General features: G+C 38.1%; 7 protein-coding genes and 1 non-coding gene across 9 annotated transcripts; 7 read left to right on the plus strand and 1 right to left on the minus strand.

Moving 5' to 3' along the window:
• Positions 1-10,901: 10,901 nt before the first annotated feature.
• LOC130980482 (uncharacterized) lies at positions 10,902-11,591 on the plus strand. Its single transcript, XM_057904156.1, has one exon. It carries the CDS (start codon positions 10,902-10,904, stop codon positions 11,589-11,591), a length of 690 nt encoding a protein of 229 aa, XP_057760139.1.
• Positions 11,592-18,359: 6,768 nt separating this feature from the next.
• LOC130980483 (uncharacterized) lies at positions 18,360-32,832 on the plus strand. The gene is made up of 3 exons (XM_057904157.1): positions 18,360-18,568; positions 19,373-19,583; positions 31,066-32,832. The coding sequence occupies exons 1-3, from the start codon at positions 18,360-18,362 to the stop codon at positions 32,830-32,832; spliced, it is 2,187 nt and encodes a 728-aa protein (XP_057760140.1).
• Positions 32,833-36,397: 3,565 nt separating this feature from the next.
• On the plus strand, positions 36,398-40,369 carry LOC130982532 (uncharacterized). Its single transcript, XM_057906569.1, has 8 exons — positions 36,398-36,849; positions 36,938-37,000; positions 37,266-38,015; positions 38,139-38,273; positions 38,562-38,645; positions 39,432-39,491; positions 39,575-39,661; positions 39,752-40,369. The coding sequence occupies exons 1-8, from the start codon at positions 36,466-36,468 to the stop codon at positions 40,034-40,036; spliced, it is 1,848 nt and encodes a 615-aa protein (XP_057762552.1). The 5' UTR covers positions 36,398-36,465; the 3' UTR covers positions 40,037-40,369.
• Positions 40,370-41,498: 1,129 nt separating this feature from the next.
• Positions 41,499-45,099, plus strand: LOC130982458 (uncharacterized). Its single transcript, XM_057906470.1, has 3 exons — positions 41,499-41,642; positions 42,245-44,122; positions 44,605-45,099. Exons 2-3 carry the CDS (start codon positions 42,269-42,271, stop codon positions 44,926-44,928), a joined length of 2,178 nt encoding a protein of 725 aa, XP_057762453.1. The 5' UTR covers positions 41,499-41,642; positions 42,245-42,268; the 3' UTR covers positions 44,929-45,099.
• Positions 45,100-45,251: 152 nt separating this feature from the next.
• TRNAD-GUC (transfer RNA aspartic acid (anticodon GUC)) lies at positions 45,252-45,323 on the minus strand. The gene has a single exon. It is a non-coding gene; the product is annotated as a tRNA-Asp (tRNA).
• A 1,368-nt stretch (positions 45,324-46,691) lies between these two features.
• LOC130983070 (transcription factor EGL1-like) lies at positions 46,692-50,074 on the plus strand. Of its 2 annotated transcripts, none has more exons than XM_057907245.1 (8): positions 46,692-46,872; positions 46,983-47,240; positions 47,425-47,521; positions 47,666-47,680; positions 48,266-48,322; positions 48,453-49,229; positions 49,312-49,725; positions 49,886-50,074. In XM_057907245.1, exons 1-8 carry the CDS (start codon positions 46,775-46,777, stop codon positions 49,958-49,960), a joined length of 1,791 nt encoding a protein of 596 aa, XP_057763228.1. In that variant the 5' UTR covers positions 46,692-46,774; the 3' UTR covers positions 49,961-50,074. The 2 variants fall into 2 exon arrangements, with proteins under 2 accessions (XP_057763228.1, XP_057763229.1); XM_057907246.1 differs by having other exon boundaries at positions 49,312-49,738; positions 49,886-49,955.
• Positions 50,075-62,935: 12,861 nt separating this feature from the next.
• On the plus strand, positions 62,936-67,985 carry LOC130981781 (signal peptide peptidase-like 2). The gene is made up of 14 exons (XM_057905483.1): positions 62,936-63,212; positions 63,455-63,613; positions 63,715-63,826; positions 63,953-64,072; positions 64,280-64,431; positions 64,553-64,735; positions 64,976-65,010; positions 65,524-65,680; positions 66,047-66,100; positions 66,400-66,492; positions 66,584-66,726; positions 66,896-66,966; positions 67,156-67,239; positions 67,319-67,985. The coding sequence occupies exons 1-14, from the start codon at positions 63,066-63,068 to the stop codon at positions 67,438-67,440; spliced, it is 1,632 nt and encodes a 543-aa protein (XP_057761466.1). The 5' UTR covers positions 62,936-63,065; the 3' UTR covers positions 67,441-67,985.
• Positions 67,986-68,594: 609 nt separating this feature from the next.
• LOC130981782 (probable aquaporin PIP1-2) lies at positions 68,595-70,034 on the plus strand. The gene is made up of 2 exons (XM_057905484.1): positions 68,595-69,679; positions 69,762-70,034. The coding sequence occupies exons 1-2, from the start codon at positions 68,912-68,914 to the stop codon at positions 69,855-69,857; spliced, it is 864 nt and encodes a 287-aa protein (XP_057761467.1). The 5' UTR covers positions 68,595-68,911; the 3' UTR covers positions 69,858-70,034.
• The last annotated feature ends 788 nt before the right edge of the window (positions 70,035-70,822 follow it).

The raw sequence follows: 70,822 nt of genomic DNA on the forward strand, positions 1-70,822 counted from the left end.
CCCAACATTGTAAAACAAGTCACTAAAAATTATACCAGAAAAGATGCAACAGTTAAATAAGAAAATCAACACCAAAGGAAAAATAATAAATTTAGAAAAGAAAAGAAAAAATATGCACTAAATTAAAATGCAATGAATAAAATATGCAAATAAATAAAATGAAAGATAAGAAGAATGAGAAGGGAAAGAAGTGAGTAAGAAAGGAGGGAGGAAAAAATTAGGATTGGGGAAGAAAAGATAAGATATTTGGCATATTAGGTTAAGGTGTGCGGCGCAAGCGACGCGGACGCATGGGGGACACGTTCGCGCGGCTTGCGCTTAAATTAATCGACGCGGTCGCGTGACACATTTGATGCAACTGGTGCGAGGGCCACCTCGCGCTCGCACAACTCTTTGTTCAAAATCTTATTTTTGCCAAATCTTGGGTGACGCGATCGCGTGGGTCATGCGATCGCGTGAGTGGCCATTAGAAGGATATGACGCGGACGCGTGGGGCACGCGTTCGCGTGGTAGGGATGGGCATCTAGCGCGAGGCCAGCACCACTCCAGCACAACTTTCGGTTGTGCACCCTTTCCACGTCGATTTTCAGGTCACGCAGCCACGTGGGTGACGCGGTCGCGTTGGAGGCCAAAGTTCCCACATGACACGGTCGCGTGAGCGACGCGGTCGCGTGGGGTCAAATTATGCTAAAGGCGCGCCTCCAGCCACGCTTTCGCGTGACTCTCTGTTCAATTCTTTTCTACCCAACACACTAGTGATGCTGCCGCGTCGCGTGCGTGTTTTCTCTTTTTTTTCCGTATGCAGAATGCAAAATGCAATGAATGTCATGCAAAAATTTCAAGTTCAATAAAAATTCAAAAATAGACTAAAATTAAAACTAAAAAGAGAACGATCATACCATGGTGAGTTGTCTCCCACCTAGCACTTTTAGTTAAAGTCCTTAAGTTGGACATTAGATGAGCTTCCTGCTATGGTGGCTTATGCTTGAATTCGTCCTGAAATCTCCACCAATGCTTGGAATGCCAATAGCCTCCGGGGTCCCAAACTAGGCATGTGAAGCTTCTGAGCAGCTTCAAACAGATTTTCAGGCTCCCGGGGTGATGAATATCAGAATATATTCCAGGATCCCAAACTTTGGTTCCAAATCCGCTTTCGTTTGGATCTATACTTTTTCATCCGGGCGGTTTGGAAATTAGATTCTCACCAAGATGACCAAACGTTTTCCGAGATCCATTCGATTGAACATGATACCAATCCGTGCACTTCGAGTTGAAGCGTAGAACCTTATTGAACCTTGTATACCAGCTCTGAGTGCGAGTCACTTTCCTTTTACTCTTAAAGCCGCAGAGAACTCTAAGCTGGCCATCTGTTTCAAGTAAACCGTATTCAAGTGGAAAAATAAAGATAAGAGTCGAGGATTTTACCCAGTTGAAGTCTGTGTTGGTTGGTAGTGGCCTTGGGATCAGTGTTTTTAGTGGTTCTGCATGCTCTACTCCCTTGTGGTCTTCAGTGAATTCCTCCACTTCCTTGCAAACCTTTTCCATTCCAGCTATGTCCTGGTCAAAGTCTTCCATATCTTCCTCATCACTTGAGTCATAATTAGGAGGTTGAGAAAAGTCGACCTCTGCATCATCTTCGTATTTACTTGGGGAAGATTCTTCTGTCTCAAAGAATTCACTTGCGGGTGCAAGTTCATCATTAGGGGGACTTGACTGGTGACTATCATCATCAAGGAAACATGCGTCTTGAGTTACTCCGTCCAGTTCTTCATAAGATATCTGCATTGGAGGCTGTGCAACCTCCTCTTTAGCGTCAATTGTAACTTCCTTGACGGGGTCTTCCATGACTCTGTATTTCCTAGGAGGTTCAGCATCTCCTAAATCTTCAACCAACTCTTCTTCTTCTACAATGACAGCGTCCTCTACTTGTTCCAGTATGAAGTTATGCTCTATGTTGTCCACTGGAGTCTCTAGTGTCTTCTTCGTGCTGCGTTCTTCATTAGATTCTCCACATGAAGCCATGGGAGTCTGTTGAGTGTCTGAACGTCTGAAAGATAATTGATTTATTGCTTGTTCCAGTTGATGAAGGGTTGCATTGAATTGGTTTACTGATTCCTCGAAGCGAACCTGTGATTTTTGGCTTGATGGATATGGACATGGTGCGTAGGAGAGTGGTGGTTCTTGGGAGTAATTGGATTGGCGTTGGGGCGGATAAGGATCATATGGCGGCGAATGGTGAAAGGAAGCTTGTGAGTGTGGTGGTTCAAAATTATGTCGAGAGGATGGTCTCTGAGCACAGGGTGGGGCTTGTTGGTAGTTACAAGGCGGTCCACCAAATCTATCAGTTGGGCATGCATTGTAAAATATTCTCTGTCCATGATATCTAGGAGGATGTTGTTGCCTAAAGGGTTGATCGGATCCTTGTGGCTCCATCCATCTTTGATTGCTTAGACCTTGATGCATAGTCCTGTTATAGCTTCCATTCCTTGCAACAAAATTAGAACCAAACTCAAAGCGAGAGGGGTGAGAATTCATAATAGATATCAGAAATAAGAGGGAAGAGAGAAAACAAATAAACAAGTAAAAGAAATTTTTTTTTGAAAAATATTTACAATAACCAATAATAAGGCACACGTTTGCAATTCCCCGGCAACGGCGCCATTTTGACGTTAGGCTTTTTGCTAGTAAAGAATTTATAAAAAAGGTCGCGTTGTAGATATAGCTTCTAAACTAACAGAAATCCCTTCATACAAAAGTTTTGGTTGTCACAAGTAACAAACCCCTAAATAAATTGATAACCGAAGTATTTAAACCTCGGGTCGTCTTCTTAAGGAATTGCAGGGAGGTATGTTCTTATTATTGGTTATGAGTTTGTAAATCGGGGGTTTAAGAATGAGGAACAGTTATGATGAATGACAAGTAAAATAAATAATTGATTGTAAAATAAACTCTTGGTAAGGTATAAGAACTGGAAGTTCTATCCTAGTTATCCTTATCAATTGTGATGAGAATTGGATTTTTCTCCCACTTTGTTAACCTCTAACTGTGAAGGTAAGTCAAGTGAATGAATTAATTCGAATCCTCAAGTCCCAATCTTTCCTTAGGAAAAGTTAGAGTTATTGGATCTCGAATCAATTCTTGAAGAATTCCAATTTTCAGTCAACAATGAGTTTGATAACTCAATAGTTACCAATTAATCAACCAAAGCCAAAAGGGAATAAAACCTACTTGAATGAAAATAATTTGGATGGAGCACAAGCATCAATAACATAAATTAGAGAAAACAATCATAAATCTGAAATACCTCAATTGCATTAATAAAATAAAATCAATCCAAATATGAAGAGTCATAAGCCAAATAAGCAACATCAATAATCAACAATTAAGAGGAGTCGAAATAAAAAGATATTGAACCTGATGAAGAGTTGAAATAAATTCCTAATTTCTAAAAATCTTACCTAAATTCTAAGAGAGAGAGGAGAGAGCCTCTCTCTCTCAAAACTACATCTAAAACTAAAATTATGAATTATGAGAGCCTGATCATGAATGGATGCATTCCCCCACTTCATAGCCTCTAATATGTGTTCTTTGGGCCAAAAACTGGGTCAGAAACAGCCCATAAGTCACTTCCATCACTTTCTGGTCCGTACAGGTCGCGGCCAAGTGACACGGAGGCGTCATCCACGCGTCCGCGCGGATTGCAGTTCGCAGATGTGACGCGGGTGCGTCATTCACGCGTTCGCGTCACCTAACTTCGGGGAAGCTATGGTAAATTATATATCAAATCGAAGTCCCGGACGTTAGCTTTCCAACGCAACTGGAACCACATCATTTGGACCTGTGTAGCTAAAGTTATAGTCATTTGAGTGCGAAGAGGTCAGGTTGGACAGCTTAACAATTCCTCCAACTTCTTGTATTCCTTCCACTTTTGCATGCTTCCTTTCCATCCTCTAAGCCATTCTTGCCCTATAATATCTGAAAACACTTAATACACATATGAAGACATCTAATGGTAATAAGAGAGGATTAAACATAGGGAACTTAAGGCCAAAGAAGCATGTTTTCAATCAAAGCACATAATTAGGAAGGCAAATGTAAAACCATGCAAATAGTATGAATAAGTGGGTAAAGAGTTGATAAAATCCACTCAATTAAGCACAAGATAAACCATAAAATCCTCAGGACCACGAACTCTGCCATCGTCTACTTCCTACTCTCCCCGAATCTAATGCAGATTAGGAGTGTGGCAGACCCGTCAGGCTTAATGTAATTGTCTCTTAATCCTACGACCCTGTGACGATGGTTTTTGAGGTCACTCTCCTTGAGCTCCAAGGCGTCGAACATATTCCGAAACATGATGTTCGAGTCTACCCCTGTGTCCACTCATATCCGCTTGACCAGGCTTGTCCCAACCCTCGCCATGATAACCATTGGCGGGTCCTCGAGAAGGTCGTGGCACCAACAGTCTTCTGGGCCAAAGGATATCTCGGGGAGTTCCCCAGAAAGGACCTTGGAGCTCCTCGACGACAAAGCTAGTAGTTTGGCTTCCTTCTTCACTGCTAACTTTGACTTAGGTGGTACATCTCTCCCAACTACTACATTTATCACCACTATTGAGCGGTGTCTGCATTCTCGGGAAGCCCTTGCCTAGGCTTCACAGTCCAACTCTGATCTTCCTCGAGGCATTTCCTTTCTCTCTTCCTTGGTTCCTGGATGAACTGTGAGAACTCTGCTAGCTTTCTTTCCCTAGTGGCTTACTCCAAGGCATCCTTCAAATCAAAACAGCCTTCCATTTTTGTGGCCAAAACCTTTGTGGTAATCACAGTAAAGGCTTTTGTTTCCTCTGGTCCTGTCCTTAAGCTGCCTTAGTTTGGCCAATATGCCCTTCTCCGCAATTTGTTAATAGACCTCCACGATAGGTGCAGTTAAGGGGGTATAGTTGGTGAATTTACTCACCCGGAGATATAGCTTGAACGATTTTCCGATGTCCCCTTTCTTGGCACCTCCTTAGGCCTTTCGGCGTTGCTGGTTTGGCGAGCTGGTTGGCTGGGTAACTGCCGTTTATCGGGGGCTACCACCTGACTGACCTCTTTGTCATTGATATATTCTCTTGCAACACTTTGGATTTCTTACATCGTCCAGATGGGTCGGGTGGTGAGGTGCTTCCTTCACCACACCATTGGTCAAACACAGGCTTGCTACGGAGTCCGTCAGGCCATCGATCTCCAAGCATTCGTTGTTGAATCGGTCGAGGAACTTCCTCATCGGTTCACCAACCCTTTGGGTCACTCCAAGCAAGTTAATCGGGTGTTTGGCCTTGGCTATCCAAGTGGTGAATTACACCAAGAACTTTTGCGTGATGTCCGCGAAGGCCACAATGGACCTTTGTAGAAGTGCGTTGAACCAATGAATTGCCGGATCCGCTAGGATTAAAGGGAAAGCATGACATCTAACAGCATCACCCACGCCCTCCAAAGGCCATTAAATGCTCTTGTGGGTCTTTACTCCCATCATACCTCATGTCCGTTGGCTTGTTGAAGTTCTTCGGCAGCCGAACCTTGAGAATAGATGGGTGGAAAGAGGTGGCTCCCATTATAACGGGATCTTGCCATTTCTTACCTCTATCTCGTCTTTCCGTTCGCTCCCCACAGTCTTCCAACCTGCCGTGGGTGTAGGTGAGGGACTGAGCGTCAGTTCGATCGCTCTCGTCGTCACTCTTGGGACTCTTATTCCGATCTTCCAACCTCTTACTTGGGGACCGGGTTCGTGAGAGGCTTGGACGAGAATCCCGGCTATGCTTGAGATAATAACGGTCCCTCGCTGCAAATTCCCTCTCCAAGTTTTGCACTTTGTGTTTGAGCTCTTGCATGATACGAGAGCTATCACTGCCAGTACCACTAAATGGGCGTTTCTCGGGAGATCGGGCGTGGGTGTCGCCCTGGCGAGATGGGGATTTCGGATATTCCTGCGAGGTCCCCGAACTCAGCCTGCTATGTAGGCGGGCTCCTCCCTCCGCTCGTACCTCCTTCGTATGAGGGAGAAGCTCCAAAGTCGCGTCAAGTCCCCATGGTGGGTGCCAATGTTCAGTTTCTCGGTGGAGTGGTGGATCAGATGGTTGTCGAGTTGTGAGTAACAGTTTGAATGAGGGGGTGTCTGGACCTAAACACAAGCTCCGTGAGAAATGGGGTTATCTCGATCGTTGGTGGGTTGGCGGGTGGGGCCACTTGTAAGGACACTCCGATGCCAAAGTAAGCGTCCGTACGATGAGGCGGCGAATTAGGGTAAAGATGACGTACCTCTAGAGAGGAGTAGGTCCCTCCCCATTTATACCTTGTACTCGGGTGGGCCCTTTGTCGTGGACCCATCCATCTGAAAGCTTCTGCCAACTATCCAAATCTTCATCAAGGAGTGAGGTGACGCGTGGGTCACCTTGGTGTCCGGGTCGATAGTCTCTAGGATAGACCCCAACCTTATTGGGTTGGACCGGAACAAGATTGATTAAAAAATTTAAAAATTTTATAAACTATTATATTTTTATTAGATAATAATAATAATAATAATAATAATTTAATTTAATCTTTTTTATCAAAATTTAACATAAGAATTAATTTATCTAAATAAAAAAGAATTAAAATTGCAGAAGTCATGGTTTGGAATTTGGAATATTTTGGAGGGAAAAAATTAAATAGGTCCCTAACTTTTTAATTTTTTGACAAATACATCCCTGACAAAATTTAAATACAAAAAATCCATGACTTTAACAAACGGAGGACAATTTAGTCCTTCCGTCTATTTGCCTCTCATACACCAAACAGAACTAGCTGACATGGTTGAAACGGTGTCCAGATGTCCGTTACGGTGCCACGCTGGAAGGGGAATAAAGTTCGAAGGACAAACAAGTCCTTGACGTCATTTTGCAAATAATGTTCGAAGGACAAATAGGTCATTGAGAATTTAATTCATTATGCTTCTATATGTAACATATATTACTATCTAATTGAAATATACCTATATTATGTATCATATATTACTATCTAATTTAATAATCAAATGTATCACATGACACTCTTATTAAAATTGAGAGATTTTTTTTAAATTAATAAACTCCTTTCTTAAATTCTCTCATCTACCTTTCTCCATTTTGCTATTTATCTCTACTATTTTTACTCTATATATAATTATATTTTATATTAGTAATTTGACAAATCAAAATATGTCATTCGATATTTTTTTACAATTAAAATATTTTAAATGTAAAAGTATACATGATGAGCGGATAATTTATACGCTTTTTGGCATTGTTTTTAGGTAGTTTTTAGTATGATTTAGTTAGTTTTTAGTATATAATTATTATTTTTTATGCAATAATCACATTTCTGGATTTTACTATGAGTTTGTGTATTTTTCTGTGATTACAGGTATTTTCTGGCTGAAATTGAGGGACCTAAGCAAAAATCTGATTCAGAGGTTGAAAAAGGACTGAAGATGTTGTTGAATTCGGACCTCCCTGCACTCGAAGTGAATTTTCTGGAGCTACAGAAGCCCAATTGGCGCGCTTTCAATTGCGTTGGAAAGTAGACATCTTGGGCTTTCTAGAAATGTAGAATAGTCCATACTTTGCTCGATATTTGATAGCCCAAACTGGCGTTCTAAGTCAGCATAAAAATTTTGGCGTAAAATGCCCAAACTGGCACCAGAATTGGAGTTAAACGCCCAAACTGGCACTTGTTGCATAAAAATTCCTAGACCTTGCTCTTATGTATTTTCAATGGTGAAGTTTCTACACATCATAGATTAAGGTGTGGAGCTTTGCTGTTCCTCATGAATTAATGCAAAGTACTATTATTCTTCTATTCAATTCACGCTTATTCTTGTTCTAAGATATTCACTCGTACTTCAACCTGATGGATGTGATGATCCGTGACACTCATCATCATCCTCCCTTATGAACGTGTGCCTGACAACCACTTCCGTTCTATTTGCGAAAGCTTGAGTGTGTATCTCTTAGCCTCCTGGTTCACGATGCATGGTTGCCTCTCCTGACATCAGAGCCTTCCATTCTGTGCGATCAGAGTCTTCGTGGTATAAGCTAGAATCAAATGGGCAGCATTCTTGAGATTCAGAAAGTCTAAACCTTGTCTGTGGTATTCCGAGTAGGATCTGGGATGGGATGACTGTGACGCGCTTCAAACTCGCGACTATGGGGCGCAGTGACAGTGCGCAAAAGGATCAATGGATCTTATTCCGACACGATCGAGAACCGACAGCTGATTAGCCATACGGGAAACTGTAGAGGACCATTTTCACTGAGAGGATGGATGGTAGCCATTGACAACGGTGATCCACCTACATACAGCTTGCCATAGAAAGGAGTATGACTGATTGGATGAAGGTAATAGGAAAGCAGAGGCTCAGAGGGAACAAAGCATCTTCATACGCTTATCTGAAATTCCCACCACTTAATTGCATAAGTATTTCTATCCTCTTTTATGTTCTATTTCGTTCTTTTAATTATTAAAGCCCCATAACCATTTGAATCCGCTTGACTGAGATTTACAAGATGACCATAGCTTGCTTCAAGCCGACAATCTCCGTGGGATCGACCCTTACTCACATAAGGTATTACTTGGACGACCCAGTGCACTTGCTGGTCAGCTGCACGAAGTTGTGTATCACAATTTCGTGTATCAATACACATTAAATTATTTTAAATTTTAGATAACGAATTTTAAAATTAATTATTAATAAAAAATTAGAGTTTTTCATATAAAAATAAATAACTAAAAATCTTATTATTTAATCTTTTATCTGCAGATATCTTAGTCTTTTTAGCCAGAGACTTTTGTTAATTTACAACTTTTTTATAAAAGTAGTTTGATTTTATAAATCTTTTGTGCCATGTAGGGCTGGAAGTGAGCCAAGCTGAGCCGAGCTTGAGGACTTTTTTATAAAAGTAGTTTGATTTTATAAAACTTTTGTGCCATGTAGGGCTGGAAGTGAGCCAAGCTGAGCCGAGCTAGACCAAGCTCAAGCTCGGCTCACAAAAATTGAGCTTGACTCACGGCTCGACTTATTAACAATCGAGCCTATTTATTAAGCTCAAGCTCGGCTCACCAAAAGCTCACGAGCTGGCTCGAGCTCACGAGCTGGCTCAAATAATAGAAACATAAATATATAATCTATAATTTTATATCAATAAATTATAACTTATATATTTTAAAAAATATTTAAAAAGATCAATTTTATATATTGTTATCTATCAATAAATTATAAATTTTTTATTTATGTCCTACATCAAAATTATATGTAAAAAATAAATATGAAATTTTAAATAATTAAGATCATTAATATATAATTATATAGTACTATTTCATAGGTATATATATAATATTAAAAATATAGATTAAATGCATATAGAATATGTGTATTAATTTTATATATATATATATATATATATATATATATATATATATATATATAATCGAGTCAGCTCACGAGCTAATGAGCTGAGCTTATCCAAGCTCAAACTCGGCTCATTTATTTTATAAGCTCAATTCGAAGCTCAAGCTTGGCTCACTAGCTCACAAGATTAGCTTATTGAGCTATTAAAGAGTCGAGCTCGAGCTAGCTCATGAGATGGCTTGACTTACTTCTAGCCCTAGTGCCATGCATAATTTATACTGTTAGAACAAAGTGAACTATAATTTAAAAAAAATTATTCTCGTAATGTTATTATGGATAAAAATACTAGTTCTAATATAATATACAAATGCACTAATGCTAACTTAATACATGAATGATGCACAAATGAACTTGACGTGTACCCCAACAAACTCGGTAACTATGCCATCACCATAACTGACCTAATAATCCGAGTTTAACGGCACGGACTCCCTTCCAAATTTGACCACGACTCTACACAAGTCAAGGATGCCAGCAACGACACTCACCAGATATATCGGAACAAACGGACTAAAACAAGCACACCACTCGCCTATAAAGCAAAACCAAATAGCCCATGAACGCCCAGGTTACACAACTCACTCTAGTTTATTATTTTCACCTTTCATAACTCATATACTTACTTAAGCGTCAGAGTCTTTTTTGCAGGTGCTCCCGCCGCCGTGTTTCAGAGCGCCGAGGTGTATTTGCGACGCCATTCCCAGACGATGTATAACTCGGCTCAAGAATCGAACGACTGTTTGGAAGGCCTCATACCTCGGCTCGCCCCGGACGGAACATTTGGTGCCCACCGTGGGACCCGTAGAGTTAATCTAACCCCACTATCTCTTCCACATTTGCATTTTGTTTTTCTCTAATGCAGGGTTCCTCAACCTTCGAACATGGCTGATAACGGAGTCAACCAACTCACTCAAGCCGAGCTTTTGGCCTAGATGCCCGAGCTACAGGCTGAAGTCAAAAGCCTCGTCGAACTATCTACCCAAAACAGCACCAATAAACATGATGAGAACGGTTCCAAAGGCTCAGTCAAAGGCGGTGCGAACTTATTAAGTGTCAACCCACCAAAAGAGAAGCTAACTTTAGACAACCCGTTCTCCGAGAAAATCACCAACTACTAGATGCCAAAGAATTTTACACTACCTTCCTCACTCGAGCCGTATAAGGGGATTGGTGACCCCCCGGGCTCATATTAAAAAATTTCAATCTATGATTTTTTTAACGGCCCTAACAATGAGCCTGTACTTTGCCGAGCTTTCCCTACTTACCTTGATGGTGCGGCACTACTTTAGTTTTCAAAATTACCTGCAGGGTTAATCTCTTCATTCGAAGAGCTGGCGAAGTCCTTCATTGATTACTTCGCAGCAGCGCGAATATACGTCCACGGATCAGACTACTTCGGCACCATCCGCCATGGTCCATAAGAAAGCTTGAAAGACTACATGACCAGATTTGCAGAAGCAATAATCGAGATACCGGATCTGGACCCCGCCGTCCACCTACACGCCCTTAAGGCCGGTCTCCGACCCGGGAAGTTCAGGGAAACAATTGCGGTTACCAAACCGAAGACGCTGGAGGAATTTCAGAAAAGGGCAGCCGGACAAATAGAGATCAATGAGCTCCGCGAAGCCGAACGAGCAGAAAGAAAACAACCTAGGAGGGAAGAGGACAGAACCACGAAATCGGCAAACAGCAAGGACTCCCGAAAGCCATTCAAGCTTACCCCAAAATTCGACAACTACACCAGATTTAACACAAAGAGGGAAAGGATAATCAAAGAGATACTCAACGCTAAAATCATAAAACCTCCGGCCAGAGCAGGGAGCTATCAAGATCAGCGATTTGTGGACAAAAGTAAACACTGTGCCTTCCATCAGAACTACGGGCATACAACTGATGAATGCGTGATAGCAAAAGACTTGTTAGAAAGACTAGCTCGACAAGGCCTCCTGGATAAATACATCGAAGGCAGGAAACATAAAGAAAACGGCAGAGGCCGAGAAGAACGCCAACAAACTCCGGGAAACAAGGAAGACAACAAATTGTCAAACAACGCTCCACCAAAAGGGATCATCAACTGCATATTTGGAGGATTTGCCGGGGGAGGCGAAACAACCTCGGCGCGAAAATGAAGCTACTGTGCAATGTTGGCAATTGATGCGTGAGCATCTTGTCTATCTTTTTCTAGTGAATTTGCATCTAATTTGTTGAGTTTAATTAAGAATTAATTATATTTTAGCCACTATGGACGCTATTTTGAGTTTTGTGCAATTTTATTTATTTTAGGTAGCATTCGGAGGGATTTGAAGAAGTTTCTGCAGAGAAAAAGAAGAAACGAAAGAGATGACCAGCGAAGACCGACGCAGACGCATGGCTCACGCAACCGCGCGGAATGATGAAATCGCAATGACGCGATCGCGTGTCTGACGCGAACGCGTGGACTGGAATATGAACAAATGACGCGAATGCGTGGACGACGCGGACGCGTCACATGCGCGATCTGCAAAAATACAAATGACGCTGGGGTGATTTGTGGGCTGTTTTGACCCACTTTCCAGCCCAGAAAACACATATTAGAAGCTGCAGAATGGACAAAGCAAGTGGTCCCCACCCATCAACTGAAATTCTGTTAATTAATTCGAATTTAAATTCAAATCTTATCTTTTAGGAAAAGATATTATTTTTATTTTTAAATAATTAGATTTTAAATTAATTAGAATTAGCTATAAAAGGGGAGACTTCTCTTCTATTAGGTAGATGAGATTAGAGGGATTCCATTAGGGAATTCTATACAAATTTACACTCTACATTCAATGAGCAACTAAACCTCCACTGTTAAGGTTAGGTGCTCTGTCTATTTGTATGGATTGATTTTATTACTTTTTCTATTTTAATTTATGTTTTGGATTTATATTTAAGAATTGTTTTCGTTCTTTATTTTATGAATTTGGGTGGAACGGAAGTATGACCCTCTTTCTATTTGAATTCTTGTATAACTTGGAAAAGCTCTATACTTGAACAACTGCTTGAAAACATATTCTCCTAAATTCTAATTATCTGGATTTAACGGGATACGTGATATATAATCCTTTTATTCTTTGGGTAATTAGAGTTTTTGTGGCATGCAAACTGGAATTTGATCATGTACCCTTTAATTGGAATTAATTGACCAAGGAATTGGCAGTTAATGAATTTTAGAGAAGACTAGGAAGGTCTAAGGAATTAGGGTCTAGTCACATATAGTTTGCCATAAATTAAATCTTACATAATTAAAATAGTTAGTAAGAAAAATTAATCCGAAAAAATAGATAACTCTGAAATCTTAACTGTTTATCCATATTTTATTCCCAATTTATTTAATTGTCTATACTTTTGATATTTTGAATTCAAACTTAAACATTTTAAACATCTCAAAACCAATTTCTGCTTGCCTAACTAAGCTTATCACTCAATAACTATTGCTTAATCCATCAATCCTCGTGGGATCGACCCTTACTCACGTAAGGTATTACTTGGTACGACCCGGTGCACTTGCCGGCTAGTAAGTGTGGGTTATAAAAACCGCACCAAGTTTTTGGCGCTGTTGCCGGGGATTGATTGTGATTAACAACTATTAGTTGTTTGATTGTTTAGATTAGGCGTTTTAATTTTAATTTTATAAAAACAAAAATTTGTTTTATTATTTTTCAAAAAAAAAATTTCCTTTCTTCCGTTTTTTTTCTTTCGTTTCCTGTTTCCTGTTTCCTTTTTTTATTTTACTCCTTTTTAATTTTTTTTCCTTTCTTTAAAAAAAAAATTTTTTCCTTGTTTTGCGTTAGCAATCCCCCTTCCCTATTTCGTTTTCTTTAAATTTTTTTTTCTCTTTTTTCTTTTATTATTTAAAAATAATAATAAAAAAATTAATTTAAAAAAAATTCGAAAAAAAAAATTTTTTTTAGCACCAATATTTTTCTTACTTTTTGAAATTAAGTTTGGTGTTTCCTAGTTAGTTTTATTTTAATTCTTAGAATTCTGTTTTTTTCTTCTTTGCTTTCCTATTTACCATATGGTGCGTTTAATCCTTTTTGGTGTCTTGTGCTGAGAAAAAAAAAATAATGGAAAAAGATCACGTGGGTTACTACTTACACCCAAGTAGTGATTCATACTATGGTGGATGGAGGAACTATCAAAATTTTGGTTGGCAAAGCCAAAACCAAAGAAACTTTAATGCTCCATGTTCCAACTACCAAGAATCGTCATCTTTCTACCCATATCAAGAGCAACCATCAGATATTGAGGCTTCTCAGAAGAAGAGTGTTATGGAAGTAGAAACTTTTAACGCTATCCTTGCCCAGAACAAGCTTATGACTCAACAATTAAGTCTACTTACTCAACAGATGAGTGGCATGCAAGTCCCAGCTATCAACACCCAAAATCTTCTTCAAGAGGTCAGTTACATGGGGAGTGCTCCTAGAAACCCCAATAATGATCCCTATTCTAACACCTACAATCAGGGGTGGAGAAATCACCCAAATTTTGGGTGGAGAGAACAACCTTAGAGGCCACAAAATTTTAATCATAGTTCTCCAGGTGGTTTTCAACAGAACAATTACAATAACCACCAATTTCAGTCTCAGCAGCAACAACCACCTCAGCATGCAAACTCTAAATTCCAAGAAAATTCTAACTGGGAGATGATGATGAGTTTTATGCAGGAAACCAGAGCCTCCATTAGAAACTTGGAGATGCAAATGGGCCAAATAAGCAAGCAATTAGAAGAAGAGGAAGATGCACAACCTCCAATGCCCTTGGTAAGTAATGAAAAAGAGATTGAATTAGAAGAAAGCTACCAAGAGGAAGAGGTTGAAATTGAGGAAGCTTGCAAAGAGGTAGAAGAATTCAAAGAAGAACACAAGGGAGTGGAGCTTGCAAGACCTCTCCCAAAGCCATCACCATCCAATACAACATTCAAGTGGGTAAAATTCCTACCCTTAACCTTTACTTTTCCACTTGAATATGGGCTACTAGAGATGGATGGTCAACTTAGAGCTCTTTGTGGAATTAAGAGTAAGAGGAAGATGGTTAGTGGCAAGAGTTGTTAAGCAAGGTCCAATATAGTTGCATGCTCCAAATCGAAGTGCAAGGATTGGTGTAGAGCTCACTTAAATGGGTCTAGAAGATTGTTTGGATGTCTCTATGAGAATTCAGATTGCTTGCCACCAGGTGGAAATAATGGTGATCCACAAGAAAACGGACGTAAAAGCAAGATTTGGGACCCTGGAATTCATTCCCACAATCAACTCTCTTGGGGCCTTGTCACTTGCTTCAATTTGCTCAAAGGCGTTATACGCCTGGTTTGGGATCCCGGTAGCCATTGAATTACAAATATTGGTGGGGATTCCTGGATCAGTACAAGCATAAGCCACCATGACAAGGAGATCACCACATGTCCAACTTAAGGACTTTAACTAAAAGTGCTTGGTGGGAGACAACCCATCGTGGTATGATCGTTTCTTTTCATTCTTAGATATTTTTCGTAGTAGTATTTTTCGCATTTATTTTATTTTTATTGAGTTCTTACTAATTTTTTGATCATGCAGCTATTTTATCTCAGGAACCGAACACCTCAAGCTAAAAAAAAAAACGTGCACACGACGCGCAAGCATCGCTGACGCGTACGTGTCAGAGAGGTGTGCGTAAAAAATAAAAATGAACAGAAAGTTACGCAGGAGTGGCACCAGAATGGAGCCTTTCGCATAAACGATCCCACGCGTTTGCGTCGTTTGTGATTTTCGCCATTCACGCGGACGCGTCACTGACGCGGACGCGTGACCTGTAAATTCGACGTAAAAGAGTGTTTGGGCAGAGAGTTATGCTGGCTTGGGGCAGGAAGAGTGCTAGAAGCACAAATTTGGTCACGCGGACGCGTCCCTGACATGGCTGCGTCAATTGCACTTATGGCCATCCACGCGTTCGCAAGAATGACGCGAACGCGTCATATGAAAATTTGGCTCCCAAGCCATGCAAACAGAAAGTCGCGCGGGCGCGCGGCTGGCTTCGCGCAAATCGCACAAAACCCAGGGCACGTGGACGCGTGCCTGACGCTAACGCGTCATTAAGAACATTTGTGATCCACGCGTACGCGTGCTGCACGCGTCCGCGTTGCTTGCGCCGCCCAGTTTTCTTTCTCTCTCTCTCCCCATCCTAATTCTCTCTTATTCTTTTATCCTTTTATTTTTCTCTCCTCATAATATTTGTCTCTTCTATTTTCAGTTCTTATTTGCTTGAGGACAAGCAAACCTTTAAGTTTGGTGTTGTTGGACGCTGCGCTTATTGATTTTCTGGCACAAAAAGGAGGCGAATCATCTTAATTGAGGAGCATAACCTGAAGAATAAAGCGACTGTTATGATAACTAAGGTGGTTGAGTTCCTTTCATTTTTTCCTCCCCTCTTTTTTTATGTTATGTTCTGGCTTTCTGCTATTTTGCTTTGTTTGTTGCATGATCTTTTATTAGTTAGAATTTTAGGACTAGTTTTTTTTTTAATTTCTTTAATGCTGAAAAGATGTTTCATGTACCACTCACTGAACTTGAATCTAAAAAGAAAAGAAAATAAGTGATGTATTGCATGAGAAATTGAGTTTAATTCTAAGAATAGTCTTATTTACTTAAATGTGGTGGTATTTTCTGTGATTTTTGAAATGCATGATATGAACAGTGTATATTTGAATTTGAATCAAGGGATGTTGATGTATAAGGAACAGGAATTTAGAGAATTATTATGCCTTCTCTGAAATAAATAAAAATTTAATCTTTAAAGCAAAAGAAACAGCGAAGAAAAAAATAAAATAAAATAAAAGCAAGGTCCAAGGCTCTGAGCATCAATGACTAGGGAGGTCAGACATGATTAAAAGCTCAAAGAGTTGTTTTCCTAGTCATATGCCTGTGGTGTGATTGTGTCAAGTAATCCTTGAGACAGAACACTTAGAGTCGAGATCAATTGCATTTAACAGAGTATGCCAAAGGCTTTGAGCACCACTGTCTGGGAGTAATTGAAAGAAAAATCAGGACTCAAAGAGAGTCCCCCAGTTAAGTGCTTGTGGTGTTTCTGTGTCAAGTAATCCTTGAGACAAAACATTTAAAGTCACGGCTAGGCTCAAGGTGCAAAGCACCAAAGATAAATAAATTAAAGTAAATGTTGCTGTGTTCAAGGATTAAACTGAAATGTAAAGATCAGAGAATTCATAATATTATCCGGATTCTAATTCTGAATGACAATAACATTCTTGATTCAAAGGAGAGTGAGGTGCCAAACCAATTCAGGACTACAGTTATAAACCCCACTATAAAAAGAGACATGAGCTTAATCGAACTCTCATTCTCATGCAAATTCACATCCTAAGCTTATATTAGTTTTGGTTGCTTGAGGACAAGCAACAGTTTAAGTTTGGTGTTGTGATGCGTGAGCATCTTGTCTATCTTTTCCTGGTGAATTTGCATCTAATTTGTTGAGTTTAATTAAGAATTAATTATATTTTAGCCACTATGGATGATATTTTGAGTTTTGTGCAATTTTATTTATTTTAGGTAGCATTCGGAGGGATTTGATGAAGTTTCTGCAGAGAAAAAGAAGAAACCAAAGAGATGACCAGCGAAGACCGACGCAGACGCATGGCTCACGCGACCGTGCGGAATGGAGAAATCGCAATGACGCGATCGCGTGCCTGACGCGAACGCGTGGACTGGAATATGCACAAATGACGCGAATGCGTGGACGACGCGGACGCGTCACATGCGCGATCTGCAAAAATACAAATGACGCTGGGGTGATTTGTGGGCTGTTTTGACCCACTTTCTAGCCCAGAAAACACAAATTAGAAGCTGCAAAATGGACAAAGCAAGTGGTCCCCACCCATCAACTGAAATTCTGTTAATTAATTCGAATTTAAATTCAAATCTTATCTTTTAGGAAAAGATATTATTTTTATTTTTAAATAATTAGATTTTAAATTAATTAGGATTAGTTATAAAAGGGGAGACTTCTATTCTATTAGGTAGATGAGATTAGAGGGATTCCATTAGGGAATTCTATTCAAATTTACACTCTACATTCAATGAGCAACTAAACCTCCACTGTTAAGGTTAAGAGCTCTATTTATTTGTACGGATTGATTTTATTACTTTTTCTATTTTAATTTATGTTTTGGATTTATATTTAAGAATTGTTTTCATTCTTTATTTTATGAATTTGGGTGGAACGGAAGTATGACCCTCTTTCTATTTGAATTCTTGTATAACTTGGAAAAGCTCTATACTTGAACAACTGCTTGAAAATATATTCTCCTAAATTCTAATTATCTGGATTTAACGGGATACGTGACATATAATCCTTTTATTCTTTGGGTAATTAGAGTTTTTGTGGCATGCAAACTGGAATTTGATCATGTACCCTTTAATTGGAATTAATTGACCAAGGAATTGGCCGTTAATGAATTTTAGAGGAGACTAGGAAGGTATAAGGAATTAGGGTCTAGTCACATATAGTTTGCCATAAATTAAATCCTACATAATTTAAATAGTTAGTAAGAAAAATTAATCCGGAAAAATAGATAACTCTGAAGGCTTAACTGTTTATCCATATTTTATTCCCAATTTATTTAATTGTCTATACTTTTGATATTTTGAATTCAAACTTAAACCATTTAAACATCTCAAAACCAATTTCTGCTTGCCTAACTAAGCTTATCACTCAATAACTGTTGCTTAATCCATCAATCCTCGTGGGATCGACCCTTACTCACGTAAGGTATTACTCGGTACGACCCGGTGTACTTGCCGGCTAGTAAGTGTGGGCCAAAGAGGGCGGAACTCATAAAAGTATTACAAGCCAACGCCGATTTATTCGCCTGGACACCAATAGACATGCCAGGCATAGACCCAGACGTCATTTGCCACAAACTCGCCACTGACAGAGCAATCCGGCCTATAGCTCAAAAGAACAGAAACCTCGGAGCAGAAAAATCTAAAGGCAGCCCTAGAAAAAACCAGAAAGCTCTTCAGTGCCAACTTCATCAAAGAGATCCGCTTCACCACATGGCTGTCAAATGTGGTAATGGTAAGGAAAAATTCAGGTAAATGGCGCATGTGCGTCGACTTTACAGATTTGAACAAGGCATGTCCCAAAGATGCCTACCCTTTACCATGCATTGACAAACTCGTAGATAGTGCATCAGGTTTCAAAAGCTTAAGCTTCATGGATGCATACTCTGGCTACAACCAGATCCTCATGCATCCAGAAGACCAAAGCAAGACAGCATTTATAACTGAATATGAGAATTTTTGTTATTGAGTAATGCCATTTGGTCTAAAGAATGCATGTGCAACATACCAACGACTAATGGACAAGGTATTCCGACATCAGATAGGCCGGAACATGAAAATATACGTGGACGACATAGTCGCCAAAACCACACAAGAAAGATCACACTATGAAGATCTCAGAGAGATATTTGAATAGATCCAAACATATAAAATGAGACTCAACCCGGAGAAATGCACCTTTGGAGTACAAGGGGGCAAGTTCCTTGGATTTATGTTGACCTCACGGGGAATCGAAGCAAACCCCAAAAAGTGTAACGCAATACTCAATATGGCATCCCCTAGAACAATGAAAGAGGTACAACAATTAGCAGAAAGAGTAGCAGCCCTGTCACGATTCCTGCCAGTAGTATCAAGCCGATCATATCACTTCTTCTAGACGATATCAAAGAATAAGAAATTCGAATGGACAAACGAATGCGAGACAGCATTCGCCGAGCTCAAGGCCACCTTGTCATCACCACCGGTGTTACAAAGACCAGAAGTCGGTAAACCTCTATACTTATACTTGTCCGCTTCTAGTTATTCTATAAGCTTGGCTCTTGTCATTGAGACAGAAAAAACACAAAAACCAATATACTTCGTCAACAGAGTCATGCAACCAGCCGAACGAAAGTATCCGAGAATAGAGCAGCTGGCCCTAACACTGGTGACAACGGCGAGAAGACTCAGACACTACTTTCAAAGCCACCCGATAATTGTAAGAACGAACCAACCATTAAGGCAAATACTGACAAAATCAGAACTAGCTGGACGACTGACCAAATGGTCTATCGAGCTCTCTAAGTTTGATATTTGATGAGCGGATAATTTGTACGCTTTTTGGCATTATTTTTAGTATGTTTCTAGTAGGATTTAGTTAGTTTTTAGTATATTTTTATTAGTTTTTAGTTAAAATTCACTTTTCTGGACTTTACTATGAGTTTGTGTGTTTTTCTGTGATTTCAGGTATTTTCTGGCTGAAATTGAGGGACTTGAGCAAAAATCTGATTCAGAGACTGAAAAGGACTGCAGATGCTATTGGATTCTGACCTTCCTGCACTCAAAGTGGATTTTCTGGAGCTACAGAAGCCCAATTGGGGCGCTCTCAACGGCGTTGGAAAGTAGACATCCTGGGCTTTCCAGCAATATATGATAGTCCATACTTTGCCCAAGATTTGATGGCCCAAACCGGCGTTCAAAGTCACCTTCAGAATTCCCAGCGTTAAACGCCGGAACTGGCACCAAAGTGGGAGTTAAACGCCCAAACTGGCACAAAAGCTGGCGTTTAACTCCAAGAAGAGTCTCTACACGAAAATGCTTCAATGCTCAGCCCAAGCACACACCAAGTGGGCCCGGAAGTGGATTTTTATGTCATTTACTCATCTCTGTACACCCTAGGCTACTAGTTCTCTATATATAGGACCTTTTACTATTGTATTTTCATCTTTCAATCTTAGGATCTTTTGATCATGTTTTTATGATTGAACCCTCTTTGGGAGGCTGGCCTCACGGCTATGCCTAGACCTTGTTCTTATGTATTTTCAACGGTGGAGTTTCTACACACCATAGATTAAGGTGTGGAGCTCTGCTGTACCTCGAGTATTAATGCAATTACTATTGTTCTTCTATTCAATTCCGCTTGTTCTTGTTCCAAGATATCACTTGTTCTTCAATTTGATGAATGTGATGATCCATGACACTCATCATCATTCTCACCTATGAACGTGTGACTGACAACCACCTCCGTTCTACCTTAGATTGGGTGAATATCTCTTGGATTCCTGATACACGATGCATGGTTGATCGCCTGACAACCGAGCGCTCGCCTGACAAACGAGCCAGCCATTCCGTGAGATTAGAGTCTTCGTGGTATAGGCTAGAACTGATGGCGGCGTTCAAGAGAATCCGGAAGGTCTAAACCTTGTCTGTGGTATTCTGAGTAGGATTCAATGATTGAATGACTGTGACGAGCTTCAAACTCCTGAGGGCGCGGCGTTAGTGACAGACGCAAAAGAATTATTGGATTCTATTCCGGCCTGATTGAGAACCGACAGATGGATAGCCGTGCCGTGACAGGGTGTGTTGAACATTTCCACTGAGAGGATGGGAGGTAGCCACTGACAACGGTGAAACCCTTGCATAAGCTTGCCATGGAAAGGAGTAAGAAGGATTGGATGAAGACAGTAGGAAAGCAGAGAGACGGATGGGACAAAGCATCTCCATTCGCTTATCTGAAGTTCTCACCAATGGAATACATAAGTATCTCTATCCTTATCTTTATGTTTTATTCATATATCATCCATAACCATTTGAGTCTGCCTGACTAAGATTTACAAGGTGACCATAGCTTGCTTCATACCAACAATCTCCGTGGGATCGACCCTTACTCGCGTAAGGTTTATTACTTGGACGACCCAGTGCACTTGCTGGTTAGTTGTGTGAAGTTGTGTTTATGCCATGGTATTGAGCACCAAGTCTTTGGGGCCATTACTAGGGATTATTTGAGTTGTGAAAAGTAGTGATCACAATTTCGCATACCAAGTTTTTGGCGCCGTTGCCGGGGATTGTTTCGAGTATGGACAACTGACGGTTCATCTTGTTGCTTAGATTAGGTATTTTTCAGAGTTTTTAAGAATGAATTCTAGTGTTTCAAGGTGATGTTCTTATCATCACCAAAGCTGATTGATTCTCATCAATTTAGCTCTTGAATGCAATGTCCTGCTGAAGCTTGGCTAGCCATGTCTAATTTCTTTAGACTAAAGCTTTAGACTAACATTGCATGATTCCTGGAATTCTCATTAAGAATTTTGATATCTTTATTTTCTTTTCCACTTAATTTTCGAAAAATCCAAAAAAAATTACAAAATAAAAAAAAACCAAAAATATTTTATGTTTCTTGTTTGAGTCTAGTGTCTTATTTTAAGTTTGGTGTCTTGCATGCATTGTTTATTTGATCTTGGTTCTATTTTCAAGTCAATAGTACAGGGAATTGAAGATTCAGAACATGCAGCAGAGGAATTACACAGAAAAAGCTGGGCGTTCAAAACGCCCAGTGAAGAAGGACAGACTGGCGTTTAAACGCCAGCCAGGGTGCCTGGTTGGGCGTTTAACGCCCAAAAAGGTAGTGCATTGGGCGTTAAACGCCAGAATGTGCACCATTCTGGGCGTTTAACGCTATGATGGCACAAGAAGGAAGATTTTGTTTTTAATGCAAATTTTCTTCAAGTTTTCAAAGTTTTTCAAAATCAAATCTTTTTCAAATCAAATCTTTTCAATCAAATGTTTTCAAAATCAATTTCTTTCCTTTTTCAAAGATACTTACTATCAATTAATGATTTGATTCAACATTTCAAGTATGTTGCCTTTTCTGTTGAGAAAGGTTTAATGTCTGAATCATATCTTTTCTTGTTAGTCAAGTCATTTTTTTTTTAAAATCAAATCTTTTTAAATTGTTTTTTTAAAACCATGACTTCTCAATCATATCTTTTTAATCACATCTTTTTCAAAACAGTTTTTAATCATATCTTTTTTATTTCTAATTTCAAAATCTTTTTCAAAAATTACTTGATTTCTTTCCCACTCTTGATTTTCGAAAATCAATTAAAGTTTTTCAAAATGTTTTTAAAATCTTTTTAATTTAATTTTCGAAATTTCTTCCCCTCTTCTCACATCCTTCTATTTATGGAGTAACACTCCTCCTCAATGCACAATTCGAACTCTATCTCACTAAGTTCGAATTCTTCTACCTCTTTCTTCTATTTTTCTGTTCCTCTGACACCTCAAGGAATCTCTATACTGTGACATAGAGGATTCCACATTTTCTTGTTCTCTTCTCTTTCATATGAGCAGGAACAAAGACAAAGGCATTCTTGTTGAGGCTGACCCTGAACCTGAAAGGACCTTGAAGCGAAAGCAAAGAGAAGCTAAAGCACAATTCTCTGTAGAGGACCTAACAGAATTCTTCAAAGAAGAAGAACCCATGGCAGCCGAAAATAACAACAATGCCAACAATGCAAGGAAGGTGCTGGGTGACTTTACTGCACCTACTCCCGACTTCTATGGGAGAAGCATCTCTATCCCTGCCATTGGAGTAAACAACTTTGAGCTTAAGCCTCAATTAGTTTCTCTAATGCAACAGAATTGCAAGTTCCATGGACTTTCATTGGAGGATCCTCATCAGTTCTTAGCTGAATTCTTGCAAATATGTGACACTGTCAAGACTAATGGGGTTGACCCTGAGGTCTACAGACTTATGCTATTCCCTTTTGATGTAAGAGACAGAGCTAGAATATGGTTGGACTCACAACCTAAAGAAAGCCTGAACTCTTGGGAAAAGCTAGTCAATGCCTTCTTGGCAAAGTTCTTTCCACCTCAAAAATTGAGTAAGCTTAGAGTGGAAGTCCAAACCTTCAGACAGAAGGAAGGAGAATCCCTCTATGAAGCTTGGAAAAGATACAAACAATTGATCAGAAAGTGTCCCTCTGACATGCTTTCTGAATGGAGCATCATAGGTATTTTCTATGATGGTCTCTCTGAACTATCCAAGATGTCTTTGGATAGCTCTGCTGGAGGATCTCTTCATCTAAAGAAGACGCCTACAGAAGCTCAAAAACTAATTGAAATGGTTGCAAACAACCAATTCACGTATACTTCTGAAAGGAATCCTGTGAACAATGGGACAAATCAGAAGAAAGGAGTTCTTGAGATTGATACTCTGAATGCCATATTAGCTCAGAACAAAATATTGACTCAGCAAGTCAATTTGATTTTTCAAAGTCTGTCTGGAATGCAAAATGCACCAAGCAGTACTAAGGATGCTTCATCTGAGGAAGAAGCTTATGATCCTGAGAACCCTTCAATGGAAGAGGTGAATTACATGGGAGAACCCTATGGAAACACCTATAATTCTTCATGGAGAAATCACCCAAATCTCTCATGGAGGGATCAACAGAGACCTCAACAAGGTTTCAACAACAATAATGGTGGAAGAAACAGGTTTAGCAATAGCAAGCCTTTTCCATCATCTTCTCAGCAACAGACAGAGAATTCTAAGCAGAGCCACTCTGACTTAGCAACCATGGTCTCTGATCTAATCAAAACCACTCAAAGTTTCATAACTGAAACAAGGTCCTCCATTAGAAACTTAGAGGCACAAGTGGGTCAGCTGAGCAAGAAAGTTACTGAACTCCCTCCTAGTACTCTTCCAAGCAATACAGAAGAAAATCCAAAAGGAGAGTGCAAGGCCATCAACATGGCCGAACTTGAAGAGGATGAAGAGGCAGTGAACGCCATTGAGGAAGACCTCAATGGGCGTGGACTGGCCTCCACTGAGTTCCCCAATGAGAAACCATGGGAATCTGAGGCTCAAAATGAGACCATAGAAATTCCATTAGACTTACTTCTGCCTTTCATGAGCTCTGATGAGTATTCTTCCTCTGAAGAGGATGAATATGTCACTGAAGAGCAAGTTGCTAAATACCTTGGAGCAATCATGAAGCTAAATGACAAGTTATTTGGTAATGAGACTTGGGAGAATGAACCTCCTTTGCTCACCAAAGAACTGGATGACTTGTCTAGGCAGAAATTACCTCAAAGGAGACAAGATCCTGGGAAGTTTTCAATACCTTGTACCATAGGCACCATGACCTTTAAAAAGGCTCTGTGTGACCTAGGGTCAAGTGTGAACCTCATGCCTCTCTCTGTAATGGAGAAGCTAGGGATCTTTGAGGTACAAGCTGCAAGAATCTCACTAGAGATGGCAGACAATTCAAAGAAACAAGCTTATGGACTTGTAGAGGATGTTCTGGTAAAGGTTGAAGACCATTACATCCCTGCTGATTTCATAGTCCTAGAGACTGGGAAGTGCATGGACGAATCCATCATCCTTGGCAGACCCTTCCTAGCCACAGCAAAGGTTGTGATTGATGTGGACAGAGGAGAATTGATCATTCAAGTGAATAAAGAATCCTTTGTTTTTAAGGCTCAAGGATATCCCTCTGTCACCATGGAGAGGAAGCATGAAGAGTTTCTCTCAAAACAGAGTCAAACAGAGCCCCCACAGTCAAACTCTAAGTTTGGTGTTGGGAGGCCACAACCAAACTCTAAGTTTGGTGTTGAACCCCCACATTCAAACTCTAAGTTTGGTGTTGGGAGGTTCCAACATTGCTCTGAGCATTTGTGAGGCTCCATGGGAGCCCTCTGTCAAGCTACTGACATTAAAGAAGCACTTGTTGGGAGGCAACCCAATGTTATATTTTATCTATTTTCCTTTGTTATTTTATGTTTTCTGTAGGTTGATGATCATGAGAAGTCACAAAATCAATTGAAAAAGTAAAAACAGAATGAAAAACAGGAAGAAAAACAGCACACCCTGGAGGAAGAACCTACTGGCGTTTAAACGCCAGTAAGGCGAGCAGATGGGCGTTTAACGCCCAGTCTGGCACCATTCTGGGCGTTTAACGCCAGAAAGGGGCACCAGACTGGCGTTAAACGCCAGATATGGGCAAGCACTTGGCGTTAAACGCCAGAAATGGGCACCAGCCCGGCGTTTAACGCCAGAATTGGCTCAAAACGCATTTTTGCATGCCATTTGGTGCAGGGATGACTTTTCCTTGACACCTCAGGATCTGTGGACCCCACAGGATCCCCACCTACCCCACCACCCTCTCTCTTCTTCTTCACCCATTCACCAATCACCTCAACACCTCTTTCCCAAAAACCCCTCACCTATCAAATCCCATCTTTCTCTTCACCACTCACATCCATCCTTCATAAAACCCCACCTACCTCACCATTCAAATTCAAACCACTTTCCCTCCCAAACCCACCCATAATGGCCAAACCCTACCCCTCCCTTCACCCCTATATAAACCCATCTTCACTCCTTCATTTTCACACACCCTAAACACTACTTCTTCCCCCTTTTGGCCGAACCACACAACCTCCTCCATCTCCTCCATCTTCTTCTTCTTCTCCTCTATTCTTTCTTCTTTTGCTCGAGGACGAGCAAACCTTTTAAGTTTGGTGTGGTAAAAGCGTTGCTTTTTGTTTTTCCATAACCATTTATGGCATCCAAGGCCGGAGAAACCTCTAGAAAGGGGAAAGGGAAGGCAAAAGCTTCCACCTCCGAGTCATGGGAGATGGAGAGATTCATCTCAAGGGTGCATCAAGACCACTTCTATGAAGTTGTGGCCTTGAAGAAGGTGATCCCCAAGGTCCCTTTCAAACTCAAAAAGAGTGAATATCCGGAGATCCGACATGAGATTCGAAGAAGAGGTTGGGAAGTTCTCACCAACCCCATTCAACAAGTCGGAATCTTAATGGTTCAAGAGTTCTATGCCAATGCATGGATCACCAAGAGCCATGATCAAAGTGTGAACCCGAACCCAAAGAATTGGCTTACAATGGTTCGGGGGAAATACTTAGATTTTAGTCCGGAAAATGTGAGGTTAGCATTCAACTTGCCCATGATGCAAGGAGATGAACATCCTTACACAAGAAGGGTCAACTTTGATCAAAGGTTGGACCAAGTCCTCACTGACATTTGTGAAGAGGGCGCCCAATGGAAGAGAGATTCAAGAGGGAAGCCGGTTCAATTAAGAAGGCATGACCTCAAGCCCGTGGCTAGAGGATGGTTGGAGTTTATCCAACGCTCAATCATTACCACTAGCAACCGGTCTGAAGTTACTCTAGACCGGGCCATCATGATCCATAGCATCATGATTGGAGAAGAAGTAGAAGTTCATGAGGTTATAGCCCAAGAACTCTATAAGGTGGCGGACAAGTCCTCTACCTTAGCAAGGTTAGCCTTTCCTCATCTCATTTGTCACCTCTGTTATTCAGTAGGAGTTGACATAGAAGGAGACATCCTCATTGATGAGGACAAGCCCATCACTAAGAAAAGGATGGAGCAAACAAGAGACCCCTCTCATCATGAGATCCCTGAGATGCCTCAAGGGATGCACTTTCCTCCACAAGACTATTGGGAGCAAATTAACACCTCCCTAGGAGAATTGAGTTCCAACATGGGACAACTAAGGGTGGAGCACCAAGAACATTCCATCCTCCTCCATGAAATTAGAGAAGATCAAAGAATCATGAGAGAGGAGCAACAAAGACAAGGAAGAGACATTGAGGAGCTCAAGCACTCCATAAGATCTTCAAGAGGAAGAACAAGCCGCCATCACTGAGGTGGACCCGTTCTTTAATCTCCTTGTTCTTTATTTTCTTGTTTTTTTCGAATTTCCATGCTTATGTTTATCCATGTTTGTGTCTTATGATCATTAGTGTCTTAGTGTCTATGCCTTAAAGCTATGAATGTCCTATGAATCCATCACCTTTCTTAAATAAACAATGTTCTTAATTGAAAAAGAAAAGAATTGCATGAATTTTGAATTTTATAACAGTTTAATTATCTTGATGTGGTGGCAATACTTTTGTTCTCTGAATGTATGCTTAAACAGTGCATATGTCTTTTGAATTTGTGGTTCATGAATGTTGGCTCTTGAAAAAATGATGAAAAAGGAGACATGTTACTGAGGATCTGAAAAATCATTAAAATGATTCTTGAAGCAAGAAAAAGCAGTGAATACAAAAAAAAATGAAAAAAAAAGGGAGAAAGAGAAAAAGAAAGAAAAAGAAAGAAATAAAGTTGTGATCCAAGGCAAAAAAGAGTGTGCTTAAGAACCCTGAACACCTCTAATTGGGGACTCTAGCAAAGCTGAGTCACAATCTGAAAAGGTTCACCCAATTATGTGTCTGTGGCATGTATGTATCTGGTGGTAATACTGGAAGACAGAATGCTTTGGGCCACGGCCAAGACTCATAAAGTAGCTGTGTTCAAGAATCATCATACTTAACTAGGAGAATCAATAACACTATCCGGATTCTGAGTTCCTAAAGAAGCCAATCATTCTGAATTTCAAAGGATAGAGTGAGATGCCAAAACTGTTCAGAGGCAAAAAGCTAAAAGCCCCGCTCATCTAATTAATACTGATCTTCATAGATGTTTTTGGAATTCATTGCATATTCTCTTCTTTTTATCTTATTTGATTTTTAGTTGCTTGAGGACAAGCAACAATTTAAGTTTGGTGTTGTGATGAGCGGATAATTTGTACGCTTTTTGGCATTGTTTTTAGTATGTTTCTAGTAGGATTTAGTTAGTTTTTAGTATATTTTTATTAGTTTTTAGTTAAAATTCACTTTTCTGGACTTTACTATGAGTTTGTGTGTTTTTCTATGATTTCAGGTATTTTCTGGCTGAAATTGAGGGACCTGAGCAAAAATCTGATTCAGAGACTGAAAAGGACTGCAGATGCTGTTGGATTCTGACCTCCCTAAACTCAAAGTGAATTTTCTGGAGCTACAGAATCCCAATTGGCGCGATCTCAATGGCGTTGGAAAGTAGACATCTTGGGCTTTCCAGCAATATATGATAGTCCATACTTTGCCCAAGATTTGATGGCCCAAACCGGCGTTTAAAGTCACCTTCAGAATTCCCAGCGTTAAACGCCGGAACTGGCACCAAAGTGGGAGTTAAACGCCCAAACTGGCACAAAAGCTGGCGTTTAACTCCAAGAAGAGTCTTTACACGAAAATGCTTCAATGCTCAGCCCAAGCACACACCAAGTGGGCCCGAAAGTGGATTTTTATGTCATTTACTCATCTCTGTACACCCTAGGCTACAAGTTCTCTATATATAGGACCTTTTACTATTGTATTTTCATCTTTCAATCTTAGGATCTTTTGATCATGTTTTTATGATTGAACCCTCTTTGGGAGGCTGGCCTCACGGCCATGCCTAGACCTTGTTCTTATGTATTTTCAATGGTGGAGTTTCTACACACCATAGATTAAGGTGTGGAGTGACGAATGAGTTTTTGCCGGTATAGAATTTATCAAGTAGTCAATCGTAGTATAGTCTAAACCGACGCAAATCCATCATCAAACAAATCTACAATCTATAATCGAGAGTATTAGTCCCGAGTCGTTCTTCCCTAGGAATGCTACAAGGATGCATGTATTGGTTAAGTGGTCTTTTTGTGGCTTGAAGAGTGTGGCATAAAAGTGTGAATAGAAGAAAACAACAATCAATCAATATTAAAAGCCTTGGCCAAGGTTGAACATTGGAAGTCCCATCACTATAGCTTCCTTCAATTGTGATAACAAAGGAGTGTTGCTTCACTTAGTTAACCCCTAATTATAGAGGAAAGTCAAGTAAAAGTAATTAACTCAAGTCACAAGTCCTAGTCTTACCCTAGGGAAGTCTAGCTTTAGTGCACTCTAAATCAATTAGCAATTCTCAATTCTTAATCAACAATTGACATCCATTATTCAAGTGTCTCCAATGACTCAACCACTAGGCCAAGTGAGGGAATGCTACTCCATATCTAAAGTTGGCATTTTCTCAAACACTTGGAGAGCAAGAATGAAAGACATAGTAAAATTGAGAAGAGATTTAGAATCAAAGCAATTCAACACAAGAGATTAACAACAATTACCAATGAACAACAATGGAAATGAGATCTTCAATGAATCAATAGAATCCAAAACAACGAAGTTAAACCTAAGATCTACAAGAATTGAACAATTACAAACACTAATTGAGATTAGAGAAGATGATCTACAATATGAACAAAGTAAATTGAGTGTTGTAATAGATCTCACCAAGGAATGGTTGAGAATTGAGAAAATGAAGATGAATCCTAGAGAGAAGTTGGAGTTTCTCTCTCTACAAATGTAACTAACTAAAACTATCTATCTAATAATCTCCAAATTAGTCTATGGATGTGAATGTGTGTTAATCCCCTTCAATCCTTGGCTCTTATATGCATTTTGGCGCCAAAGTTGGTTGTTGAAACCTTCCAAAATCGCCAGGCACGTGTTGCCTTAATGAAGTCATGTGCGATCATCGACGCGTGCGCGCACGGTACGCGTGCGCGTCCCTGGCCGATTCCGCAATGTGCGCGCGAGCGCCTTGTGCGCGTACGCGTGCATGGCTGACTTTGCTTCTTTGACTTTTTATGCTTCTCTCCACTTGTATGCTTTCTTCCTTGCTTCCTTTGATCCATGCCTAGCCTATTTCAACCTGAGATTACTAGCAAACACATCAAGGCATCTTATGGAATCAAAGAGAAACTAGAATTCATCAAAATAAGGCCTAAAAAGCATGTTTTTACACTTAAGCACAAATATGGGAGAGATAACAAAACCATGCTAATTCCTAGGCTAAATGTGACAAAAGGTTATCAAAATACTCTAAATTCAATACAAAACAAACCGTCAAATTGGGGTTTGTCATGGAGCTCTACTGTACCTCGAGTATTAATGCAATTACTATTGTTCTTCTATTCAATTCCGCTTGTTCTTGTTCCAAGATATCACTTGTTCTTCAACTTGATGAATGTGATGATCCGTGACACTCATCATCATTCTCACCTATGAACGTGTGACTGACAACCACCTCCGTTCTACCTTAGATTGGGTGAATATCTCTTGGATTCCTGATACACGATGCATGGTTGATCGCCTGACAACCGAGCGCTCGCCTGACAAACGAGCCAGCCATTCCGTGAGATCAGAGTCTTCGTGGTATAGGCTAGAACTGATGGCGGCGTTCAAGAGAATCCGGAAGGTCTAAACCTTGTCTGTGGTATTCTGAGTAGGATTCAATGATTGAATGACTGTGACGAGCTTCAAACTCCTGAGGGCGGGGCGTTAGTGACAGACGCAAAAGAATCATTGGATTCTATTCCGGCCTGATTGAGAACCGACAGATGGATAGCCGTGCCGTGACAGGGTGCGTTGAACATTTCCACTGAGAGGATGGGAGGTAGCCACTGACAACGGTGAAACCCTTGCATAAGCTTGCCATGGAAAGGAGTAAGAAGGATTGGATGAAGACAATAGGAAAGCAGAGAGACGGAAGGGACAAAGCATCTCCATTCGCTTATCTGAAGTTCTCACCAATGGAATACATAAGTATCTCTATCCTTATCTTTATGTTTTATTCATATATCATCCATAACCATTTGAGTCTGCCTGACTAAGATTTACAAGGTGACCATAGCTTGCTTCATACCAACAATCTCCGTGGGATCGACCCTTACTCGCGTAAGGTTTATTACTTGGACGACCCAGTGCACTTGCTGGTTAGTTGTGTGAAGTTGTGTTTATGCCATGGTATTGAGCACCAAGTCTTTGGGGCCATTACTAGGGATTATTTGAGTTGTGAAAAGTAGTGATCACAATTTCGCATACCAATATTCAGTTCCAATCAAGACCGATCCTGAAAGCACATATCCTCGCAGACTTCATCTCTGAGCTCACCCCTGACGAGCACCACTACAACAAGGCCTGGGAACTACATGTTGATGGGGCATCAAGCCGAGAAGGAAGCGGGGCCGGGATAGTCCTGAAAGAGGGAGACAAAGTGATAGCTGAGCAATCCCTCCAATTCCACTTCTCAGCGAGTAATAATCAGGCCGAGTATGGGGCACTCATAGCAGGACTCAGGCTCGCCATCAACCTACAAGTACATAGCCTGACGACGCACTGTGATTCCCTCTTGGTGGTTCAACAAATCCGAGGAGATATTCAGGTAAAAGATCCCTTGCTGGAGCGGTATTGGCTCATAGCAAAGGATCTCATTTCAAAATTCAGCTCGTTCATCATATTGCATGTGCATAGAGAAAAGAATGTTAGAGCGGACATATTATCTAAACTTGCTACCACTAGGGCGGACACCCAAACATCAGCACTATCACAACTCACACTTAAAAAGCCTAGCATTGAACTTTTATCTATAACAAACATTAACCATCTCCGAGACTGGAAAACACCTTTTCTTAAGTACATCAATGCAGGTACCATACCCAAAGACGAGCTTAACTCGCAACACTTTAGACGAAAGGCAAGTCTATACACAAACATAGCCGGAGAACTATACAAGCGCGGCTTCTCACAACCATTACTAAAATGCCTAAACAAAGATGAAGCAGAAGAGGTAATGGACGAGGTTCACAAGGGCGTATGTGGAAACCACATCGGAGGACGAGCTCTCGCCGCTAAGATCATCCGAACAGGATACTATTGGCCAACTATGAAAAGTAGAGGCTGCATAGCAAAGGTCAAGGCATGCGACAACTGTCAGAAGCATGCCGCCGTCTCTATGAAGCCTGCCGAAGTCTTACACAGCATAGAGGTAAGTTGGCCTTTCCACAGATGGAGGCTCGACATCCTCGGCCCATTTCCAATAGCTTCAAGCCAGGTAAAATTTCTTTTAGTATCAATAGACTATTTCTCCAAATGGATAGAAGCACAGCCACTAGCAAGAATAACTGCCAAAAAGGTACGATCTTTCATATGGAAAAACATCATATGCCGATTTGGAATACCAAAGGAGATAATATCGGACAATGGTAGACAATTCAGAGATAACAAACTCGCATCATTTCTAAAAAATTTTAACATATTGCATCATTTTAGCTCGGTCGAACACCTACAAACCAATGGACAGGCCGAAGCTGCTAACCGAGTTATATTGCAGGCAATAAAGAAAAAGCTCAAAAATGCGAAAGGAGGATGGGCGAAATTAATTCCAGAAATATTATGGAGCTATAACACAACAGTACAATCCACCATGGGGGAAACACCTTTCAAACTAGTTTATGGGTCGAAAGCATTAATCCCAGTTGAAGTCGGCATTCCTACAATAAGAACCGAGCTATACGATAAACAACACAATACAAACGCAAGAAACGCCGAGCTTGATCTGACCAAAGAGGACAGAGAAATCACCGCCATCAAACAAAAAGCCAAGAAACAATTGGCAGAAAGAAAGCACAACAAGAAGGTTGTGCCGAGGACATTCAGCGAAGGCGACCTAGTACTCCGACGAACAGAAGACGCAAGGCGACTCCCTTCACATGGAAAGCTCGCAGCAAATTGGGAAGGACCTTTCCGAGTAACCAAAGTGCTCGAAAAGGGGGCTTATCAACTCCAAACACTACAAGGCGAACCAGTCTCAGGAAACTGAAACATTTCTTCATTGAAATTATATAGATCATGACATGTACAATCAGCAAATGAAGGTACTCTTTTTTCCCCTTAGAGTTTTTTTCCCGAAAAATAGGGTTTTGCCTAGGGAGGGTTTTAATGAGGCCGGACGCCAAAAAGCTTGATACCATCAAATACAAACAATGAATTATAAGTACCAATCTATCATTTCCATACCAACGATATTCAAAAAACATAGTTATGTCTGCATGCATGCTATCAAAACACTCAAAAGCCGGTTACAAACTCGGCCAATACAAACCAAATGTTGTCAAAAGTATATCAAAACAACAAACTACACATAAGCAATGACAAATATAAAAATTTAGGGAGGTGGAACATTCTCACCATGATCTTCCACCGTCCCATCCACAACTAGCTTCCCATCGACAACGATTTTCGTCACATCCAACCGAGCGCAATCAAATTCAGGAACCAAGATAGCAACCTGACTAACGACTCGGTCGAATCCAGAAGCAAACATTTCCATTCCTAACTCCTCCAATTCATGGACTCGGGAGGTTAACTGCCCCTTTGTCAAATCATTGTCCTTAATATCAGACTAAAGAAGTCGGATATGATCCCTGAGCCGAGTAACCTCGTCTTCAGACGATTTTTTTTTGCTGTCACATCCACAATTACCTTATCCTTCTCCTTCAAAGCTTTCTCCATAGCAACGTCCTTTTCCTTTAACAACCTCTCCAGCTCAGCAACTCTCCCCACAGCAGCCTGCTGCTCAGCTCCAATCAACTCAGTAGTACGACCAACGCACATAAGACGCGAGGCAACGATTTGCAAATGACAGCACCAGGAGAATAAGAACAAAGAAAAACAAAGGAAAATAAGACCGACCGGAACAATGAAACCAACCTGAATGAATTTTCCCATACCCTCCATACCAATGCGGCGAGTCATGAGCATATCACCAGGGTATTGAGAGACCCTGTCTGAGAGCTCAGCGATGGGAAACTGATCGCTCCACAGAGAATGAACGCTCGTCCCAGGAATGAACCTATGAAGTCGCCTCTGACGATCAAACACAAACTTACCACTGCCCGCAACACCCTTATCACCCTCAGAAATAACCTCCAGAGACTGGTCAGCTTTCTCCCTTTTTCTTTTGAACGAAGAAGCAGGCTGGGCAGTGGACTGCGCAGCCCCCCCCCCCCCCGCCATCCTCCTTAACCATCTCAGAAACACCGGCATCCTTTTCCTTTTTCTTCTTTAAAAAGGATTGAAATCGGGAGGGGTCAAGAAGAGGAACTCGCCCACCTGCAAAGAAGAAAACAGTCAAATAAATAAAACAAATAAAAACAGCAGAAAGGCAACAACTATCATTACCTATATAAGACTTCAAACCCTCACTATCACCACCATCGTGCAAACGAAGGAGTTCGGGAATGGACAAACACACCCCATCAGCAAAACACTCTATCAGAAACTCCAATAAACACTCCTCCTCCTCACTTTGCTCAGTAGCTTCAAGGATTTGACACGGCTCCGAACATTAATACAATGGAAACCTTTCTATAAGTTCGTCATCAAGATAGAAAGGGTACTCGACCTCCAATGACCGAACCTTAACAAACAAAGATTTAAAATTCTTGAAAGAAGATTTGTAAAGCAAGAAGAGAACGACCGAGAAAACTACTTAGACATACCCATTGTCCCCTCTTAACCCCCTTAGATTGAAACAGTGAGAAAAATAAAGAAATGGAACAAGGAAAAGACAAGAATTCCATTAAACTCTGAAAAGCGCGAAGGAACGCCTAAGAATTTCGGTGTAGCTGAGAAGGTGCACAGTTTAATTGGGTCAGCACGTCACACTCAAAAGCAAAAAAAAGGAAATTTTACACCTAACTCCATTAGACAGGGGGTGTACATGTAAAAATATTCTCAATCCCCCCTTCTCTCAAATACTCTATCATCACTCGAACAGTGAAGCAATTCAACACCTATACCAGAACCCTCTTTCACAACCTTCAAACCCTCGAGTTCACGAAGGGACGCAGAATCAACATACGAAAACGAGCGAGTTTTCACATTATCATGAACCCAATGATACGGGTTATCTTTCTTTTCCTCAACAGCTGTCTTCTTCTCTTTCTCTCTCGCCATGACGAAAACAAAAAGCAGTAAATGTGAAAGAAAGAACTAACCTTGAGAAGTCATAAGTCGAAGTTAAAGATGGTAGAAGATGAAGAAACAGAGCGTCAGTTCCAAAACCACAGATCAAATGTTATTACAAAGCCCACTAACTTAGTGGGTAAACCAAGTGATAACTGTTAAAGATTCTCAAAAATCCAAACGCGAAGGAGACGCATTAATCACAGCGCGCCAAGCAAGACAGAAAACCCGTTGACTTCCTTTGACCCCTAACAAGCCCAACAACCAAACGCCAAAAAAAAAAAAACGACAAATAAGAACCCGATTACATAAAGCTTGCTTGCCACTTAAAGCACAGAGCCAGACAAGCTTGGAGGCTATGACGTGTACCCCAACAAACTCGGCAACTATGCCATCACCATAACTGACCTAATAATCTGGGTTTAACGACACATGCTCCCTTCCAAATTTGACCACGACTCTACACAAGTCAAGGATGCCAGCAACGGCACTCACCAGATATATCGGAACAAATGGACTAAAACAAGCACACCACTCGCCTATAAAGCAAAACCAAATAGCCCATGAACACCCAGGTTACACAACTCACTCTAGTTTATTATTTTTACCTTTCATAACTCATATACTTACTTGAGCGTCGGAGTCTCTTTTGCAGGTGCTCCCGCCGCCGTGTTTCAGAGTGCCGAGGTGTATTTGTGACGCCATTCCCGAACGACGTATAACTCGGCTCAAGAATCGAGCGACTGTTCGGAAGGCCTCATACCTCGGCTCGCCCTGGATGGAACAGAACTAATGCTAACTTGATGCATAAATGAATTGATGCTAACTAATGCTACTGGTATGATGAAAACTGAACTAATACAATTTAACAAATTCTAAGATAATACACAAATGCACTAAAACTGAACTAATGCAATTTAAAAAAAAAAAAACTAGAAACAGAACAAGCGCAATTTCTGCAATTTTAATACAAATAATTTAAATTGCAGAATACAACAAGTTAACTAGATTTCAAAATACAAGCATAATTTTATAAACTAAAGTCTCATAATAGAAGTATAATAGAAGTATAATGAACTAAATTCTCAAGGACCTATTTGTCCTTCGAACTTTATTTGCAAAATGATGCAAAAAATTTATTTATCTTTCAAACTTTATTCCCTTTTCAACGTGATACCGTAACGGACATCTGGATACCGTTTCAATCACGTCAGCCAATTCTATTTAGTGTATGAGAGACAAATAAAAAAAAAATTAAATTATCTTCCGTTTATTAAAATAAAAATTTTTTTTATATTTAAATTTTGTCAAAGATATATTTATCAAAAATTAAAAAAAACGAAGACCAATTTGTATTTTTCCCTATTTTGGATATTACTCCCTATCGGTTCTTGATTATTGAATCGTGACCGCTTTCGACTGTCTTTCGCGGGGACTAATTGCTTTGAGCTACCTGGTAGTGTGGCAGAGTCAGAGAACTTTCAAAATGGTGAATCGACGCTTCTCTCGGGTAGCCACCAGCGATGACGACGAAGACGATCGTCCCAAGCAGCTGCGCCAGAGGAAGCGCATGAAGCTTCTCGAGGAGGAGGAGGAAGAAGAAGAAGATGAGGAAGAGGAAGAGGAAGATGAAGATGATTACGACAGCGACGATGACAACACCTCCCAACATAGTAAGAAGAAGAATAAGAAGAAGAAGAACAATGAGGGCAGAGGGAAAGACAAGGCCAAGGAAGCAGAAAAGGCGGCGGAGGAGTCACCTCAGGAGGACGCTAAGCCCCTCGGCGATCCCATTAGGGTTTCTGGAAAGGGAAGAGGTCGCAAGAAGCATTACCAATCCTTCGAATTCGATGGCAATCAATATACACTCGTATGTTTCTAACAATTGCCATTTAGGTCATAATTTCAATGCTTATGCTTCTTCAATTGATCCTGCAAATCGTTGTTTTTTTCTGCAGGAGGACCCTGTACTTCTCGTGCCCGAGGAAACAGACCAAAAGCCCTATGTTGCAATTATTAAGGTGAATTCAATTCCCTTGCCAATTTCGTTCTTTCATTCGTTTTACAGTTATTTATTTCTTTTCATTTCTGACATAATATCTGAGCTTTATTACCCGATTCTGTTGAAGAAATAGTGAATTGTAATATTTGGTTAGACTGAGATGGGGAAGCTCATGACACAACCCCGTATCCCCCTTTCGCGATACATGAATTGCACTTTTTATTCATGGAATTCCAGTTTTCATCTTCTGATTTTATTTCTTGATTTTTCTTTTCTGCTGTTAGGACATCACACTTACCTGCAATGGCAGCATGATGGTGACAGGGCAGTGGTTTTATCGTCCAGAAGAAGCATCACAACAGGAAGGGGGACATTGGCAATCACAAGACACAAGGGAGCTGTTTTATAGTTTTCACCGTGATGATGTTCCTGCTGAATCTGTCATGCATAAGTGTGTGGTGCATTTTATTCCACTGCACAAGCAGCTTCCGAATCGAAAGGAGCATCCGGGGTTTATTGTGCAAAAGGTATATGACACTGTTGAAAGAAAACTCTGGAGGCTAACGGACAAGGACTATGAGGATGTTAAACAGCAAGAACTTGATGAGCTAGTACAGAAAACTCTACAACGTATCGGTAAACTGCTTGACATCGAACCTTCAGAAGCATCTGCTGATCAGGAAGATTTGACAAAAAATAAAAGGAACACAAGGACAAAGAGTACTTCACCTCGTGATGTTTCCGGGAAGGATGACGGAAATCCAAAGGGCGACCAACTTCTGAAGCCTGAAACACAAGGGAATAGTGTAAACAATGCCTCAGAGTATTATCGTATATTAGTGAAGTTTGATGTGCTAACCGGAAACACTCATCGTGATAAATGGTTGGAGAAGTTGCTTGGGCACGTTCATTACATGTGTAAATCTGATGACAGCATTAAAAGGGATGACAAAAGATTGGAGAATGTCAATTCTGATGAAATTAACAATAAAAATCCAGAATCAGCAAATGACCTTCAAGACACGGGCCAGAAGGTATTAGAAAGATATATTATTTAGTGGCTATTATCAGCTAATCATTTTCTTTTATTGTTCTCTCAATTTCCCTCTCTTTGTGGGTTATATGAATTTTATATTTGTTTCTTTCTCACTGTACAGAGTTCCAAGTCTTTTGTCTGGCCAGATACTGCTGTTACAGCCATAGTTGCACTTGAAAAAGCTTCAAATGACGCCTTTTCATCGGATTTCCAGAAGTACAATAAAAAGATACGGCAATTAGATTATAATATCCATGTTAGAACCTGACCTTATGCATATAAATATGATACACGCATAATATTATAATTATCTTCTATAGTTTTTCCAATAAATAACCTACATATCACTGCTGCTACAAGTTACAGTGGCCATTTTGTATTTCTATTGTTTTGCGTATACTCTCTCTTACAATGAGGATCTAGGAGGCTAAAATTCAGATATAAAAGTTTTATCTCATAATCATTGTAAAGAAAGGAAAAAACCAGTCGGCTACAGTGAATTCTTATACATTATTTATTCTGTTTTCTCTTGGGTTCTTTGCAGAATAATGCACTGCTAGCACGCCGCTTATTAAATGGAGAGCTGGAACCGGCAAAAATAGTAAATATGGCACCAAATGAATTGAAGGTATGATATCTGTTGTGACTTCTATTTTAACCAAAGTGAAAATGGATCTTTTCAGCTGTCTGCATACTATTCCAGGACTATGCCTGATTTACACAGCATCATGGTGGTTTTTCCTTTAAAAGAAATGGAAAATAAAATAGCCAATCATCTCTATTCAACCTTTAGTAGTGCTCTTCAGCATATTTTCTCATATCTCTTCATCTTATTTCAATAATCACATGTACTTGTGGCTTAAGTTTTATCAAAGTTACAGTGGTACAATCTTTGTTTCTTATAATATACAAGAAGCTGTAACTTTTTTGGGGTTCAAAGCTCTCCTCTCCTGTCTTTTAGTAGATAATGGGATGGAACATGTGGATCATTTTATGGGGAAAAAAGTGGGGATGGTTTGTTGGAAACAATTGTTTGAACATAATTCAAATGCTGATGGAAAATTTAAGTTTCTTTCCGTAGGTTATATGCATTGGCTTATATACAGTATTATGATTATAATTCATTGTATAAGAACTTTTAGCATTTTGGGAAATCATTAGATAGAAATTTTAGACCTCATCAGTGCTTGCTACATTATTGTTACAAAGTCTCAAGTGTTAGTTAATATCGGAATTTACTTCCAAATCTGACCTTTACATGGTTAAAAAGAGAGGGAAAAAAAACACCTAAAAATGATCTGGCTTTTCAAATATGCTTTATATTATTCAGACACTGTATATGGTGATTATTAAGACACTACACTACTTGATTGTATGGTTTGTTGTGGCTATCTGCCAAATTTATGAACGTCAGGAGGCTATTACTGCTGAAGAAAAGGCCAAGGAAGAACCTGATGAATCACAACTCATACAGGTCATCATTTCTTGACAACTATTTTGTTTGTCCTTTTTATGTGGAGATATCATCTGACTTCAGCTCTGCCCCTCCTGAAACAGATGACAGATGCCCGGTGCCAAAGATGTATGGAATTGAAGGTGGGCTTGAGGGAAATTATCCATGCTGGACACGGTGACAGATATCAGGTTTGCATCTTTTCTACTTTAGTCCAGAATTCCTAAATTGCCTTCTGCATCTTTATAGCTTGGGTTGATTGCTGCTGTCTGCCTATTCAGCTTGAATGTGTTGCCTGTGGAAATTCCTGGTATGCCTCCCGGGATGAGGCTTCTTTGCTGACAATAGATGCACCAGTTTCAAAGAAAAGTCTAATAACAGCACCATCGAGCACTTCTAAAATTGAAGATGAAGAGAAGAAGCTGAAAGGCCCCCATGAGTCTGAAAAGTTAGCCCCTGAAAAAAAGAAAGCAAGTGAAGCTTGTATACCTGAATCGGATGCCCAGAAATCATTTGGCAAGTCCGGGAATGATGACAATATTGAGACAACAAAACATGTTGATTAGGAATATTTGGTCCTGTCTGTGTAGTCTTTATCAGATGTTTTTTGTTTTTTGTTTAACATTGTTGTGTACAGTTCTCTCAGTTTGACGGCATACAACACAAGGGACTCTTCTTGTGCATAGCTTTCAATAAGCTAAAATGTTACCTCACAGGCTCATATAGTGTCATACATCATATAGGATAGTCTCACATCATAGCAGGAGATTATATGACTATGACTTTTGTTTTGTAAGTGGATATGGCTAGACGCTCCATGGGAAAACCATGCACTTTTGAGTTGACGTCGTAGAATTACTAGCCACATTAGATTATTAATACTATAAAATTATTTAAAACCAGTGAATCAGTAATACGAATATCTCATTATCATTTTTCGTATTGAAGAAATTTTGATGGTCCGAGTTCAGGATTCGGTGAGTTGGATGTGGGCAACAGTCATTGATTTCGCTAATAGAACCACACCAGTCCATTAAAACTCTCTTTTTCCTTGTCCTTCAGTCCTTGTCGTTGTTCTGATTTTAGTCCATTTTACATTTTTACCCTCCTCCCTTTCTCGAAATCTTCTTTTCAGAAACACTTGGAAGTTGGAACCAATCACCATAATTGTTTGACCAATCTATCTCGATCTCTATCACTAATTTCACTATCAGCATGACCAACCCTTATTCCCCAAATAAAAGGTTAGAACCGCTCTTTAGGAGGACTGGTGAGTAATAAGTTTCACGTAATTGGACGGTGGATCTGATTCTAAATTTGACCGTACTCATCTTTGTTCTTATTTCAGATTATTATTGTTTTCAGTTAGAGATAATGACTCCTTCTACCGGAAAAAAGAAGAAATAATGACTCCATCCAATGCCATTACGCACATAAATTAAATTATTATTTTTCAACCGACAGACGTAGCAAATTATTATTGTCACATGCGCAGTGCAGTCGTAGTACTAGACTCTAGTAATTTAGAACTTTATGGATTTCGGCGTTGATATGTATTTAACGTTGACACAATGATATGTTTTGAGACAACCACTTCTGTAACTGATCATGCCTAATCGGAATCTTAACTTACACAATTACCCTTTATTCACAGCAAGCCAAGGTTGTCCCTTTATGGTGTGACTTGTCTTTTTGATGCCTTGGGGGTTGCTATTGCATCTTGATTGCTTTGGATCACTGGTCCCACACGATGAGCGAGACACAAATAAAGGCAAAATAATAATAACAATTAATTAATAATTATAAAGTGAAGCGAAGACGGAGAGAGAACATAACATATGATGGTTGCTTTAAGGACATGATCTCTCTTTAGCAGAGACATGTACACAGCATTATCAGCCTCCTGTCTCTTCTTTCTCTCTCTCTCAAACTGAAATGTGAATTCTTCCCTTTCTTGCATTCTCTCTCTAGTTTTGATTTCTGTCTCCAAGTTCACTTTTTTGTCACCATTAATCATCAATTATCATACTTTACTTCTTCTTCCCCTTCTTCTGTAGTGCTATCGGTGAGCCAATTTCAACTGTAGCTGCTTCCTTTAAGCTTCTTCACTCTCTCTTCTTTAGAAATTCTTATATTTTCCAATGGGCCATCATTAATGAATTGTTATCACAGGTTTTTCTTCCTTCTTAACTTTCTGCTTAAGCTTTTGAGATTATGATTGCGTGTAGATGATGCTTTTTTTTCTCCTCTCTTTTTCTTTCCTTCATTTATCAATGATATACTCCACTATGGTCTTTCCTTTTTCCAGTGTTTTATTATTCCCATTTTCTTTCTTTTATGCTGTTATGCTTTGGTTTCAAATTCTGCTGAGCTTCATAGAGATCATGCTGTATTGTTTGTACCTTTTGCAATTGCTTGAGCAACAGTCCATCCAGTAATGGTTGTTTGTAAGGTCACAATTTCAATTGCAAATTACATGTTTCAGAAGAGTGTGGATTTCCGTTTTGCAATGTAGGTACCGTTCATTTCCTGCAATTCTGTGAACTATTACTTTCTACTTCAGTATTGTGTGAATTTCATCTGCTCAAATCAATAATTAGGGGCAGGAGTAGAACCATGTTGATTGCGAAGCTGAGTACAGTTTTATTAGTTTGCTTATTGCAATGACATCTAAATCTTGTTTAATTATAGATTGCATGCAGCAATGTGTCACATGCAGTTGGATCTATATCTCTTGCAAATCTTGTTTAATTATAGTTTTCTTTACTGAATAGTGTTGCAGGATCCTAAATTTATCAATGAGACAAGAGTTGGAGTTCGATCTCAACGACAAGTCTTCAGCGGATCTGAGCCCCAATACCGTTCTTCTATCTCCTCAATATTCTTTGAATGTGAAGAAAATATACAAAAAAGGAAAAGCTATTGGGAAAGATGAGTTTTTGAAACTAAAAGAGGACTTTGCCCAGATCAAATTTGCTCAACTCCACAATTCTTCGTACAACAAACTTCCCTGTAGATCTCATGGATTGGAAAGTAATGTAGGAGGGAGAGGAGGCTCCATTCTAAAGAAAATGGACACCATGGAGGGAAGGAAAAAGATAGAAATTTCATGTCGGAGTAGTGATGCCTCTTTTTCAGGTAGCATTGTTGATTCTTTATGTAGCTCAGATGATGAACCTTCTGAAATATCTCAGAATTCGAATGTGGCTTCACCATCTGTTTCGGCATCCTGGGCTTCTATGGAGTGCAACTCTCCAGAAATATTTATTGACTTCATAAATCCAGATGTTTGGGATAGAAACTCTAGTGCAGTTGAAGGGATAGATTCTATGTATTCAAAGGTAAGAGGTGATAATAAGGTTGCTTGTTCTACAATTAATGGTGATTCTCCTCTTCCCAAAGACACATTTGAGGCATTGCACAAATACCATAGTGCTATGGTTGAAGTTGCTGACTTTCCATCTCCACTACAAAGTGATTGCTCATCTAGAGGTAACCCAAAACCGCCATTCAGCCCTGTCGGTAAAAGGCTGAATTCATTTGCGAAGTCAAAATCTCCGCAAAGTCCAGTCAGCCATATGCTAGAAGATACTAAGGTGAAATTGCCTGGGACTACTACTTTAACAAGAAACAGGACTTACCAGAAATCTCTGCTGAATGACTTCTCCAACGCCGCAAAACATGCTGACATTGTTTCTGAGTTTATCAGAAGAGATATTAAGTATTCCGGTCTAGCATGTTCACCGGTTCATCTGCACGGTAATCTGAGGTTGAAAATTAAGCAAGGGCTGCCAACTTTTGAGTTTAAGGTGAAATGCCCTGAAGATGTCTTTGTAGCAAAGCCTTGGAGAGCAGGTAATACTTCCAACTGGGTATATACCTTCCATTCTATCAATAGTAGAAAGAAAAGCGATGCCTCGGGTTTGAAGTCCCATGATTGTGACAAATATCCATCAATAGTAGCACAGATGTTAGTCTCATGTAATTTATGTTCAAAATTAGAAGGTGGAGTATTGGACAACTCTATGGTGACAGAATTTGTGTTGTATGATCTAATGCACTCAAGAAGAAGTGTTTCATGTAAAAAGAAGTCTAACACTGAGCAAGATGCTTCTAAAATGCTAAAAGCTTGCCGGGTAGGAGCAAAGGGAGAAACTCTCATAGTAGATGAGAAGAGTCTGGCTAGTAAAAACAAGCTTCCAACAAGCAATGTTGATTTTGATGAATCAAATTCATGTCCATTGTCATCCGCAGAATTGCATCCGAACCTTGAAATTGCTTCTATTCGTTTGCAAATTCCATTGGATAAGAGAAAAAGCTTGAAATACAAAAGAGAGGATATGAGAGAGGCTAACTCGTTTTCCAAACTAAGTGATGTCTCTTCAGTTGTAGAGCACTGTAGGAAAAGCTTCCACAACAGGAAAATGCAGGAACAAGTGAAGGTGGTACTACCAACTGGCATTCATGGGTTGCCGAGTGGCGAAAACCTTGGCCCCTCATCATTACTTGATCGATGGAAACATGGTGGAGGTTGCGACTGTGGTGGCTGGGACATGGCCTGTCCCCTTATTCTTTTAGGCAATCCTAGTATTCATTTTGCTGAAGACCAGCCCCTCATAAAGGATTATCAACCACTGCAACTTTTTCTTCAGGTAAATAGTTCTATAATTTAACTACTTCATACTTAATTGTATATGCTTTCTCATTCACTGATCAAATCTCATTAAGATGTAATTACAAGAAATACCTTCCTTTTCTATCATTATGTTTTGGCATTAAGATCTTCAGTTTCTTATTTTCATGTTTTCTTTTTTCCCGAAGAAGATTGATGCCTTTTTATTGGAAACTGCATAACATAAGCCAGTGCAAAGTTTCAAGGTCCTCAAGTTTAGTGCAATTAGTTCCAACTTATTACTTGTATGCTTAGCAACCATTTTGCTACTATAAGATAGAACACACCCAGATTAGGATAAAAATTAAAAAGAGCAAACAGACACTCACTCTATGATTGGAAAATCAACTGATTTAATGAGACATGAAAATGTACAACTTGCTTCATTTACAATGTTGTCATTATTACATCTTGGCAAATATCTGATTTTTTTTTTTTTTTCATTTTGTGCATACTTTATAGGGAGCCAAGGAAAATACTCCTACCTTTAGCATGAGCAGAGTTGAAGAGGGTGAATATGCAGTTGATTTCCATGCCCGGTTATCCCCGTTACAAGCCTTCTCCGTTTGTGTCGCCATTTTGCATGGCACTTCCACTTGTAGCCTTGCACGGAGGGAGAAAAACCAGCCATTATCTCAATGTAATTCACTGGAAATGCTTATGAGGGAGGAAGCAGAGCTTTTTATGCAATCAAAGGAGAAGAACAAGACCATGTCCAAGACTCACAAGGGGATTCCTCTACCTTATGTAACGATGCCACCCTTTTCTCCTGTTGCACGAGTATAACAGAAATGGGAGCTACAGATTCTACATTTCTTCTTCTAAAGTATAGAGAGATTTAGAGACAGAACAGAATGCACTGCTCCATGGGAGAAATTGAATTATTCTTTGTAGTAACTTAGTTTTATTTATTCTATAGTCTGTAAAATGTAAATGGAATAGAGTTATAAATAGTTAATTTTGTCCACAAACTTGTATTTTAATGCGATAGATAGAACTTCGAAGGGGGAAAATGTGAAAATGGTAACCATTTCTCTTTTGTAAATAATGTCGGTAACGAAAAAGCATGACATGTTTGTAAAAATAACACAACAAAAATAAAACTCAAACGCCGTTGCCGGGGATCGAACCCGGGTCACCCGCGTGACAGGCGGGAATACTCACCACTATACTACAACGACTTTGGTGATTACTAAATTCAAAATTTTATATTTGATAAATGTATTTTCAGGTTTATAATAAAATACTAACATTCGGAATTTCAAGAATGAGTCGAGTTCTGAGCTCAAAATAAAAGGAGGAAAAAATCAGAAATGAGTGAGAGAGAAAGATGAAGCAACTACTATGGAGTATGACTGTGACTGTGTGCTTTGAACTTTGACGGTTAGGTAGTGTTATATTAAGTTACTATTAATTTAATAGGATTGAATCTATCATACTATGTTGAGTTAAATAGTTACAGCATATGAGAAAGAAGCAGTCAACTGATGCGAGTTAGTGGACTGCATCAAAATTCAAAAGGCTCTGTTTCGTACTCTGCTCTGTTCAGCTCATTTCTCTCTCCACATTTTTTCTTCTGTCACTATATCATGTTCTATACTATTACCACACGTTTATATAAAATACCAAATTGTTCAACAATTGTAGTATTGTACTTTTTATTTTTTTAAACTTGAGCTGTTAAATCATAAAGACAACTCTATGGGAGTGGTCACTATTTTGAAAACAAGTATAAATGTGTAATGAACTAATCCAAACATATAATCAAGTTTTAATTTAATTATTTCATTCACATAACTGACTGCACGCTGAGCTGGTGGGTGCTATGAATGAATTGGAGTCTCAGAAACAACACAGAAAACAAAACATTTTCAAGCACAGAAGGCCACATGATCATTCAACTTTTTCCTCCAATAAATTATTTTAGTTTCTTGAATCCCATCATTGGACTGTCACAGCCTTCTATTGTTGTTCTCTTGTCTGTGTTGAAAGTGCATATATAGTTACAACATGCATGAAGTAAGCAAACCAGTATTCTCCCGTTTCTAATCATATCAAACATTGAACACTTTTGTGGAAGGAAAGAAGGAAAGAAGTGTTTGTATTTGAACTTTGGAGATTGTGTTGTAGGTCCCACCTCTTTGGACTTTTCCGGTCTCTCATCCGTACACTCCAATACTTGAGTACATTTTAATGATTCTACTCTCCCCAACTTGCAATTTCCCATCATTATTAATATTATTATTACACCACTACTTCCAATATTTCCAGTTCCATTGGAATTTCTTAAAGTGAGTGCCTTTATCATGTACAAGTTGACCATCTGTTTTATTTTGATGTGCATAGCATCCTCATAGAACAAGTCTTCCACACAAAACTGTTTCTCTTTTGAGTATTGAGTCTTAGTCAATACTCAATATGTTTAGTGTTGCACTGCATTTCATAGATGGTGAAGTCTGATTGGAGGTTCATGAATCAAGAAACTCAACTACACTTTATTATTTGGAAAATATTATACATTCTAAAAAAATCAATTAAATAAGATTGTTCTTGGCAAGAGTCAAAGAAATCTCTTCCCTTCTGAGAAAACAAAGTGCATTGAAGGTGTGTTACTAGCTTCCAAAACCAGAAAATGGTGCCGGAGAAGGTGAAGAAACAGCTTGCTTTAGCTGTGAGAAGCATTCAATGGAGCTATGCAATCTTTTGGTCTAGCTCACCTACCCAACCAGGGTATTACTACATAAGAAACCTCCAATTCTGATTTTCCTGATAGAGGTTGCTACATAAAGTTCAAAGCTAGTTTGTTTTTATGCTTCTTTTATTCTCTGCAAATTTTGCAGGGTGTTGAGCTGGGGTGAAGGTTATTACAATGGAGACATCAAAACTAGAAAGACAAGCCAAGTGGCAGAACATAACTCTGATCAAATAATAAGCTTACAGAGAAGTGAGCAGCTGCGAGAGCTATACTCGTCCCTTGCAGACTCGAAATCCTGCTCGCAGACGAAAAGGCCATCGGCGGCACTGTCCCCTGAAGATCTCACAGATACTGAGTGGTTCTACTTGGTTTGCATGTCTTTTGTGTTCAACATTGGCCAAGGGTAACATTTTTCTAAGCATATCTTAGTTTTAATTTTGGATTCCTAGTTGTTTTGAAGATAATAGTTCATAACTGTTAGATATAATTTAATAATACATGTCAAATCATCTAACAATTCTCACCTATTGTCTTCACATAAAGATTTCTTCATAAAAGTGGTCACATTTCTATGTACATATTTTTAGTTTACCTGGAAGATCATTGGCATATGGTCAACCTATTTGGTTGTGCAATGCTCATTCTGCTGATAATGGTGTTTTCTGTCGCTCATTACTTGCTAAGGTAAGATTATGTTTCTTGGATTTGTTTGTTACTATACTAGTTATATGCCTTTCTTGGAATGACACTTGATAATTGTGTTTTTTTCTCTTTCTGGTTCTTGTTCTGTAACCATGCTTTCAACGATGGCCTTTTCCCAATGATCAGAGTGCATCCATTCAGGTACCATCCTCATTTTGATTTTTACCTAACAGTTACTTGAGGAGAAAAATTCCCATTAACTTTGTGTTGATAAACATAAAGGCTAATTCTATAGTGTCTATGAGTTGGTGTCTAAATTTTGTCTAACTTACTTTTTGTAGTAAATTTTGATTTTTTAAAAATTATTTATTTTTATATCTTTTAAATTAAATATTGATTTTTAACTTTTTTTTAGTAAATAGACACCACCTTTTAGACACTGTAGCATTCACCAAACATAAATAAATACCGACAATAATGTGCATTCTAAATATAGTAATCATGCTATATATGCCAATATTCCATGCTTTTGCTTTATAGTCCAATTAATTAAAATTGCTGACAAGGTATTATTAAAGGAGAAACCATGACTTAAACTCAAAAGTTAGTATCAACTTTTATATAAAATAGATAACACTTACTTAAACAGGTTAGTGAATTAACCACTAGACCAATCCAAGTTTGTTATATGAATATATGTATAGCTAATATTCCTAAAAGCTGAACGGTTTGAATTTCTTGAGGAGTTCTAAGAAAACTTACTTCATGTTTCTTTCAACTTTTCAGACAGTGGTGTGCTTTCCCTTTCTGGATGGGGTTATTGAGCTAGGTACAACTGATCCGGTAAGCTTTTCCTTAATTTTAATTATGTTGATTAGTTCATACTTTATCTAATAATAGTATGTGTTGGTTTGTCTATGAAACAAAATAAGTACATAACAGATGAACCTAATTGGATCAATTTTTCATGAAGGTCTCCGAAGACTATAGTCTTATTCAAGTGATAAGGAATTCTTTCTTGGATATTCTTGAAACCAACCTTCCAAATAATCCAGGAGCTAATTTGAACACAAGAAACAATGAAGAAGGTGGTGTTGCTTGTGGAGGATTTGACCATAATGCTTATGGTCTTAAACTAACCCCAGAAGTAATAGGATATGAACTAATCAACATAACTTCTCCTACTACTAGTTCAAATGCATTACAAGCCAACCAACAAACAGATGGAAGAACAATGTTTCCAACTGAATTCAGCAACTGTTTCCATAACTCCAGGAATTCTAGTGATTGTTTGTCCGAAAATCATTGTGCACAGGACCTTCAACAATGCAATGATAACCCAAAAACAACCTTGGTGAATCTCGGAAGCGACGATAAGCATTATCAGAGGCTACTCTCTGCCCTTCCAATACGCCCTGATGATGACCGGTTAATCATGAGAGTGCATCTTCGAAATTTTCGTGGGGAATCAAGCTTTGCCATTTGGAAGCAACTAGGATCAATGGATTGTCAAAGATCAAGAAGAGGAGGAACACCACAAAACTTGTTAAAGAAGGTATTGTTTGAAGTTCCTCTGATGCACATGGACGGATTGCTTGAGTCTCAAGAAAAGATCGGTTCCAAAGACAGAATGAGATTATCAGAGGTAGATGATGTTGGGATGAACCATGCTTTGTCAGAAAGAAAGAGAAGAGCAAAACTAAACGAAAGGTTTTTAACTCTAAGATCAATGGTTCCTACAATTAGTAAGGTGATTCATATATGATACTTGTTATTGTTCATTTGTTACAATTTAATAATTTATTATAAGCATATAATGATGAGTTCTGCAGGATGACAAGGTTTCAATATTAGATGATGCCATGGAATACCTTAGAAAACTTGAGGAAAAGGTAAGGAAGTTAGAAGCTGAAAAGGATGTAACAGATTTGGATGGTATAGTAAGTACAAGAACATCTCAGGATATGGTGGAGAGGGCTTCTGATAACAATAGCAACAAGAATTCGAAATCGGTGTCAAACAAGAGGAGGGCTTGTGAGGCTGCTGGTGATGAAGAGATGAACAATTCAGAGATTGATGTTGGAATCTATGTGAGTGAGAGTGAAGTTGTGATTGAAATGAAGTGTCCTTGGAGAGAAGGACTTCTGCTGGAAACTGTGGAAGCACTTAGCAGCCTCCATTTAGATTGTCATTCACTTCAGTCGTCAAAATCTCATGGGACTCTGTATCTCACAATTAAATCTAAGGTAACAATTAAAGGTGTGTTTGGTTTATATTTTCATTTTCAGCGTTTCTGTTTTTAGAATTTTATGAAGAAAAACAGAAAGTAATAACACAAACCAGACACACTCTAAAATATCATGTTAGCACTTTTAACTTAAATTTAGTATATTTTGTTATCCACAGTTCAGAGGAGCAAATAATGTTGCACCAGTAAAAAGGATTAGACGCACACTCCAAAAAGCGGCTATGAAGAGTTGAATAATGTATTTACCTCGATTTAATTACATTTAGATTTATAGTAATGTCACATTCACAAGTGGTTGGAGATTTTGTAGGAAGATTTGTTCAGGTAAAATATAGTTTACTTGTTAGACATGCCATTTTGGTTTCTTAGTTATGTAACATAGACTTCTCTTCCTGACTCTCTCCATGCAGTTGCAAATTGGAAGGCTTATTATATTTGACTATAGTTTTGTACTTTTGCTAGTTTACCATTCAGCCTTGACCAATTGATACATATAATTAATGTTGGAGTATTTACCTAAATTAGTTTTCAAAAAATCCTAAATCAGAGGCATTAGTCCCCGTACTCCCCATTCTAATTGTACCATCTAACTTGACACGTTAACTAAATGAGTAAGACATTAACTGACACATGGCTTGAAAAACAAATTGGTTCTTGGTCAACTAATTTAAAGAAGAGAGTCATATGTTAAACAAGCCAAGTTGTAGTTAATTTTTACTAATTTTGGTTACCAAACATTTTTGAAAAAAACCTACTAATATTGAAGAACGTTAATGAATTTCAAGAGCAACATTAATGGGAATGGAAAGCGAAGCTATAGTAGGTGAAGATATTGGCAAACTTAAAGGATTTCTTTAGTGACGGTGAAGCTGAGTGGTCAAGCCTTTTAAACAAAAATCAGAATAGAAACTTTCTGACTTTCGTCTCTAATAAAAATGATTTTGTTTTTATTAGGGGTGAGTACGAGTCGGTTTGGTTCGGGTTCATGGTAAAATTAAAATCGAATCGATCAAAAATCAAAATGTAGTTGGTTTGATTTGGTTCGGATTTGTATTTTTTTTGTACATGTATCCAAACCAAATCAAACCGATTAAGAATGGATTGATTCGGTTCGGATAATTGGATACCCGATGAAATTAAAATTTAAAAAAAAAAAATCAAATTTTTATCTTTAAAATTCAACAAGTATAATAAACATGTAACATGAATAAAAATAATCCAAATATGTTAAACACCACATACATTAAAAACTAAACTCATTAAAATCCAAACATATTAATAATGAATAATCTTTGTTTAATGAAAAAGTCATATATATATTTTTTATTTTTTTTATTTAATTAATATATGATCAGATTCACGAGTTGGTTCAGGTTCTACACTTTTAGAACCGTATCGAATCAATCACTAACAAAGACTATCGATTTGATTCGGGTTAAACTCAATTACCCGTTGATTCGATTCAGTTCGAGTACCAGCTACCGGTGCTCACCCCTAATTTTTGTACTTGGCTGATTAGGACCAATTTGTTCTTCAAAATTCAAAGTTAATATCTAACTCTCCTGATTAACATACTATGTTGGACAGTGCCGTGAGAGTTTGACAAAAAAAGATAACAGAAAGATTAATTTAATTGACATCAATAACTGTTGAGAATCTACGAAACTATTAAAATTTGTTAAAGACTAATACGTTTAATTTAGAATATTTTAAAAACTATTTTGGGTAAATTCTTTAACGTTGCGTTCTAAATTGTGCATGTTGTGTTAATTTCAACATATCTTAGTTTCTTTAGAGAATCACATTAACGCCATTTCTTGTGATATTGATATGCATGTAGATAAGAGTGTGAATGGAATCTAACGTGCTCAGGGAGCAAAGTAACACTTCTATTAGAGCGAATACTGATGTGACCATAAAACTAACAGTGAGCATTTAGCCAAAATAAATAAATCAATAAATAATATGACCATCTCTATCTCCTTCATTTGTTTGTATATGTGAGAATAGCATCTCTTTTTAATAAACTATTCACAATCACTCGACATGTTAAGACAATGAAACTGCAATCTGTATGTTACGTGCGTTAAGCAAACTGCAATCTGTTGCATGTGAAGAAAACAGCCATAGAGGCATGTTGGGTCCCAAGTCCAAACCAAAGACGAGTGAAGGAGATGAATGCAGACCTCAATATCACGGGTCATATAATTAATCGTTTTTTTTTATATAGAAACATTTGCTTTTTAATGAAATATTTCTTAAAAAATGAAAAGTATGAAAATATAGGTTTAATTACTCCGTTGGTTCTTATAGTTTCGCGAAATTTTCAATTAGGTCCCTATATTTTTTTTTCTTTTTAATTGGGTCCTTGCACCGAATTTTATTTTTAATTGGATCCTTATACATTTTTCTCTTTTTATTTGGGTTCCTGTACCAATTTTTTTTTTAATTGGGTCCCTATATAATTAAACCAATTACTTTTAAGAGGGACCTAATTGAAAAAAAATTGGTGTAAGGTCCCAATTAAAAGAAAAAAAATATAAAAATATAATTAAAAATTTCGCAAAACTATAGGGACCAACAGAGTAATTAAACTGAAAATATATGATTGCCAAACCTTTTATTAACTTGGATAAATACATACACAATTTTGTATTTACCTATGATAAAAATTTACATGTAATTATTTTCATGTGAAATAAATAGTTAAGAATGGTTACGATTTAGTCGGGCCTGCTACACATACAAGCAAAAAGCCCTACAAGTCATACAAGTCCCCCAGCCCACAATCCTTGCACACGCGCAGTGAAATACATTGAATGGCACGTCATTTACACGCGCTCAACTCAAACGGTTGCACTTCGCGTAAAGCGCTCGTTAATGGCGCAATCTTCCAATTCTCAAAACCATTCAAAGAAAACACAGCCGTTCCATTTTCAAGCAACATTCGAAACTGAAGATATACAACTCGTCGCTAAGATTCGAACTCTGCATCAACAAAATATAGAGTTCTCGATCAAGAATCTCCAGAAAAAACAAGGTACGTTACGTTACCATTTTATTCATCCTATATATTTTCCACATTTCGAAATCGAAGAACTAGGTTTTACTGTTCTTCTACGTTGTTGTACGTTTTACCGTTCTTCTTGTTCTACGTCTCATTTTACAGTTTATAATGTTCTACTTGTTCTAGGTTTTACTGTTATTCTTGGTTCTATGTTACATTGTTCTTCTTAGTTCTTCTAATTGCTACTGTTCTTGTTGTTGTAGTTATTCTGGAAATCGATTTTTGGGGGTATATTCCGTAGTTTGGTGGGTGTATATGGAGTAAGTAATCTGTTGGTTGTATATGGCATAAATTGTTGGGTGTATATTTCTGAACTGATATACTGTAATAGTGAGAAGTTACAACTGTTCTTATATTTCCTTGTCCATGGGTGTATATTGCTTGACATTATAATGTTGCTTGACCTTGTTTATTAATGCATGTTTAAGTGATATTTGACTGATATATATGTGTGTATCTGAATCATATCTATGGGTGTATTTTACTGATATCTATGGGTGTATCTGACTCATATCTATGGGTGTATCTTACTGATATCTATGGGTGTATATTATTGACATCTATGGGTGTATATTACTGACATATATGGGTGTATTTTTCATTTCAGAAAAAATGGCAGCGAGAAACCAAGCTGAAAAAAATGTAAGAAGAAATATATATTTTAGATGAAATAAGTTTTATATAATAGAAATATATCTGACTATAATTTTGTTTTTGTTTACAGCAAACCAAAGACCTTAAGTGTGCAACACATTTATTAAGTGAAAAATTCAGAAACATGAGCGAGGAGAAGAAAACGATTGTGAGGGATTTGGGATTCGGTGGCTTGATGCACATCCCACCACTAAGGGTGCATCACCAAGAATTACGGGAGTTGGCTAACAACTTCAAATTAAGGGAGAACAGACTGGAAACCGGATACGGTTCTTTTAAAATAACACAAAAAAGAATAGGTGATGCGCTTGGCATCAAGGCATCAGGTAACTCGCTAAAAATTATAGGTGTATATTAACTGATGCTTGGGTGTTTTTAAACTGATTTTCATACTATGTTGTTTTTCTTTTTGTAGGAGATCTATTTCCTACAAAATTCAATTATAAGAAACTTTTTGAGGATAATAAAGAAATTTTTAGAAGATTCCAGGGTAAGACCTTCAAAAGTCTTACAGATGAGATGATGGATATTGGCGTTGGAAACGAACAGGATCGCCTAATGTTCAAGAGGATTTTTATCCTCTATATACAGATGGCATTCCTTTTACTAACAACAATAAACAAAATCTCACCTGTGCACCTGACTCCAATTTTTGAGATGGACACCATAACAGAGAGAAATTGGGTAGGGCATGTATTGAATTTTATCATTAAGGGCGTAACCGATTACAAGGAGAAAAAGAAAAAGGCAATTGATGGCTGCCTCTTTGCCCTGATGATAATTTACTTTCATCTCTCTAAAAATAAAGACAAGAAGAGGGCAGAAAGACCTCCAAAACCCTGGATAGCGAACTGGAGTAAGGAGCAGTTGGTGGAAAGAATGAAGTTGGAAATAGAGAAAAATATGGTAAGTGAACATAATATGTGGGGTGTATTTTATTTACCTGAATGCTGCTAACTAAAATTTCTAATGTTTCAGGGGATTGTAAAGATGGGGGAAACAAGAGATAAAATGAAAAAAATAGAGAAAAAAGAAAAAAAATAAGAAATAAAAAAACAAAAAAGGAAGGCAAGTTCAACATCGTCTTCGGAGACAGAAATAACTGATAGTGACAGCTCTACCTTTGAGTCTGAGACTCAAGAAGACTCACAGGATTCACCAAGAAAACAACTCAGTAAAATAGGAAAAAAGTAAGTACCATACTTGGGTGTATTTTGTTTATCAAGTTGAGTGTGTGTTGTTTAATAAAATGGGTGTATTTTGTTTATTGTGTTGGGTGTATATTGTGCATTCATTTGCGTGTATCTTGTGCATTCATTTGGGTATATTTTATATCTTTACTATGTTTTAAATAATGATTGTTTACCTTCCAGAATCGACTCCAAAAAAAGAAAGAAGAGTCATGAAGATTCTGATGCAGAATCTGAATCAACTGATGAGTAATGTTCTAAAATTATTACTCCTCTCTTTTGGTTTATTATAAAGATTTCATGTATTAACAGAAGTGTCTCTTAATAACTTATAGAAGCGAAGAATCATCACCGGTGAAGAAGCAAAAAAAAAAAAAGAAAAAAACACAAAGAACACCAAAAAAGTAAGCACTTCTTTAGATAATATTTTATGATAAAATTAATTTTTTATTTCTGATTCATACTTGTTTTTTCCACCCAAAATACAATCCAAAAAGAAAAAGGTTGTTGTTGAGCATTCATCTCCTGAAGAAGATCAATCCTATCATGGGTACAGTACTTTGTAAGCTATATTACCGTCTATCATCATGATTATTTTTGTTAACATGTTTTTTTATGAATGTACTGACAGATCTGAAATAGAAAGTGGAGATCTAGATGAATACTTAAGGGAAAACAATGAAAATTCTACTGCACAGGGGTATGTCTTGTTGGGGTGTATATTTCAGATTTTAGCGTGTTTTCTTTGTTAATAACTGTTTCTTGTTTCGCAGGGAGAAGGAAGCTGACCTGCCATCGACGGAAGGTCACTATGTCTCCTCTGAAACGTAAGAAGCTTTATTTAATAAAATCTTGTTATCATGATTTAACTGTATGATATTTTGTCTGAATAACATGAACTCTGTTTAGAATATCGGATGTAAACTTGGGAAGTGATGATCTTTCCTCTCAAGGACACACAACACAAAGTAGCGTAAACAGACCGGCAGACAGCATGTAATTTCTCTTTCAAATAACCATTACCTTTGTTCTTTTATTACCTTATACTTCTAATTCTGTATATTTTTTTTAGAAAAAAAGTCCTTTATTGTTTTATTCGAGGAAAAAAAGGCAGGAAAAAAAACCAAAAACTGCAATTATGTAAGTTCTCAAAAAACAAAGACTATCTTTCTTTTGAATTGTTCAGGTGTATTTTTTGACTTTCTTTAGGTGTATTTTAGAATGAATCTGGTTGAAGATTCACACAGTGAGCCGGCTGATTTGAATATGATGGTTGTGAGGAAAGAAACACCGTCTGAAGCTCTTACAATGTGAGTTTTTCAAAAATATTTCACTCTTATAACCTTTTTATTTTCAAATGCATTGTTAATCTTTCATTTTTCTTCTTGTTTAGAGTTTCAATTCAAGTTTGTCTACCAGTGTCCCAAACAACCGCTGTACCGGAATTTGAAGAAACACCTGAGACAAAATATGAACCAATCCCTCTGCTAGAAATTAAAGAAACTACAAAAACGTAAGAAATATTATTGGGTGTATACTGGATTACAGTTTGGGTGTATATTAGGTTACAGTTTGGGTGTATATTGCCCCTGAATAGTTTTATTTACGTCATGATTAATTTTATGTGCCGTGCAGTACTCCTGAACCCCCCCAAGAACTTGAAGAAAGCACACCCACACTTTCCCCAACTCCATCTAAAATGTAAGTTCATTACAGTAAAATCAATGTTTTGGTTATCATCTGTATATTCTTATTGTTATAATATGTTATACATGATCACGCAGTAATCCAGCCCCAGAAGACACTGCTGCATTGTTGATGATGGCACGGACAGCATCGTACGCTCCTAAAAAAGATCCGTTGTCATCATTCAGCCTTGGCTTCACTGATTCGAGCCAAGAAGAAACAACAACGCAGGAGGGGGCGTCAACGCAAGATGAATACGTGGCAAAAACTCCAGAAACCCCAACACTGCTAGAACAATTAGAGAATCTGGTACATAAAATTGCAAGTGATGGGGTGTCAAAAGAAGAAAAAAGTCCGCAGATTTCAAAGGAAAGTGGGGCAGAGAGTTTCGAGAAGTTTGAAACTCTCGTCAGGCCGAATTTATATACTACTGACATGAAACAGAAATGCTACCACTGGGCTATACGAGTGAAATCCTACTCAAATGAGCGAACTAATGAGTTTGACGACATCGGCAGACTCCAAGCCGGAGATATATACACTCTGTCAAAATTCTACCTTGCATCACTTGCGCCTAAAACTTATATAGAAGCTGAGGTAATATCACAACAACATTAATTTTTTTATCACCAAAATTAAGTACAATCCTGATTGATGTGTATTCTATTTTTCTAGATTATCTCTGCCATGTGCTTCATCTTAAACCAACAAAATATTCAAATGTTTCAAGAAGAAGTATACTGTCTCCCCCTGATATTGTGGTAAGGGTTGCTTCATCGAATTTTGGGTGTATTTTCTGCATTCCTTAGGATGTATTATTTTCCTTACATTGGGTGTATTCTGTTTATTGATTTGGGTATATTTTCTGTGTTCAATTGGGTGGGAGTTGTTTATTCGTTTGTGTGTATTTTCTGGATTCATTTGGTTGTTCTCAATTTTTGCAGAACATGGCGATTGTAAATCATCCAAAGGGGGTATTCTTAAATGCTAAAACTAATAGGCCATTCAGGGTGGAAGACTACCCAATGTTTATACCCTTCTTGGACCTTAAAAAATTAGCATCACATCGTTATGTAAGTTTTCATTCAAAAACTTCTTATTACAATTTTTTGCTTATGTGCCAAATAAATTAAAACAGTGTTCAATCTGAACATATTTCAGATTTTTGCACCTGTTTGCCATTCAGACCATTGGTGGTTATGGGTTGCTGATACAAGAAAGAAAAAATTTTATATAGTCGATCCAGTACACAACAAATCTCCTACCAAAGAGAGAACTGTGCTGAATACATTTGTTGTAAGTTGGTTCTGTGTTCTGTATATATATAGTTGGGTGTATTTCTGTTTAATATAAGGGATAACTATTAACTCCTTTGGGTGTATCCTTTTATTGAAATTATTCATTTATTACTGATTTGTTTTGTATTTTAAGGGATACGTAATATCACGACTTAAAGTATATGCTGGGGGCACCTCTGAAATCAAAGGACAAGGACAGGAAAATTGTAGCACCATACCTTCACATCTCGGGCCAAAAGACAAGGTATAAATCTTTCACTCTGAAAATATAAACTTTCCTATATGTAATTTATAATTTATTTTTCTGTTTTCAGCTATGACTGTGCTATCTACGTAATGAAGTGGCTTGAGATATTTGAGCCCGCAAACATTAAGAGGCGAAAGTATGAGTGGGAGAATTGGAGTCAGGTAAATATGTTTAAAACTAAATAATTCTGTATTACATAACTCAATTAACATGACTGATTAAACAGAATATTCTTTTTTACTGTAGGACGAGCTGGACCACTTTAGAGTAGAATATGCTTCCCGGATTCTATTCCATGACATGAATATAGACAAACATGAAGCCATTAGGGGAAGTAATGAAATAAGACTGTCTAAGCCATCCTCGTTGTTATTGAGTCCATATTTTCAGATAGATTCTGAGGATGTTGACACTGCTTAATGTAATAGATTCTTAGGATGTTTACACTGCTTAATGTAGATGTTATATAGTCTTGTAACAAATGTAAGACATATTGTAAATATTTGACAATTATAATGCAGTTTATTGTCAAAATTTCTTTCAATTATTAAACTCTGTGTGCTGTGATCAAAATGTATAAATTACAGGTACTATAATATGAAGGAAAACATCAAATCAAATATACACCTATAACCTGCCATTTTTTACACCTAAATAAAGTTGAATATACACCCTTAAATCTATCCTCCTGATGCTTTGTGCCTAAAACCCTGAACCCTAAACACTTAAAACCTAAACCCTTACCCCCTAACCTGTAAACCCTAAAACCCTAAACCCTAATACCTAAAACTATTAAACCATTGTAAAAAAAAAAGAAGATTATGAAGTATATATATGTATCTATATGTAAAATGTGAATCACAATAAAATTCACAAAAATACACCCAACAGAACAGTAATTTTACACCCATATTCTGTAACTATACACCCAAAGAGTTGTCCCCTGCTGCTGGTACCCTGAACTGAAAATTCATAACATGTCCTTGATATTGGCTGGAATTTGAATGCACCACTGCTGCAACATCAAAAAGGTTTATCTGAATATAACAAACTCACATATTAGCTAAACTATTAACGAGAAAAATAAACTCAATCACCACAAATTTAAAGAACATCACTTTTACCTCGCTTAAAACTTTCGTTTTCTTCTTCTTTGTGGCATTTGTAATCTGTTTGTCTAACTTTGAACCTAGCCTATTTTTTGGACGTCATCTTGTTCGAATCCTTGGGGGGCTTTGAAGCTCGTTAATGGATTCCAAGTTGGCGTCTTCGTGAGATAAAGAAGATGTGCCCTTTCTTTTAGCTTTCAATGATTCCATCTCAGCCATGACGTTATCATACGCACGGTGTAGAATTGCAGTCAGCTCCTCCGATTCAGATGTAAATTCGCAAATATTTTGCGAACGAAAAACCAATTGGTCAAACCTCTTGCTTCTTGGCTCCAAAAGTGGCTCATCGTGGCTGCTCTTGATGTGTGTGTGTCGCCTCTTTACCTTCTTGCTCCATCATTCCAGTATATATCTAGGTGACACTTGGCTTACTTGTTCAAAGCTTAACACGCTTAGTGCGTGACGACATAGTATCCCTCTCGACTCGGATAATAAGCATTGGCATTTTATCTCGGCTGCAACTGAGTCGTAAGTAACCACAAACTTGTTGAATATTGAGTTGGAAACTTGTTCTCCAACCTCATATACTGAATAGCCTAGAGCAGAATTCATTAATCTAGTGATGCAATTCACCTTTCCTCTGAATTACGCTTGGACTTCCCTAAACTTTTGATGAGTGTACACATCTTGAAACTGAGCTTCAATGGAGGATTTGGTTGCACACAGTATGATCGTATAAAAATCTGCAGCATCTGATTCTCTCTCTGCTTGCTCCCTGCTTCTGAGGCAATTATCGTATTGTTTGACGAATTGAATAAGCGAGCTGTTTTGGGTAATAAACTTGTTAAAAAATGAATGCATGCTCTCGCTCCTTTGTGTGCTTCTCATCCCTGCCCAAAAATGGTGATCCAAATAGATTGGAACCCATATATGACAGTTTTCATAGAGATCTGCAGAATACACCCAAACGCAGACTATAAATACACCCGATAAAAATTAAATTTACACCTCTGCTGCAGATTTTAAAACAACACTACCTGAAAGCCACCTGTTGTCCACAAGACCAAAATTCAGCAGAAAATCATTCCAATTCCTATCAAATGAGTCTTTGCTCTGAGAGTTCCAAACAACTTGGCTCATTTGTTGTTCAATATCTGCATGTCCTTTATAGCCGTTTAATTTGCTTGGAATCTTCTTCATGATGTGCCAAATACACCAACGGTGAATTATTGTTGGCATACAGGCCTCTAAAGCCCTTTTCATTGATGCGCATTGATCGGTGAGAAACCCTTTTGGAGCATTTCCTCCCATGCAACGAAGCCAACATTGAAATAACCATTTGAATGATTCAATTTCTTCGTTTTTCATAAAAGAGCATCCAAGAAGTGTTGACTGACCGTGGTGATTCACCCCGACAAAAGAACCACAAACCAAATTATATCTGAAACAAATTACCATAGTGCAGAATGAAAAATCATTAGGTACACCCAACAAAATGCTTTCTATACACCAAAAAGACACCCAATATACACCTCTGCGACAGATTCATAAAAATACATTAATTTAGCATCATAAACAGGGACAGTTTGTTACCTGTTTTTATTGTAGGTGGTGTCAAATGAAATAACATCTCTGAAATACTCAAAGGCAGCTCTACTTCTTGCATCGGCCCAAAAAGCCAGCTTAATCGATTGATCCTCATCGAGTTCAAGCTCAAAAAAGAAATTCTGATTCTTCTCTTTCATTCATAACAAATATTTCCCGAATTTCTTTGCATCTTCTTGTTCGGAAACCTTCCGCACTTCCCTGGTAATGTAATTCCTCACATCCTTTTCAATAAAATTTAACTCTCGATGACCACCGACAGCCGCAACAAATGATTGGTAAGTTTTGCTTGGTCTAATACCAGCATCCTCGTTATTCTCTATTGTACGACGAATGGACATACTTAGTTCCCTGTGCTGTTTGAGCATCTCTGCTTTACTTGGACAGCAAGGGTGTGAATGATCCAGCACAACCTTTGAAATGATCCAAGCACCAACATCCTTCAATGTGTGTATATAAATTCTTGCAGGACAGTTTAAACCGGCTGTCGGATTTGTCTTCTCGGTCGGAGATATTTTAGATTTTCATTTTCCCTCTCTGCTACATGTAATCAATTGATTCTTAATCTCGTTTCCCTTCCTGTTTGTGCTCCGAACTCTTGTAGAAAAACCTGCAACCTTGGCGTAGTTCCTGTAAAATTTTCCAGCATCTTCAAGGGTGGTAAAGGTCATTCCAACCTTCGGAACAAACTGGTCATCAACAACAGAGAGAGGCTGCAGAATACACCATGTCGAAAACTATAAATACACCCAATCATTGCTAATATAATACACCCGAACGGCACCAACTCAACTAAAATGACAATAAAAGCCATAAGCTGTAAACACACATGCTGCAGAATACACCATCACAAAAACTAAAAACACACCCAATCATGTCTGATATAATACACCCGAACGACAACAACTAAGCTAAAATAATAGAAAAAGCCATAACTGTAAATACACCCACACTACCGAAACAAATACACCCAAAAAAGTTCTGATCTACATCCGAGCGTCTGCTATAAATTCCAGATAATCAATCAAAACTAATACATTACATTCAATCCACAGATTTATGTTGACGCGTTAGTCTCACAGTCAATGTTCACGAATTATTCAGCTACACAATGCTATACAAATTACTGCAACAAAATTCAGAGTAAACGTATGTAAATCAAACCTCAGGAACTTCGTTAGATTCAAATTCATAATTCACTTCTCCCTGATTCAGCTGAGAATCTGAGGCTGAATCAATCATTATCTTCAAAACGAATCCAAACTTTGATTTCAGTAAACAAAAATCGATAGAAAACGAAGCTGGAGTTAAAAGAGAGAAGAACGAGAAGAAGAAGAACGAGAAGAAGAACGAAGAATGAAATAAATCTAGAAATAAGGAGAGAAGAACGAGAAGAAGAAGAACCAGAAGAAGAAGAACGAAAAGAAGAACGAAGAAAGGAAACAAATCTTTTAAATTTGGTAGTTATAAATACGCGGGATCTTTATATAGCGCGTGTATTGGACGTAGGGTTGCAGCGCGTTTTGAGGGTTTATTGGTTAATGAACGTCTAAAGCATATAAGCCTTAATGGCTTGTATGCAGAACTTTTCTGTTAATTAAATATGTCAAATTATCTAATATTTTTAATTATTAATTTTACGTAAAAATATATCAAATTATTAATTAATAATTATTGAAAGTCAATATTTTTCGTTTATCAAATGGAATAATTATATAAAAAATTTGCATTAAATTCAACATAACTAGAATTTTGAGTGAAAACAAGTTTGATTTCTATTTCAACCTTTCGGTCCTTTCCTTATTAAAAGAAGGTTTCCTCTAAAATAAAATATATATTAGAAACATAGAAGCTTAGAAGGAGTCGTCACTCGTCAGAGACACACAAGAGTACAAGACACAACAGCAGTCTACTAACTGATTCCTCTTGCTCATGGCCGCCGGGGCATTTACGCCTTTTACTTCACCGCGTTTTTTTCCACCCGCTTTCTTTTTTTCTCTCTCAAAATAAAAAGAATTCACATTCCATATTTTTATTTTGTAAAATAATAAAATTTGTGGAAATTTCAAGGAAGGCCCATTGCCACTGCCCTCTTGCCTTGGAAATAGATTTTCTTAAATTTTTTTTAACAATAAAAAAAATAAAGTATAATTTTTTATTATTAATTTTATAAATAAAACTAAAAAAAATATAAAAATAATTAAAAAAAATCACGTTTTACGTTTTCAATTATTTTTTTAACAATTTAGAAAATCTACTTTTTTTTTTTACGTTCGATATCGCCTATCACCATTTCCCTCTTCGCAATTATTATTATTATTACTATTATTATTTTAACAATTATTATTTTAATATTTTATAGTTCATTATTCAAAGAAACGGCAAAAACCTTCTCACTTTCTCTCTCTCTCTCTCTCTCTCTCTCTGCTTAGCTGCTGAGTTGGTAATGGAATTGTGATCATCGTAGAGCGTGCGTTTATCCATGGCTATGGAGAAGTTTTTACCGGTTGCTGCTTTTTTAGCTGTAATACTGCTTCTCCGTCACGCTCCTTCTGTCATTGCTGGGGACATAGTTCACGATGACGATTCTACCCCCAAGAAGCCCGGTTGCGAGAACCAGTTCGTTCTGGTATTCACTCTCCAAACTTCAATTATTTTTTTTTCTTTTTGCTCATAGTTAAGTAGATTAGCATGAAACATCAAACTACTTAACTTTTTCTTTCTAATTTTGGGTTTTGAGCATCAAATTACGGTGTTGACTTGTTCAACTAAGCATTTGATGATCAAAGTTTGGTTCCTAATTAGTTAATCTCTCTCAATTTCAAGTGGTGATTATTTATGGTAATACTTGTTATGTGTTGGCTTTGTTAGGTGAAAGTGCAGACATGGGTCAATGACAAAGAGGATGATGAATTTGTTGGTGTGGGGGCTAGATTTGGCACAACCATTGTGTCCAAGGAGAAGAATGCTAAGCACACTCGCCTTATTCTTTCAGATCCCCGAGATTGTTGCAATCCTCCAAAGAATAAGGTTCTTTCATATATGACATGTTTGTATTCTCCTTTGGAGTTTGGTCACATGTGTAGCAAAGTAGAATGTTACTAAATGCTTGTAGTACAACTCTGCATTAGATTGCGGGAGATGTCATCATGGTGGATCGAGGGAACTGCACCTTCACAAAGAAAGCAAAAACTGCACAAACTGCTAATGCTTCAGCTATCCTTATCATAAATAACCAAAAGGGTACACAATTTATAAGTTTTGGGCTGTTTCTTGTCTTTGGTGGAGCAGGAAGTTGGAGGATGCGGTTTGATGGAATGTTGAGTGGGTCATATCTAATGAATGTCTCTTTGTTTCTGTTGTTTGCAGAACTTTACAAGATGGTATGCGAACCAGATGAAACTGATTTGAACATACACATACCCGCTGTCATGCTCCCACGAGATGCAGGTGCAAGGCTCGAAGAAATGTTGACGAGTGCTTCATCTGGTGAGCTTCCACTTGATTTTTATGATTGTCTGATATGTCTTATCTATGCTGCGTGGGTTTATAATACACTTTCACTTAATGATTTAATTGTATTTAACTCATGTTTCCTTATTGGGGAACTGGTACATGGATTCCCAATAATACCTTACCAGTTAAGTCTTAAGGAGAGGAGAGGGTAGCTTTCTAAATTTCGTTTCCCTTTTGCAGTGTCTGTCCAGCTATATTCACCACGTCGACCAGCTGTTGATGTAGCAGAAGTATTTCTTTGGCTACTAGCAGTTCTTACCATATTGTGTGCATCATATTGGTCAGCATGGAGGGTCCGAGAAGCAGCTGATGAACACAACAAGCTATTAAAGGTCAGTGTTTTGGAGTCTGCTTAGCTTGGCATTTCCTCGAGTATGGTTCTCATATGTTCTCATATGTTCTCATAATTTGAATATGCATCCTAATACTTCCTTTCTTTTCTCACTTCTATAGGATGCTTCAGATGAAGTCCCAGACACTATAAACACAGGTGTTAGCAGAGTTGTAAACATGAATATGAAGGCTGCAGTCCTTTTTGTTGTGCTAGCTTCATGTTTCCTGTTTATGATTTACAAATTGATGTCGCCATGGTTCATTGATATTTTGGTTGTTCTCTTCTGTATTGGTGGGGTTGAGGTATGAACGTCCATTTAACTTGTCTATGTTCTAGATGTATGCATCTTTCTGAGGGGGGAATCTATTTTCTGCATTATATCTTTGCTAAAAGAAAGGAAGCTTCTAGCGCGCAGTTTAATACAGCTCCTCTAGTTGCCATTACTGAATTCCTATTCTCTGCATATATTCTATCTTTCCTGCTTTTGCCATGGTATCATGTATCTTGTCATCCCTAACCTTGGGTGTTTTTGTATCTTGCAGGGCTTGCAAACTTGCTTGGTTGCTCTTTTGTCAAGGTTTGATATCTCAAACCTAATCTTATGAATGATTCTGGAAGTTATGAATTTATTATCATAGGATACATCAAGTAACACTGCCATCCATAATATATTTTTGTAAATAAGTACCTGTTTGATTACTTGAGAAGCTCAGATTGGAGCTGATGGAGTGTTGATGTGCATTTTATGATGAAATACTGAACTGCATTGGCATTCATAGTGTTTAAGGCTTCATTGATATTATAGGATTCGAAAGCCATATGATCAGGATTGTGTATTACTTAGTTTTACTTTTGAAAGTGATATTTAAGTGTGCTTAGTCTTGTTTCCTCACATTTGCAACGGTAGTTTGCAATTCTGAATAGTTCCAGCTGGCTTGTTCTGGAATGTTTGAGTTCTCACACTTGCACCCTTTTTTTGTCCTTATTAATGGACAATTGGACCTTGTCAATACTCAATTCATTCCATCTGATCACATGATGTTAGGCTTTCTCTACATGTTAATGAAACCTGTCTTCTTTTGCAATATAGGTGGTTCAAGCATGCTGCCAAGACATACATTAAAATACCTTTCTTTGGAGCTATCTCATACCTGACTTTGGCTGTTTCTCCATTTTGTATAACCTTTGCGGTTCTCTGGGCAGTTTATCGCACTCACTCGTTTGGGTGGATTGGTCAAGATATACTTGTAAGGATAATTTTCTCCATTCTTAAATGTTTATGCTCTCCTTTTTAGATATATCATGTTGACTCTCAAGTGATAAAGAAAGTTCATCTTTACTTTCTTAATGACAATTTCAAGGAGACACATTTCTTGTAGTTTAGTTGTGCTTTGTATGTGTATGATATCCCTGTTATGAGCTAGGACTTGGGATGTAATGTTCTTCTGGAATATTTCATAATACTTTTTGCTGAACTACACTGAACACCATAATCTTTGCAAGTACTAGACATATAATATGATTTCATTTTGTTTATTTCTTGATTCAGGGAAGCTATCTAGACTAGCAGTGTCCATCTAATCTTCATTTCTCTTTCATTGGTTATTTTACAGGGAATTGCACTGATAATAACAGTTCTGCAGATTGTACATGTACCTAATCTCAAGGTAATAACTCTTGGGATTACTTATGAAGTATTTTGATGTTTTATGTTTGGACAACTCTCAGATAAATCTCTTATATGAAGGAAGTGAACTTGCAACATGTTACTTTGTTCTGTATGTTCTCTGCCATCTGTGGACTAGTGTAGTGTTGCCTCTATTTTCCCCACCTGTTTGTTTGTCAGCAAATACTTGCATGTCTATTTGTTCATATTTATAGTTTGTGCTGATAAATTTGGTTATATGGAAAATTCCTGTCCAAAAAATAAGTTACTCATCTTGGTTTGATTTGTTTTGTGAATTAGGTGGGTACGGTTCTTCTGAGTTGTGCCTTCATTTATGACCTCTTTTGGGTGTTTGTCTCGGCGAAGTTTTTCCAGCAAAGCGTGATGATTGTGGTTAGTCTTTCACTTCACTCTGATACATGACAATCACTAATTCCCCAATGTGATTCCCTAGTTTTGTCATTGTTAACATTACTCACTATAGGTAGCCCGAGCTGATGGAAGTGGTGAAGATGGTATCCCGATGTTACTGAAATTTCCCCGCATCTTTGATCCATGGGGTGGTTACAGCATTATAGGTTTTGGAGACATACTTTTACCAGGAATGCTGGTAGCATTCTCACTCAGGTTGTTCTCTCTTTCCCGTTTTCCACTCAGTCCTTTGCATGCCCCAAGTATCTCTCTTGAAGGAATATTTACCTAGCTCCCACAGACTTTCTTAATTCTACACTATATTTTCCTGGCAAATCTACTGTTGAAAAAATGTTTTGATCAATGGTATGGTCTATCCTTGCAGATATGATTGGCTGGCGAACAAGAACATAAGAAATGGGTACTTCTTGTGGGCAATATTTGCATATGGCTTTGGTGAGATCAACTAGCAATCTCCTCATCTGTAATTGATTTAGATAACTTCATTCAAACAATAAATCATATTATTTCCTGACTGAAAGAATAAAGATTTTCTTTATTATTAACTTTTTAAGTTATATAATGATTTATGTAGCTACATACATATATGACTGGTCTTTTATTTTTTTTTTCCAATTTTGGCAGGTCTTCTAGTTACATATGTGGCACTAAATTTGATGGATGGACATGGCCAGCCAGCACTACTATACATTGTTCCATTTACCCTTGGTACTTTAGACCTAATTTGTAATAAATTTTTTATCTGGAAACAAATGGTAGATTCTCATGGTTTCGTGCATCAATGCAGGGACTTTGCTGACATTAGGGCGAAAGCGAGGAGATCTGCAGGTTTTATGGACAAGAGGAGAACCAGAAAGACCCTGTCCACATATCAGACTCCAGCATAGTGGAGAAGTAAGCCCTGAATGACAACCTGTTTCAACATACTCAGCTGCATGTTTGATCTTCGAGGATTGGGAGCAAAACCAATCTTCGAAAGGCTTTTAGCATCAGAGGTTTATGAAACCAATCCCCTTCAAACATAGCTGTTGCTCACATATATAGAAATAGTCTACATTTGGTGTAGATAACTGTAGCTGATACAAATCTCTAATTACCTACTGTGTTATGAGCAGCCTGGTTCTGTTGGCTGCAAAATAACCATTAGTTGATCTTAGAATCAGCATAGTTGTATCATGGCTGGTGGATTATAAGATGAATGGCTTTGTACCTTAAACTGTAATTCATTCATCTATAAGATTAACATTTTAGGGGGGAAATTTAATGTTTGACCAAGTAACAAGGAAAGTTAGCTGGTTTGTCAATTGAAGAGTTAGAAGCAAGGTGAAGTGTGGTCTTCTCATTCTAATTCATCTCCTTTCTAATTTCATGGGGAAGGATGAGCTTTTGAATAATTAAGACAATTTTAGTTGGAAATAATAGATATTCTCCTTAGAGTATTAATTGTATCATAATTAAGGTTGGCAGTTGGGGACATCATGATTCAATAAAGGCTTAGAATAACAACTGCATGTGAATGAGTTCATGAAACACAACACCACCTAGGTATCCAAAGAATCTGAGATGTCTGACATAACATAAGTGCCTGCAGTTTCGCACTCTTCTCTGTCCGTGTTCCGTGTTCTTGTTCGGTATTAGGTGGAGGATCATCGCCACATTAAATGTTCCTAGAGTACGTCTTCCATGATTCATCATCATCATGCAACCTAAAAAAATGGATAAGGATTGCTAAGAGCATTCAAAATCTATGAAGTGAATAAACTTTTCTTTATAGCAGGAAATATACCCTGTAATTACTCCTTCCAAAATGTATGACGTCATTAATAAGACTTTGGCAAGTGTTCCCAACTTCGCATGTGCATAGTATCGCATGTCACTTTCCAAGTCCAACGTTCACCAAACGGCCATTCATTCTTGGCCATTCGATGTTGTTTCTACTTTTCAGCCGAGTGGCTTCGATTGTCCTACCGTTAGAATAAAAGAAACCTATATCTCACCTACCAAACATATGGTACAATTTACACTTTACAGGGCATAGGGCCGTTGTTGAGTGGTAATTGGGTGGGCGTAACTACACTAACCTTTATCTTGGAACCAATCACATTCACATTCACCAATCATTGATTAACATAACACCCTGTTTAGCCTCTTAAGATTAGAACGCACTTTCCAGAATACTCTCTTAAAACTGCCCGCTTTTTTAAAGCAATAAGAAAATAAAAAGTTGTGATATTCTTAGCTTCTTTGCTCAAAAGAAAGAAAAAGTGACTGCAATTATTGTCATATGCCAGCAAAGAAAGATATCACTACTTTACCTTTCTCCAATCTCCTCTATATAGCAGTGTAATCTCCCAAGCTTAGTTTTGCAAACAAGAGAAAAATGGAGAGGGAAGAAGATGTGAAAGTTGGAGCAAACAAATTCTCAGAGAGACATGCACTGGGAACAGGAGCACAGAGTGAGAAGCCGGAATACAAGGAGGCACCACCAGCACCATTGTTTGAGCCTGGTGAGCTCAAGTCATGGTCCTTCTACAGAGCCGGAATAGCTGAGTTTGTGGCCACATTCTTGTTCCTCTACATCACCATCTTAACCGTCATGGGAGTGAACAGATCTCCCTCCAAGTGCTCCTCCGTTGGCATTCAGGGCATTGCTTGGTCTTTCGGCGGCATGATCTTCGCCCTTGTTTACTGCACTGCTGGAATCTCCGGCGGACACATAAACCCGGCGGTGACCTTCGGGTTGTTTCTGGCAAGGAAGCTTTCACTGACAAGGGCAGTGTTCTACATGGTGATGCAGTGTCTTGGAGCCATTTGCGGCGCTGGTGTGGTGAAGGGGTTCGAAGGGAATGCGAGGTTTGAGATGTATAAAGGTGGAGCTAATATGGTTAACCATGGATACAGCAAAGGTGATGGGCTTGGTGCTGAGATTGTTGGTACCTTTGTTCTTGTTTACACTGTGTTCTCTGCTACTGATGCTAAAAGAAACGCAAGAGACTCACATGTTCCCATTTTGGCACCTCTTCCGATCGGCTTTGCTGTCTTCTTGGTCCACTTGGCAACCATTCCTATCACTGGAACTGGGATTAACCCAGCTAGGAGCCTTGGTGCTGCCATCATCTTCAACAGAGACCATGCATGGAATGATCAAGTATGTCTTCTTCCTTTCTGCCTTTTTTTTCTCACTCGTTTCTTTCTGAATTTCATTCATATGTCCTTTTTTTTTATTGCAGTGGATTTTCTGGGTTGGGCCTTTCGTTGGAGCTGCTCTTGCTGCCGTGTACCACCAGATAGTCATCCGAGCTATTCCTTTCAAGTCAAGGCCTTAATTCATCGTCATCGTTTCATATGTCTGCTCCTCTCTTTGAATGTTTGATATCGTGTGTGTGTAAATTGATGGAGAATTCTTTCGTGCTACCATGCTTTGTGTTTATTAGACTCTGATCTTTATTTATCTGTTCTATGTTGGTTTTTCTATGTTTATCGAAATCGTGAATATTTGAAGATCTGGGATTGCAACTGGGTCTGGATGAGCTGCTGTCTTCCTTCCCACTACCAATCTTCGATACTCCCTTCCCCTAAAACGCAACTCTCATTCTTTCACAAATCACAACAATACCCACACGACGTGGTTTAAGAAATCCAATTAACTAGATTGCTCTCTAATAACTTTATTACCCACAAAATCATTCCCAATAATTTGTAACAAAAAAATATTAATAAAAAACAGCAAATTCCTATTTTATTTTAGTATCCATTAATTATAATTAATAAATATTAAATAAGATAAATTTTAAATTTTTTTGTTTGTTTTTCTACTATTATCGTTAGATTAAATAACCATTTTGACATTTGAAAGATTTTAATTTTAACAAAATAAACTTCAACCTTTATTATTTGACAAAATAGTCTAATCATTCAAAATGATGAATTAACAATTAATTCATCTTATCAAAAAAAAAAATGATATTTGAGATTCATTTTATCAAAAATTTTAAAATTTATTTTATCAAAATCAAATTTTTTACCAAAATAGTTATTTACTCTATATTTTATTGTCAATATTTTTAAGTTAGAGTTTTTTAAAATAAAAAATATTAAAAATGATCAAACTTTATTATTTTTTATCATTACTTAATCATCAACTCAATTAACATATTTTATACTATACTTATAAACATTGATGGCCAAAAACAATAAATTTTAATTGTCGTCATCTTTTAAAAAACCAATATTCACAAAATAACTCCCACACTTCTTTCAATTTGGATCAATTAAACTACTGAAAGTACCA

The sequence above is a fragment of the Arachis stenosperma genome, chromosome 5 (genome assembly GCF_014773155.1).
Source record: "Arachis stenosperma cultivar V10309 chromosome 5, arast.V10309.gnm1.PFL2, whole genome shotgun sequence".
Lineage (NCBI taxonomy): Eukaryota > Viridiplantae > Streptophyta > Magnoliopsida > Fabales > Fabaceae > Arachis > Arachis stenosperma.

Bases quoted from the DNA above. Each gene is read 5' to 3' on its own strand.
- LOC130980482 (XM_057904156.1), top strand. From the start codon at position 10,902: ATGACCAGATTTGCAGAAGCAATAATCGAGATACCGGATCTGGACCCC.
- LOC130980483 (XM_057904157.1), top strand. From the start codon at position 18,360: ATGCCAGGCATAGACCCAGACGTCATTTGCCACAAACTCGCCACTGAC. The intron at 18,569-19,372 runs GTAAATGGCGCA...TCATTGAGACAG, and splicing joins AATGGTAAGGAAAAATTCAG to AAAAAACACAAAAACCAATA. The intron at 19,584-31,065 runs GTCTATCGAGCT...ACCAATATTCAG, and splicing joins GCTGGACGACTGACCAAATG to TTCCAATCAAGACCGATCCT.
- LOC130982532 (XM_057906569.1), top strand. From the start codon at position 36,466: ATGGTGAATCGACGCTTCTCTCGGGTAGCCACCAGCGATGACGACGAA. The intron at 36,850-36,937 runs GTATGTTTCTAA...TTTTTTCTGCAG, and splicing joins ATGGCAATCAATATACACTC to GAGGACCCTGTACTTCTCGT. The intron at 38,016-38,138 runs GTATTAGAAAGA...CTCACTGTACAG, and splicing joins TTCAAGACACGGGCCAGAAG to AGTTCCAAGTCTTTTGTCTG.
- LOC130982458 (XM_057906470.1), top strand. From the start codon at position 42,269: ATGAGACAAGAGTTGGAGTTCGATCTCAACGACAAGTCTTCAGCGGAT. The intron at 44,123-44,604 runs GTAAATAGTTCT...CATACTTTATAG, and splicing joins CACTGCAACTTTTTCTTCAG to GGAGCCAAGGAAAATACTCC.
- LOC130983070 (XM_057907245.1), top strand. From the start codon at position 46,775: ATGGTGCCGGAGAAGGTGAAGAAACAGCTTGCTTTAGCTGTGAGAAGC. The intron at 47,241-47,424 runs GTAACATTTTTC...ACATATTTTTAG, and splicing joins GTGTTCAACATTGGCCAAGG to TTTACCTGGAAGATCATTGG. The intron at 49,726-49,885 runs GTAACAATTAAA...TGTTATCCACAG, and splicing joins ATCTCACAATTAAATCTAAG to TTCAGAGGAGCAAATAATGT.
- LOC130981781 (XM_057905483.1), top strand. From the start codon at position 63,066: ATGGCTATGGAGAAGTTTTTACCGGTTGCTGCTTTTTTAGCTGTAATA. The intron at 63,614-63,714 runs GTTCTTTCATAT...ACTCTGCATTAG, and splicing joins GCAATCCTCCAAAGAATAAG to ATTGCGGGAGATGTCATCAT. The intron at 66,727-66,895 runs GTTGTTCTCTCT...CTATCCTTGCAG, and splicing joins CTGGTAGCATTCTCACTCAG to ATATGATTGGCTGGCGAACA.
- LOC130981782 (XM_057905484.1), top strand. From the start codon at position 68,912: ATGGAGAGGGAAGAAGATGTGAAAGTTGGAGCAAACAAATTCTCAGAG. The intron at 69,680-69,761 runs GTATGTCTTCTT...TTTTTATTGCAG, and splicing joins ACCATGCATGGAATGATCAA to TGGATTTTCTGGGTTGGGCC.